The 72,089-nt window shown below is 35.0% G+C and overlaps 2 protein-coding genes and 4 pseudogenes across 2 annotated transcripts; 2 read left to right on the forward strand and 4 right to left on the reverse strand.

Annotated features, from left to right (window-relative positions):
• Nucleotides 1-380: 380 nt before the first annotated feature.
• Nucleotides 381-3,465, forward strand: LOC120144347 (chaperone protein dnaJ C76, chloroplastic-like). The gene is made up of 9 exons (XM_039158434.1): nt 381-741; nt 1,054-1,182; nt 1,265-1,394; nt 1,918-2,038; nt 2,306-2,387; nt 2,620-2,670; nt 2,768-2,806; nt 3,143-3,242; nt 3,323-3,465. Exons 1-9 carry the CDS (start codon nt 493-495, stop codon nt 3,451-3,453), a joined length of 1,032 nt encoding a protein of 343 aa, XP_039014365.1. The 5' UTR covers nt 381-492; the 3' UTR covers nt 3,454-3,465.
• Nucleotides 3,466-5,670: 2,205 nt separating this feature from the next.
• Nucleotides 5,671-6,753, reverse strand: LOC120144381 (annotated as a pseudogene).
• Nucleotides 6,754-8,243: 1,490 nt separating this feature from the next.
• On the reverse strand, nt 8,244-14,636 carry LOC120144348 (annotated as a pseudogene).
• A 2,834-nt stretch (nt 14,637-17,470) lies between these two features.
• LOC120144411 lies at nt 17,471-18,844 on the forward strand (annotated as a pseudogene).
• A 47,155-nt stretch (nt 18,845-65,999) lies between these two features.
• LOC120144382 lies at nt 66,000-66,413 on the reverse strand. The gene has a single exon (XM_039158451.1). The coding sequence runs from the start codon at nt 66,411-66,413 to the stop codon at nt 66,000-66,002; it is 414 nt and encodes a 137-aa protein (XP_039014382.1).
• A 3,470-nt stretch (nt 66,414-69,883) lies between these two features.
• LOC120144383 overlaps nt 69,884-72,089 on the reverse strand; it is a 6,554-nt pseudogene continuing 4,348 nt past the window's right edge.

The raw sequence follows: 72,089 nt of genomic DNA on the forward strand, positions 1-72,089 counted from the left end.
TAATAATAATATTAAATAAAAATTAGTAAATAATTTATAAATTTAAATAATGATAAAACAACTACTCAATCTCATAAAAAGGAGTAATATATTTGACCTATTTAAATATATTTAAATTTAAATATCCAATAAATGCTGGAGTGAGTGGAAGCGAGGGGGGCAAGAATTATCCATAAGCCGACACGTGCAAAACTTAGTCTCTAGATTCAATTTAGGTTGGTGCAGTGTAAAATCTAGATACTTGTGAACTGAATGGCTCTCTCTTTTTTTTTCCCAACAAATAAAAATTTCTCCTTTATGCCATCTCAGCATTCAACCTTCCACGCCGGAATTTCCTCCTCAAAATTTCAATTTCTTCCCCCTATATTAATCCAATAATAAGTCTCCTTTCCTCCTCTCTGGCTGTCTGTCTCTTCCATCTTCCTCTGTTTCTGTCTAGTGTTTATAACACAGAGAAAAGAAAAAGAAAGCCTAGAAATTTGCGTCCAACAAATGGCTCGGCTACTCTCCCCTGTATGTACAGATGCTCTGAAACTCCATAACCCATCTTTAAACATGAGAAGAAGAAGCTCATGGAAGGCCATGGCTAAGACTGGAGCTTCTTGGAGCTTGATGGGTCATGGTGGCCTAAGGAGAGGCCTTGGCAGAGTCAAGGCTACTGCAGGGAATACTGCCTCTACCACAGGGAATACTGCCTCTACTGATTCTCTTGCCGACGATTATTATGCTGTTCTTGGTCTGGTAATTCTTTAGTAATATTTTCTTTTGATTTTGTTTTCAGCTTACCGATTCTTGGTTGTTTCTTTCAAATTTATCGATTTATTGGGAGTGGATCTGGTTGTCAAATTACTTGGGTAGCAAGGAAGGATGCAAAATTTTATGTTGGGTCATGGGTGTGAAATTAGAAAAAAATACAAGCAAAATATTCATTATAGCCATAGCTACTAGCGATCTTTATATTTATCAATTATCATGTCAAAGGTAATCGGTATTTGAATTTTTGACATGATTTCGCTCCCAGAAATCTAAATATTTTATGGGCTGTTTCTATAGCTTCCGGATGCTACACAAGAGGAGATTAAAAAGGCCTATTATAATTGCATGAAGGCTTGTCATCCAGACTTAAGTGGCAACGATCCAGAGACTACAAATTTCTGCATGTTCATCAATGAGGTCTATGGGGTGTGTTCTCATTCAGAATTACCCTTATGTATCGTGTAAATATTTGTTCTTCTATTAATATGATGCAACTATTTATTTGCAGGTTCTCAGTGATCCCGTACAGCGCATGGTTTACGATGAAATTCATGGCTATGCATTGACCGCAATCAATCCTTTTATGGATGATTCCGCCCCAAAAGACCATGTATTTGTCGATGAGTTTAGCTGTATAGGTATGAGCTTCCTTCAACTTCCATGTAGAATTTTGGCCTTTCCAAATGCATATGGTTTATACTTAAAAAAATTCCAGCGAGTACCAAAATTTAGCCAATCCTTATCGAGGTTACTCGTTCTTTATGTTATTCGGACTTTTCATTTTCTCTTGGTACATGTGTTTGACACAAGTTCAAACATGAGCATGAGAGTATGATCCTCCAAATACATAAAACAACTTAGAAAATTTGAGCAGCCGGATCGGATACATTCACATAAGTAGCACCGAGTTCATGTAACATAGGCCTTGCTTAACTACAATCTAGTAGAGGAGACTGAAATTTCAGCAAAGGAGCTTTTAGGATACTGATCTCTGAAATTATGCTTTTTTTTTTTTTTGAGTATTCAAAATCTTAATATGCTGTTCTTGCTTAACACTAAACTACTTGCTACTGGAAGTTACAACTAAAGCAAAACTCCTACCACTACCAGTCTAAGATCTCTAAATTGGCACTTCTTATGAGCTAATTGTTTCCTTCACAGGCTGCAAAAATTGTGCCAATGTCGCCTGCGATGTTTTTGGAATTGAGGAAGACTTTGGACGAGCCAGAGTTTGTAGTCAATTTGGGAATCCTGAATTAGTGCAACAGGCAATAGACAGTTGGTAGGTACTTGCTTTAAATTGTATGGTTTTTATTTTGAACATTCAATAATAGTAATTTAACGTTCATCACGAAGGATAAAGAAAATGATGAGAAGTCATGTTACAAAGCTATGATGAACACAAAATTCAAACCATCAAATTTGATATTACATGGGAATCTTTATGAAGCATATTCATGAGGAAATTTCCAGACCTTCGCTTGAAAACGTCTGGTTTGTTATATTGTTTCCTTAACCATTAACATATCAGATTTCTTATGTTATCCAGCCCAGTTGATTGCATCCATTGGACTTCTGCAGCACAATTATCGTTGCTTGAAGATGAAATGCGCAGGGTTGAAAGAGTTAATGTAAGGAAGAAACACACACTTATGATTAATCTTGATAAACTATGAGCATTTTAGATGGCATCTGACTGATCAACTGTGGGTTTAGCCACTGGCAGACAACATCTTTTTACATCGAAACCTTGAAAAAAGAACGAAGTCCTGTTAATCTTTCAGTGATACAGTTCATTAATCTATATATTCAATCTAGTTGTTTCGATTGCTAAGAGTTTGAGTGTTTTGAATGGATGGTCAGGTAGCATTGATGCTTTCAGGAATGGGATCATCATCAGATGTATTCAGAATGGTAAAACCAACAGTTGTATTATCTATCTATTGATACCATTTGCATTTCTGGTTTATAACTTTCTTAGACAGTCTATCGACCTCTAATTGTTTGGCAGGCAAGTTCTCGATGGGAGAAGCGGCAGGCAAAAGTGTTGGTAGGAATCTTACTGTTTCAATATTCTGAAATTTCATACACTGGATTTTCATCTGTCATGTATGACATTGTCAGATCTAGTTGGTTCATGTAGTTAACTATGAGAAAAATATCGTATACCAGGCACATATTCATATCCGATACTCTTTCAAATCCAGGATTTTCCTCAAATAGTTATATGAGAATTTCATAAATACTTCAATGTTAGGACTAAATATCTAGTAGCTGCCGTATTGTGAGAGGGACTTTCTTTAAGGGACTCTGCATTGAAGATGCTACATAAAGTTGTATCTAAAAAAGGCGACTTGAACCTTTCTTTCTCGTTCTTTCTTACCAGGAACAAGCTAAAGTAAGAATGATGCAGCAGAAAGATGCTGGTAAAACCGATTCATACTGGTCCGACCTCTGGGGCAAACCAAAAGAATACAAGAAATCAGGTATGTACTAGGATTTCAATAATCGCTAGTTCTTCTCATGCATTATGGAGATGCAAATCATGGTGAAATGTTGTTTGCAGAAGAGGAAGTGAAAGAGAGAGCAAAAAGGGCTGCAGCTGCAGCAAGAAGATGGAGAGAGTATTCGAGGAGAGGTGTGGACAAGGCTCCCACAATTAAACTTCCAGAGGCTCTCTCCAACAAAGATAATTAAATTTAACCCACTTCCAATCTATTTTTATCATTCCTAGAACTCAAAAGTCAAATTTATTTCCTTTTATCTACCATGCACTAGGCTTCCATTGAATATTAATCTGTAAACCGTGTATATAAACGTCATTGAATCACGTATATAAACATAATAAATATGGCAAAAGAAAATGGTGTTATCAAGCATGTGCTTTGCTCTAATATTTCTGTTTTATAGTATTTGTATTCACCATGGGGATAAATTCTTAGTGATTCAATATCCCATACAAATACACACAGATTAAAACTTCACAATCCAATAAATGAAAATCTTGTACAAATGCCAGGTTTGAGGTGAACAACAAATTATCATATAAATGAAAATCTTCTTATTCAACAATAAAGTAGATCTTAAATAGAAGAAACAAAAAAGATCAAGGGAAGTGAAGTTAACCGGGAGCAAGAGCTGAATAATGTAATTTGCTAATGCGATATTGAATCAATCACTGGTGCGTGAGGTCAAGTCTACTTTCTTATGGTTGATGATAAGTAAATGTTCCAAAAAATGGATCTGTAGACATGAAAGCTACACGGGTTGAAGAGGAACCACCCTGTCAACCACGAAACCGATTGCCCAAGCATGTTATTGCATTCCTCAACAATTAATAAATAGTTATTATTCTTCGACAACGAGCATCATCGGGTTTGCACCGAAGAAATATTATCCGATATGGAATGCCACAATATGATCTAAAAGGAAGTAACTGTAAACTGAAATAGCACAAGAAATGGATGGAATCGAGATTGTTTTTCAGAGCTTCAACGTTGGAGTTGTTGAAGTACTACCAGGATTCAATGACAAACCAAAATGATTAGACGACACAAACGAAGATTTACTAAAAATTCAACAAGCTGACGGGGATCCAAAACCTAAATCCTGCCAAGATCGGTGTGTCGGTGGAGGATCTGGCCGCCTTGCCGTCCTTGGACTTGACTGCCGAGAAGAAGATCGAACGCCTGGCTTTGAAAGTTGGGGAGAATTTGTTCAATTTTATGCAGTCGTTCTGTGGGGTTGATGGGTCTAAGCTGATGGTTCCTATGGACATTTTGGATAGATGGTTTAAGAAATTTCAGGAGAAAGCCAAGCGAGATCCTGAATACTTGAAGGGCTTCGCCTTGTAATTTTTCACTTGTCTTTATTCCTCAAGGTAACTCTTTTAGGTTATCCAATCATGCCAATCATACAATTACTGTAGTTAGAATTTGCATCTGCAAAATTTTCTGGCAGTCTTTAAAATCTGAAGTTTACTGGGTTTAGTATCAATTCTGCTTTTCAATATTGTACTTGGCGAATCCAACACAACCCAATAGGTGATGGAATTATCACGCTCTCACAAGAGATTGTATGCTAAGCTCGATTATCATATACAAAGTAATTCTTAATAAAACTCGCAGTTACTGTTGCTGAATGCTTTGTTTGTTACTAGTTGCTTTTATGGACTGATTTCTCAAACCAAATTTATCTATGCCTTCTCTTAAAGTTAGAATTTTAGGCGAATTGTCAATTGGTCTAATGCGTAATAAACATTTCAGACTAAGCGGTTAGTTGCTTGGCTTGTTCGATCATACGATTTTTCATTGTCTTTTCCTAGTTCGGCTTGCTCGGCTTTTATGCTTGTTGCTTAGCATTCAAAGTTGTGCTTTACTACTCCATGAACATTTGAACTAAAACCCATCCCTTTTCTAATCCCTTAATCTAGTGTAAGTCGTTTCAACTTCGTTGTTCAAGCCTAAGATTTATAAGTTCAGTGTGATTGGGAAACTTTAATAGTTGTGCATAGTGGCGACCTTAATGGTGATAGGGTTGGTTTCAAGCTAAGGCGGATAGACATTAATTTGTTAAGATATCACTAAGTAGGGTACACGACCGCACGAGAAAGTTTTCTAATGGAATGTTCTCTTAAAGGATTTCAGAAGCCATTTTACTTTGGTTGCTGCGGATAGAATGTTCCTCATGCCTTTCAGACTGTAAGTGTGATTCTCTTTTTTAACAACTTCATTGGGAGCTCAGTATTAAAGCAGTATCTTAATAGAAGTAATTTTAATATTTATGTAGAACTGCTGTATTTTTGCATGCGACTTTAAAGAGGATTGTTTTTCATCCTTACATGTGAATGGGGTATCAACAGAGTGGATAGGCAAGTCGTAGATGATTGTGGTTATGATATTCAAATTTGAGGTTTTAGACTGTTGGATAGGAGGAGTCCATGGTTATGCCACAAAGACCTTCTTTGGCTTTGATGTTTCGCTGCATCCTGATATATCCTTCTTCACCCTATCCTGTTCCCCACGAGTTCTTGAGCCAATAATCAGTGCCATCTCCGGGGGTACCATATCCGACGGCTGTAACACCATGGTCTAGATCAGTTCCGCAACCTCCAGTGAAAATTCCGCTCGAGTAGAATTGAAAGGCGAAACCTCCGGCATCAATGGACACGATACTGGTTGGTTTGCAACAGCCTTCTGTAATGTCCGCTCATTATCTGCTGGAACAACCTCGTAGCTAGTAATAATAGCTGCATGGGAAGCCTCCTTTGATTTGTTGAAAGTTCCATCATCGCCCTTGTAAGGGTAAGTGGCTTCGGATGCAATGCCATGATTGTTGATTATGAACATAACTGCATTTTCCATTTCACCACCTTCACATCCTTGATCCACACCTTTATCACAATCAACCAGTACTTGCTCAGGCAAGGAAATTAGCTGTCCTGTAGTTAGTTGGTGAATCCCTTCAGTTGCCGCGATAGTCAAAAATGCCCAGCAGCTACCTGTGTTATTTTTTCATTACTCTAGTTAATCAAAGTAAGAATTAGGGTTATTCTCAAACTAGTTACATATTACTTGCCGCATTGTGCTTGGTTCTTGATGGGAGTAACGGCTCCTCTTTTCCTCCAGTCTATACTGGCAGGCAAACTTGTAACATTCTCGTACCTAAATGATGTCTGTTGTTCTCGGGGTCCTTTTGTATCCGTTCCTGTAAGCTCTAAACTCTTCATTGGTCTGATCTGCATATGCATTGATGCTTAGCTTGTAAGTGCGTTCTCCGGCAAGCATTAAACTGCTCTATAAACTCCACATTGCTTTTGAATATCTTGAATCTCATTTCCTTCTCTGCATCATTCTTATAGACTCGTCCATACCGAGTCATCCATTGCTCGTGCCTCTGGGAAAAGGATGCCTCCTGCAGGCTACAACACATAACACGTGGGATGCAAACAGCTATTACAAGGAAGAACAACATGCTAAAATCTCTTGGAGAAACCATTGGAGATTGTTTGCTTGTTTCACTGGAGATGCATGGGAACGGTTCTTAAGAGGTTTTCCTTATATAAAGAATCAAAGCATCAAATGTAAATGTTTGTCTGGATAGTTTACATAAACGTTGTGGCCTTACTTGGATTTGGAATTTTGGATTTTGTAGTGTTCCATGCAAGCTGTTCTGCCTTTGCAGTTACAGCTCTTTTATTTCGTTGCACGGTTGCCAGACTTTTAATTTGGCCTTTCAGGAAATGAAACCGTTGCTCAGATATTTTACATTTATAAAATCTTGAATTATATATATATATTCAAATAAGCTCTATTATTTAAATATATTCTCAATTTCAGACTTTAAAGTAACATTTTAGGTTTTAACAAGCTTTATTAGTTTTAAGTTTGTATCTAATAATATTTTTAGGTTTTAACCTATATCTTGTTGAACTGGTCACGTTTTAGATTAGTTTTAGATTAGATGTATCATCCTGTAAAATCCCCGAATTTTTAAAATTTTAATGATTTGATTGGATACATTTATTAGATAAAGTATATGTTATCACACGAATCAGATTAAAAAGAAAGATACATCATCGCCTCTATACATTAGATTCATTTTGAATTATGATAAAAAAAATTATTTTGAATTCTTTATGTTTGAAGTTTTAATTTTTCGTTAACCGAAAAAGTAAAATTTAATTTTATTTATTTATACGATGTTATTATAAAATTTATATAATATAGTATAATATTATTATACAAATTTTATTATTAATAATAATGTTATACTGGATTATAAAAGTATTATTTAGAAATATATGTTGGTTGATTTTCTTTGGTTTAGCAAAACCAGTATAATACTATTATTTGTACAACAGATTTTATTGTAAGCGGGACTGGTTTGTGTTCAAACAGAAACTGTGTAGGGATATGATGATAGAGCATTTAAGTGGGTGATGCAAACATGGGTGGTCGGATCGGTGTTTTTCCAGGGGCATGTCGGGCACATTCAGGGAGAAAGTGTTACGGGGCTACTCAACTGGTCAAGAGTGATGAAATGAGGCCTTCAAATTGAAAATGAGTGAACCATCGCTCAAATGCATTGTTGAGAAAACACTGGTGAAGTACTCGAACGTCACGAGGTTGACGGAGTTGACAAAAGATGCGCATTCTTCAATTGAAGGTTGGCCCTGATTGCACTCGCTATGCATTGTTAAGAAAACACCGGTTAAGTACTTGAACGTCACAAGGCTAACGGAGCTGAGAAAAGATACACATTCTTCAATTGAAGGTTGGCCCTGATTGCACTCGCTGGTGTTAGCCTGGTACATGGAACAAGAAATTCAGGCCTTGGAGACCAGTGGCGGATATGAGGTTCCTTCACCCATCAAAATTCCCATTGCAGCCTGCAAAGAGGTTAATAGGTTGGGTGTTGAACATGAAGAACACGCCTAGTTGTTTTGTGATAGTCAAGCGACTTTGAAAATTACAGTTAATCCGGGATTTCATGAAAAATAACACATTGAAATTGATTATCATTTGATCCAAGAGAATATTCAAAGGTACTTGTTCGAACTCAACATGTTTCGACAAGAGAACAGCTGGCAGATTTGGTAACTGAAGGTCTCAGTATTTGCCAGCATGAGTACTCGTTATTCAAGTTCGTGGTGAAAGACATATACTATCGTCAGCCTGAGAACTTGAGAGGGTGTTATCGATGGTTCATTTGTAAAGATTAGTTAGGTAGTTATGACATCCAGTGTAAATGCGGGCACAATTACCGAAGCGAGTTCGGCATTGCTCACTTCCTTTCTAACAGACGCAGGTTGGTAAACTTAATTTTGTACATGGAGACGGCATTTTGCGCTCAGAGAAGCTCCCACTCTGAATCCAAGATATCAGGAGTTGGCGATCCCAATGATAGTGAATAACTCTTGCAGTCTTCATCAGATTTTACATCATCTCCATACAATAGGGCAAGTTGTCGGTATTCCTTTTTCCTTGTCGACCTCATTCTTGATGAAATAGCATCACGAATCTTTTTCTGGGAGAGAGGAAATGGTCAAATGAGTATCACGAGAGAGTAAAAAAAGAGAGAAAAAAAGAGGGGGGGGGGGGAGGGGGGCAGTAGCTGTGCAAAAAAGCAAAAGGAATGCCAAAGCACCTGGTAAGGCTTGTGTTTACCATCCTTCTGACAATGAAAATGAAGTTCATCTCCATTCACCATGATGCAACTTTCATCAACTGGCGTGGCGCCCAACGGTTGAATACTTTCGATTTCGTTTCTACAAGCAGTAGTAGTCCTTGAGACACCTGCTGTATCCATGGTCCAGTTATTTGATTGCCCTGCAAAATTCATTTACCAAGTTAAGACATGCAGCTCGCCAGATACAACCAAGCTAGCAAAATCAATACAGAAACAGGGAGAGAGGGTGAGGGATGAGACATGTTTCCGGCAAGATAATGAGACCAACACACAGCAATTAAGAAAATAACTGAAGTGGAGTTCAGATGATCATGAGATTACTCAAACTTTGACTTCTACTTTACACCTTCATTTCTAAGTTAGTTTGTGCATTAAATATCAGGAAGAAAAGAAAATCTTTTCTCAGGATTAAGGTAAACAAAATAAAAACTAAATCATGGCCGTGAAAACAGCTGTATGCTATTCATAGTATAGTTGGTAAGACTTGGAGTTGGTACATTAACCTCACTCAAGAACAGTCTTAACACATCTTCTCTTCCCCAACCCTTTTTTCCTTCACAAAAACTAGAAAGAAAGAATCCACAAATATCATAGATTCTTCTATTGGTAAAGTAAAATCCCTGAAAAAACAAAATATTAACAATACATTGCTTACAAAATTAGTGTTAGAGCTCGGGCTAGAAAGGAATAAGATCTATCTCTTATGGAGAAAGAACAGTTCTATAGACGTAAAACCTACTGATAATTGTTCTACAATCTTTGTGTATAAACCAGAAACTGGGTTTTAGAGGGTGAAAATCTACCTAGAATTTAGAAGCTGAAAAACTTGATTTTGTAAACCTACTGATAATTGTTCTACAATCATTGTGGATAAACTCCAGTTTTTTTTTCCTTTCCCTAAAGCTTCAAGCCAAATGCTTTAACTTCTGGAGTAGACATCCAGATTTTCTGAAGAAGCGTGGGCGTGGTAGGTTATTTCTTTCAGAAGGAAATCTTATGTTCACAATGCATCCAAAATTTAAAAGGCACGGGCAGATTTTGAACATCTCAATAAAGCTTAATTAAATAAATTATCAAGAGAGGAAATTCGTCAAAACTTAATTCTTTCCCCAAAAGAATTGATATGGAGAAGGAAATCCACACAGCATCGATCAAACAAAGATGTCTTTCAATTATTCACAGATCTAAACCATCTTTCAGAACTTCACTAAATCCTAATTACCAATGCCAATAAAACGACTTTCCCAATCTTATTCGAAAGATTGTGTGGTAAATAAATTAAATTCAATGATGGCATCCTTTATTTGGGGGGAATCTACAGGAAAAAGAACCATTCATTGGGTGAATTGGAACTTGGTGTGTAAGCCTAAGAGAATGGGAGGTCTAGGTATTCCGAATTTAATACTTTTAAACAGGGCTTTTCTTGGGAAATGGATATGGAAATTTGCTACAGACAAGATTTCTTGGTGGAAAAGAGTGGTGTGTTGTGTGTATAATTTGGATCTCAATTCAAGTATGATTGGAAATTCTTTGACAGCTCGTGCCTCTTGGATTTGGAAAGGAATAGTTATAAACTTCTTTTCGACTGATGGCTTTGGGGATTGTGTAAGGAAAAATTTGCGTTTGAGAACGGGAAATGGCGAAATGGTTGAGTTTTGGCATGACGTGTGGTTGGGAGAAGTACCACTTAAAGAGCAGTTTCCAAGGCATTTTGCTCTTTCGAATAATAAAAGGGGAAAAGTTGCAGAGTTCAGGGTTACTAATTCCTTGGGCTGGGCTTGGGATGTTCAAATGAGAAGGAACTTGATGGACTGGGAGGTCGAACAATGGTTGCGTCTTGTCACGTTGTTGAATAATACCATTTTTTCTCCTTATGAAGAAGATTCTTGGATATGGATAGGGAACGGAGAAGGCTGTTTTTCAGCTAAATCTTGTATCAAGAATTTCTACGAACACACTGCTAATGAGGGGACTGACAGTTATTGGGAAAGGAATTTTTGGACAGGAGTAGCACCACCTCGTGTGGAAACTTTTGTATGGCAGCTTGCTCATCATAGAGTTGCGGTTAAGGAGGAATTGTTGAAGAGAGGGGTAACTGGGATCGAAGATCACAATTGTCCGATGTGTCGTAAATATGCAGAAACGGTTTCACATCTTTTTTTGCATTGGGGTAGTCTGGGGCCTGTGGTCTAGATTTCTGAATTTATGGAATGTTTCTTTTGTGGTTCCTAAAAATTTGATTGATTTCATTATTTTATGGGACAATTTACTACCGAAATCAAATATTTGGAAATTTATTCCAAAGGCGGTGATGAGGACTGTTTGGAAATGCAGAAATGAGGTAATTTTTCAGAAAGGAAAGATGGATGCAGTATTACTCTTCTTTCTTGTTCGATTTAGAACTGCCACTTGGTTTGATGCTAGTTTCAAGGATATGCATATCCCGTTTGATTCTTTAGTGGGAGATTTGAAATTAGCTGATTCAATGGGAAGACAGTATAAGGGATATTCTAATACTTCGTGTTGGGTGAATCTTCCTGACGGTTTCGTTAAACTTAATGTTGATGGTGCGATGGTGAGGGGCTGGGATAAAGGAGGTATAGGCGGGCTGATTAGGGACAGCACATGTATGTTGATTAAAGCGTTTTCAGAAAGTGTTGGGGGAGGTCCTCCTATAATGGCAGAACTATTGGCGATTAAGAGAGGTCCGACTCTTATTGAAGAATTAGGAACTGCCATAAATCAGAGGGTTATTTTAGAATCGGATTCAAGTACTGCACTGAAGTGGATTAAAAATCTAGACTTAAGCACCCCTATGTTTCAGTCCTTGGTGAAGGACATAGCTACTCGTATGGAAGGTCAAAATATCATTTCAAGGCATGTTCTGAGATCTGCTAATTGGGAAGCAGACAAGTTAGCTAAAGATGGTATAGGCTGATTTCTAGGTTATGTTTTTGGCTGTGTATTATTTTCAGATTAATAAAGTTCCTGGGCACTCTTTTCCTCCTTCATATGTCCTTCATGTTACTGTTGCAACATGGAGGGTATGAAGGGGTTTCTTAATGAGGCCTAATCTTCTATAAAAAAAAATCTTATTCGAAAGAAAGTTTGTAAACTGCATTTAATGATATATAGATACCAGCAGGAAAGGATGCAAAAGCAATTCTATCAGAAATTCATTATGTTGAATGTCACCATTCATGGATCCTCTAATTAAAGAAATCATTCCATCATTTGAACAACTGTCTGCAGCAACTAAATCAAAATCAACAATAGCTACTTTTAAATAAGCAGAGGAAAACTCAAGATAATATAGTCTAGGAAATCTCACCATTTGATTCTGCTGATCCAATAACATAGGTTGACAACCTTCTGTAGATTCACTTGCACTTTCAATTTCATTGCAACCTTCTACAGAATCACAACCATCTTCATTAACCAAAACCCGGGATAATGTTGTGGGTGACTGATGACATGAAAATTCATGATTTGCATTAGCATTTCCAGAAAATGAGGTCATTCGTCTGAACTCATTCTCCACAGAAGTGAATTCTGAGGCCCTAGCTAGTGGTAAATTCTCAATATTTGGCTTATCAAGTGTATTGTTGCTATGCTCCCCAGAAAGCAAGTCAGAGAATGCTCTTTCCACAAATCCTCCATTGCATGATTCAAATATGTTATCATCCATGTGAAGCTGACTGGATGAAGGCACATTGGCAGCATTTTCATTAACATCAGCAATTACTTCTGGATATTCAGTTAACCGCTCACCTTTACTCTTTATAGCAGCCTCCTTTAAACCTACATTAGGCTTTTTTAATGTCACAGAATTTTCCTCAACTGGCGTATCAGACGCAGCGACTGCTTCCTTAGGTTCCAATGAAGATGGAAGAAGCAAATCCTGCACCATGTCTTGCATCACATCTGAGTAGAACTTTTTAACACTAGCACCAACAGTCTGCACCTGATCCTCCACGTATTTAACTGTGTCCTGTTCCCAAAGATAATGAATTATTGGAATTTTAGTATCAACTTACATGAGTGTACACTGGACCGAAAGAAAAAACAAAAGGCGACAAGTGAATAAAAACACATCCACATGGCACAACAATGATGGCTCCAATATTCATACAAATCACATCAAACACAAAACCCAAAACATAGATACACATATTTTGTTGGAAAACTTTACTGCATATTGTTATTGGTATGAAACACGGAAAACAAGGAGGAAAGAGCGGAATTGATTGTGTCTGTCTTTTGACACTGGGGTTCTCATGAATTGAGTCTACAAAACCTAATATATAACTCAAAAAGGTTGGTGAAGTTTCAAGAAAAGATTACCGAAGGGGGCGTACCTGGTACATAACTTCTTCCGCCTCAAGGCACATGGATTCAAATTCCTGATATACATGCCCCACCCACGTTATACCTTTCAAATCCATAGTGACCATCAACCAACCTAGCTAGAAGAATAGAAGGAATTCTTCCACTATATCACGTTAGCAATTATCTTTAAATTTAAAGCATTTCTCTGCAACAAAGTAAATTTAAAATCAGTACACTCCACAAAGAACAGAATGAGGGTGTTAGTTCAGTTGAGATGCATATATTGTAACCCGAGAGGGACATGCCGAATAACTTAAATTTAATCTAAAAATCAAATTCATGCAGTGCCAAGCCTAACCAGAAGAACATAAAAAAATAGTTATTTGGAAAGGGACCCTTGATCTAGGAAAAAAAGGGATAAGGCCTTGAACTACTACATAGTCAAAAATCATAAATCATGAAATACCAAGACATACTAATAGTCCCCATCCAAAACTTCTATATTGTTCTTACATGATGACGTTAATCCCTCTATCGAACCGGGATGAAATCGCTTAAAAAGCAAGTGAAGCGGCAAAAATCATGGAATCTTCATCAATACTATATTTGTCCTTAATATCCAATGTTCATCCTACCAAACATCAGTTATATGTATAAACTTTTAACCACCAGTATGACACAACAAAAGAGCAAGGAAATAGTACAAGAACACTGAGGAACACAGGGTTTTAGTATATCGACATGCATTCTACAGATGCAATCAATGGTACCCGATGCAAAAAAAAAAAAAAAAAACGATTATCACAAACTAAAAGGCAACACCATAATTCTAAATCTTAACAATTACAAATAAATTGTAAGAATGGATCAAAACCTAATTTTCTTTCGACAACATTTCCCAAAGACCTAGCTTCCAATAGATACTCTTTAAAAACAATAATTAAAAACTATATTTATAATCAATTATTGTGAACAAATTAACTCCATGAGCACACGCATCGACAGCTTCGGCTAATAAATGTCACATAAATTTCAACTTCATACAGAGAACTAAAGGAAAAAAACGTTAATCTAGAACGATCAATGGCTAAATTTATAGATGCGAATTAAAGTTTCTTAACAAACTAAAAGAACAATTCAAAAACATCAAATTTTATATATTACCCAGAAGGAAAAAAATCTATAAATTATCTTTGTTGATAATAAAGGGAGAATAATATTATGAAGTAAAAAGCAGCAGAGAGATTTATCTGAAGGAAAGTTGAAAACGACTTACACTTTCTTTCTCCCCCTTTAAAAACTGGATAATCCGCCTGTGATGAAAGATAAAGCGAAATCAGAAGCTAAAACATCGATGGGAAACTTCTTGGATTACGTATTTATGTTGTGTGTAGCGTGTTCAAATTTTATTTTTAACCTTTTTAATAAAAGTTAAGAAAATGATTTATTTCTTGTTAAGATTTTTTTTTTACATAAAAGTTTAGGTTGAAGGTGGTTATCTCAATTCAAGGTTAAAGTATATATAAGAATCAGTTGAGATCTATTTAAGAATTTACATATTATTCATCAAGAATGACGATGATAGAATTCAAATTTAATCTTACAAGTTTAAATTCATGAATCACAATTACTCGTGTTAATACTCGTTTTTTTTATAAAATTTAGGGTTAGCAAATTTCTTTTTGGAGAGTATAATTGATTAAATATTTTTTTATTAAAATTGGTTAAATCTTAAACAAGTTTAATAAGCTCGCTACACTATTTATCATTATTATTTCATATTTTTTAGGTCATGATTTTTAAATTTATAAGTATATTTTCTTTTTTCTTTAAATCTCTTTTTCTTTTTCTTTTAAGTAGAATTATATTTAAAATTTATTTAGAGAATAAGAAAACATAAAGTTTTAATTATATATATATATATATATATATATATATATATATATATATATATATATTTGAATAGAAGCCGTTAGTATTATTAAAAAATAAAAATATATAAAATTATAATAAGAGTTTATAATTATCATCATAAATTAAATATGTAATTTAGATTTTTCTTATAACATTGAAACTAGTTACTTTAGATCATATAAGGACTGAAAAAGTTTAAAAACCAACAAAGAAACTTGAACGAAAATATTTACGAAAAAACTTGATTACATCGGCAAACGAACCACAAAAGAAAATTAAGCTATTGAAAGACTGCAGATCAGAGTCGAGCGTCATGAGAAATTATCCACAAAAGCAAAGTCATGCATCCAAATTCAATCCAAAGGTCCATAGCAGGGAATATCAACAAGATTTCAAATAAACGCTATCTCGATCAGTCGTGGCATCGTCAAATCTAAACCTAAGAAAAATAAATAAAAAAAGAAAAACGATCGAGAAAAAAAATCCGAAAAACGTGCCACAAAGACAGAGATAAACGTACTACAAAAGCATATATAAACTTACAACACATGCGGAGATAAACATGCAATACATGCATAATTATTCTTATTAAAAAACAAAAGAAAAAACAAAGAGAAAAAAAACGATGGTCGGCAATTAACTTCAAAACTGGTACTGTCGCCGACTAAAGAAAAATAAAGAAGAAAAAATTAATTTGATCTATGAAAAACAATGCAAACTCAAAGAAGAAGAAAAAATGTTAAAACATATGTTTATTTTTTATTTTTATTATTTTAAGTATAAAATTAAACCATTAATGTATGTTAAAAATATGCTTCCAAACATTGATTTTATCTTTATTTTTTAAAAAAATTAAAATGAAATTTTTTAAAAATTTCATAAAATTTATAAAAATATCATCATGCGTATGTGTGGTTATAATATACTATCTGTTTATAAATTTTTTAATTATCGGTAACATACACAATACAAAAATAATTACTCAAACAAGTCATCTAGGAAAAATAACACTCCTTCCTACCATTGAAGTCACTTATGTGCATTATCCCTGGAAAGTTGTACATATTTTGTTTGTTTCTGTTATGTTGGGTGTAGCTTCAGTTTGATATGCTTAGTGAAGGGCATGTGCTTGTTTGTTGCGCCTTAGGGGCTGTAGTTATAGTTTATTTCTATATTCCAAGGGGTATGTCTTTCTTTCTGATAGCGTTTTGACTGTGGTGATGGTTAATGTTATTGTCCTACGTATCTTCACTTACATGGTGCACTTCTTTTTCCTATAATTAATATTTAGGAAGTTTTTTTTAACGAGGTCTATATTTGTGTATTGATTTATATATTTATATATACAATGCAAAACAACCTTTCAAGAAAAATGTAGGAGTATATGTTAGTTTCACGCATCCTATTTATGACTTAAAATTAGGGTCTTAAATTTTAAGATATAATATTTAGAGTTTAAGACTTAAAATTTTAGAATTAATTGTACCACACATTATCAAATCATTACTTTTATTTTAATTTGGTCTCTATATTTTTAAATTTTTTAATTTCATTCTTAAATTATATATGACTTTTATTGTAAATTGATCTCAATCTTTTGAATGTTTTAAACTCATCATCAAACCACGATCCTCATTCTAACTAGGTCCCTAAATTTTTTAATATTATACTAAAGTCCCTCAAAATCATTTAAACTTTGGAGATGAGATTGGACTATTCAAAAGTTTGGAAACCTATATAGAATGAGGGATATAGTTTTGGGTGAATTTGGAATGATCTAAATTTATGGATCAATTTAGAATGAAAGTCATAGTTAGAGGACATATAATGCAATTAACGTAGGGTTTTAATTTTTTTGTGTGTGATTAATCTAGAGTGTTTACAAGTGATAATATCAATTCTAAATATTCACAATCATTTGATAATAAATACTTAAATACCTTGTGAAGAGTCTGGTGCTGAACATTTAAGAATAACAACAATTCATTTGACTACTAAATTATCTTGATTTGTGCATGTAGGATTTTAATTTTAAATATAATATAATAAAATAGTTTTACACAATTTATATATCAACCTATAACTCTATTAATATTAAATATTCATGGGCAGCAAAGATGATTTAAGAAAATAGAAATGATGGACAAGAAGATGCAGACGGAAGCTTTAAAAATTTATCTAACGCGTTATCATGATCTAATTTTTTTCATTGGTCAATTCGCTGGAGTGTAGTTTTTAATTTAGCATACATCAAGTGTTCTCGGATGAAAGCTTGACAGAAATGGAAACCGAGGTGCAGTTTGACTTTAGATTGGGTGGTGGTTCTTCACCTGTAGAGAACGTCCAAGCTTTTGCATCCAACCACCTGAAGAAAGTATCGTCCAGATACGTCAGGAAAGAGGTTGAATTCGATGTAGTTTCCATTGATGAATCTTTTGGGATTCCTGTGACTGACATGAAAAAACTAGACGATGATGGTGAACGTAGAAATCTGCATTTAGTTTGCAGAGACTGGGGTTTCTTCCAGGTAACTTATTCTCAATAGAATTATCGATATACCAGTAACATTTTACATTGGATTTTAGCTTTTTATTGATGGTGAAACAGTTGATCAATCATGGTGTAGCGGATGAAGTGATTGGGAAGATGAAGATCGACCTCCAAGAGTTCTTCGAGCTGCCTTTGGAGGAGAAGATGGCTTTTGGGAAGACACCGGATAACCCCGAAGGATACGGTCAAGATATCCGTGGGTCAGATTTAGAAGACCAGAAGCTTGAGTGGAAGGACATCCTCATCCTTGTCGCTCAGCCTATGTCCTTAACAAATATGAGATTCTGGCCGACCAATCCCCCTTCGTTCAGGGAAAGCTTCGAGAAGTACACCATGGCGTTGCGTGAGGTTATGATTCAACTCCTGAAGCTGATCGCTGAGAACGTGGGTCTGATCCCCGAGACTCTTTCGAGCTTTTTCGAGGATGGAAGACAAACAATAAGGATGAACTATTGTCCTCCCTGTGCAGAGGCAAGTAAGGTCTCGGTGCATTTCCACACTCGGACTCCTCGGACTTAACACTGTTGTTTCAAGCGAATGAAGTTGAAGGATTACAAATCAAGAGAAATGAGAAATGGCTTCTGTTAAACTCATCCCTGGTGCATTCATCGTCAATATTGGAGACGTGATCGAGGTAATAATATGACCATATTTGAACCTCTAAGTACACATATTTAAGACTTTATCTAAGAGATGTTATAAATGCAGATTATGAGCAATGGAGAATACAAATGCATCGAACATAGAGTGGTGGTTAATGAGGAGGAGGAGCCGCTGTCGATTGCATCATTTCACTATCCCAGAAGGAGTACCCAGATTGGTCCACTGCCGGATGTTGTTAAGACGAACAAAGCAGTGTACAAGATGCCGCTTGAGGAGCTCCTCACACTTAGAACATAGAGTGGTGGTTAATGAGGAGGAGGAGCGGCTGTCGATTGCATCATTTCACTATCCCAGAAGGAGTACCCAGATTGGTCCACTGCCGGATGTTGTTAAGACGAACAAAGCAGTGTACAAGAGTATGCCGCTTGAGGAGCTCCTCACACTTAGGCTTAGTCGGAGATCTAATGGGAAATATCTTTTGGATCAAATTATGAAGCTCTAGTTCAAAATCTTAGCTCACTTATGCAGCTCTTGCTCCATGTTAAATCTCTTGACAGTCGATACTCAGCACTTGTATCTAAACTCGTGTATGAGAGAGAGTTGACTTTTGTCTAAGAAAAAACTTAATCTTTGCTAATAAAAAAATACTCCTTCGACCCAATAATTGTGTTTGTTATTGATATTTTAAATTTCAAAATTTTTAAATTTTGATTATTATTATTTTAAATAATTAAATTTTATAAAATATATATTTAAAACTAACTTGATCTAAAAAAATTTAAAAATATTTTTAAGAGGGAGTAGTTTTTTTCCCAGCAGGCTCGTCCTGAGCCTGGCCAAAAGGGAGGATTGTCTTCGGAAAGACGGGTTAATATACGGCGTTGTCGGATACATTATAATATATTTACAATATTCGGTTTAGCGCTACCGGAAATGTTGAGTAATAATAATGTAGTAGGTCTAAATCATGAAGAAATATTAAAAACTTTAGCAACCGGTAAACTTAGCTTGTCGGTTTGTGTCGATACAAATGAAAAATGGATCGCTCCATAGCAATATTACAGGTACAAATATGACAAAACTGGTCCCAAAATGACAAAACCGGTAAAACGCTACCGGATATGTGTCGAGTGTCGATAATTTAATATAAGTATCGAAACTTTCTGAATTTAAAAGAGAAGAAGTTATAACGCCTATAAAGTGTCGATACTTTAAAAAATAATATATCGATCCACAACAATATAACATGTAAAAATATAATAAAACTAGTCTAAAAAATGACAAAACCGGAAAAAGTTACCGGATATATTGAAAGTGTCGATAATTTAATATTAGTATCGACACTTTCTGAATTTAAAAGAGAAAAAGTTATAGCGCCTAAAAAGTGTCGACACTTTATGAAAATGTATCGCTCCTTACCAATATAACAGGTAAAAATATGATAAAACAGGTCTCAAAAATGACAAAATCGGAAAAAGTTACCGGATATGTTAAAAGTGTCGATAATTTAATATAAGTATCGACACTTTCTGAATTTAAAAAGAGAAAATCGCCCCAGTGACCAAAAAAAAGTTATAATATACGATTTTAACCAACTTTTTTTGGATTTGCCAAAATGACCAACAAAATCGCAACGCGAAATAAAAATCACAACGCGATCCCCAGAATCGCAAATCAGTTTCTAAAATCGCAACGCGATTCTTGAAAATCGCAATGCGATAGTACAAATTCGCATTGCGATTTTCCAAAATCGCAACGCGAATATGAAAATCGCAACGCGAACACATAAATCGCAACGCGTATCCGTAAATCGCAACGTGTATCCGTAAATCGCAACGCGTATGGGTAAATCGCAATGCGTATCCGTATATCGCAACGCGTATCCGTAAATCGCAACGATAATCCGTAAATCGCAACGAGAATCTGTAAATCGCAACGATAATCCGTAAATCGCAACGATAATCCGTAAATCGCAACGAGAATCTGTAAATCACAACACTGAAATTTTGGGTATATAACACTGAAATCATAAACTAAATCCCTAAATCGCAACTCATTCCATCTCCATCTATCACTCTCTCCGGCGACATCCGTTCCTATATCCAACGACATCCTTCCCAATCCGGCAACAGGTTTTAGTTTCGCAGCTCGTCTGTTTAGTAAATTAATTTACAACCATGAAATCATCTAATGTTGATCATGTTTGGATAGATTTGTGTTTTGGAGGGTCATGGGATAATGTTAATGGTGTTTTACAATATATGCCTTTACCATGAATCTTCAACTAAAATTGTCTTTACAAAAGTTAACTTATGAAACTCTAATGCTACGTGTTTCAAATAAATTGAATTTAGAGCCCTAAGTGGATTTAGGCTATCTTATCAGAGAAATGGTAAAGTTTATTTGTTAACCGAATGAAGATGTTGAACGATTCATTGCTTACATTAGTGTTTCACAAGATGATGTTACATTGTATGTTGTTGAACCTATAAGTAGTATTGTTGGGTCAGTAGCGGGTAGTAATCAACTAAGTTTTTCTCAAAACCCACAACCTTTCTCTAATCCAAATCCCAATCAACTTTCAGCACCAAATTCCGGTTTTCGTATTGACCAGTTAGACAATGATGAGCCACAGAAAAAATTGTGAGTACTAGTCAGTATTCGAAATTTGGTCTTGGTCAATATCCGGACTTGATATTGGTCATACACGGATTTTGATGATGTTTCAGAAGAAACAGACCCTGCTGTAATGATTTGATATTGGTCAATACCCGAATTGATGATGAAACAGCCGTTGCCGAAGAATGTATTGATGATGATAATGAGGAGGAAGTTACGACTGTGAATGAACATGTTGAACATCCATTCTGTAATTCATATAATCCTGAAGAAGAAAAAGAAGAAGAAAAAGTCCCCGAAGAAAAGAAAATGCCACGGGGCGTATAACTGGAATATGCCAGAATTACTTCAGATACCGGAAGAAGTTGATAAAGAAAGCAGTTGATTGTTACACAAAGTTATTCGTATCAAGAAAGATGATTGTTTTGATACAAAGGAAAACTTGAAGATAGCTTTGTATACGAAATGTGTGGAAGATGGCTATCAACTAAAAGTTAACAAATCAAGCAAAGATCGTTTCGAAACAAGGTGTATGATTGACAAAAACTGTACGTGGCGTATGATTGCAAAGAGAATAAAAGATTGCAAAAGTTTCAAGTTAGGACTTTTATTGATAAACATACATGTTCAAGAACCCAAGTTTTTCCTCACCATAGACAGGCAAACAAAAAGGTGTTGGGTGGTTTTCTGGCTGAGTTAATGTTTTGAATGGCAGGGTATATCGGGGACATGAAATTATGACTGACATGAATGCTCGGTTCAAGATTAGTATATCATATTCTCAAGCTTGGAGAGCCAAATGTTATGCCTTGGAATTGTTGAGGGGGTCGCCAGAAGCATCGTTTGCCCAACTGCCGGCTTATTGTCACAATTTAAAGCTGAAAAATCCTGGGTCGGTAACTCATATCAAAACAGATAGAGATGGACGCTTGAGTTGCTGTTTCGCCATTGGTGCTACGGTTAGTAAATCAATATAATTTGTTGACTCATTTTGTTAGTTACATGCATTTCACATTTAAATGATATATTTCTTGTGTATATTATTTTGTAGATTCGTTCGTTTATTACTTGCATGCGGCCCAGTTTATAGTTGACGGAGCACATTTGAAAGGTCGATACTTGGAGTAAACTTATTAGCACAATCTGACAATCATATCCGATAGGGCAAACTCAATTGACAACGCTGTTAGAAGGTGTTTCCCAGATGCTTTTCATGGACTTTGTGGTGTTCATTTGTATAGAAATCTAAAATCAAGGTCTGCTGGTATAAAAAAGCACAAATGGACATACTGGAAGGCTGTAAAAGCTTATCGGGAAGTGGATTTCAATAAGCATATAAATTGTTTAAGACGTGTTTTGCCTCAGTGTGCTCAAACACTAGAAGATGTCGAGTTTGAAAGATGGTCAAGAGTACATCAACTTGGAGTAAGATATGGTTTCATGACGTCTAATAGTGCAGAATCAATCAACGCTCTAAGTCGTCATTCCCGGAAATTACCCATTACTATGTTAATGGAGTTTTTTCGAGCCTCTATTCAACAGTGGTACTACAAGAAAAGAAACCATGCAGGTATTATTTCTTTGAATTCGTAACTTATCATATTATATATTTTACTAAGTATTGTTTATTTAAATTTACAGGAACATTGGAACATCGTGTTACACCATGGACTGAAAAAAAGATAACGAAACGTGTTGTGAAGTCAACGTCATGGAGAGTTGAACCATGTTCAAACACTTTGTTTCAAGTACTGGATAATAACTTAAATGGGCTAGTCGATCTAAATGCAAAGACGTGTAGTTGTATGAAATGGCAAACATATGGTTATCCGTGTGGCCATGTTATAAAAGTTGCTCTTCATTTAAACCAAGATGATTCAAGCGCATACGCTATGGATTGCTACACTACAGAAGTTTATCGACAGACTTATGCCGAGATTGTCTACCCTATTCCACATCCTTCTGAGTGGGACATACCAGATGACTTACAAACAGTTTTGCCACCAGCCATGGACAGAAGGCTACCTGGCCGACCAAAAAGTCACGATCGTATACCGTCTAAGGGTAAGAGAAGAAGAGATCGCATGTAGTCGGTGCAAGGAAAGTGGTCATACAAGGTTGACATGTGGATCACCAGTGCCATCAAAATCATCTTTTCCTCTACCAAAATATGGATCCTCATCAAAATCCAAAGCTCATATGGTGTGAACTTTGTATTATGTAAACGTTGTTATTCAGTTGTATTATGTAAACGTTTTAACATTTAACATTTTATGTGTATTATGTAAACGTTGCCATCAAAAGCTCATATGCAAACGTTGTATTATGTGGATTTTATGTGTGAACTTTTAACATTTTCAGTTGAATTAATGACTCAGGCCAACCATTTTGACTTAACCAACTCTTGTTATTCAGTTGTTATCACTATTAGGCATGCATTTGACTATCGCAACACGGAAATTACAATCGCAACGAGAGAATCGCAATGCGAAATGAAAATCCCAACATGAAAATCGCAATGCGGAAATAAAAATCGCAACGAGAGAATCGCAATGCGAAATGAAAATCGCAATGCGAAATGAAAATCGCAACGAGATAATCGCAATGCGAAATGAAAATCGCAATGCGAAATGAAAATCGCAACGAGATAATCGCAATGCGAAATGAAAATCGCAATGCGAAATGAAAATCGCATTGCGATTCTCTCGTTGCGATTTTCATTTCCGCATTGCGATTTTCATTTCGCATTGCGATTCTCTCGTTGCGATTTTCATTTCGCATTGCGATTTTCATTTCGCATTGCGATAGTCATTTTTGCCTTCAACATAATGCAGATTGAAATCAACAAAATCAACCATTACATTTCAATCAATTAAACAAGCACAAATAAGAATTATGTTCGCATCAATTACACAAATCAACTTTACAAATCATCTTTTACAAATCAATTAAACAATCAAAAATAAGCAATAATTCTTATTTCCGATCATCTACTATTGAATCAACTTTTACAAATCAATTAAACAATCAAAAAACAATCAATTAAACTATTGAATCAACTTTTGCAGCCATACATCATTTTCACGCAGTTCACTTCTGAGATTAACCTGCAGAACCAAACATTTGCTCAAACAACACTTTCTACACATCTAAAACCTACAAACAGCAAATTATTGAATTCTAGGTACTTAACCAAACATTTTCAAACCAAAAGTATATAAACTTACCAATTGTTTATGGACATTTTTATAACGCGGATGCAGGTAGGCAGCGTCTCGTATATATCGATTTAGCCATATAATGCCGAAACCACAAGCCTACTGCAGCTCTATCTCTATCGGTGGGAGGTAGATACTTGATGCTTCCCGTCGTCAAACGCTCCAACGCCAAGCATACGAGAGGACCACAATCTCCTCTGGCTCCGCTCGTTTGTTGTGGCGCGGTCTCGTCTCTAATAACTGTAATATTGAGCTTCTTTGGCTTCTGTTTCCAGAACGAGTCCAATAATTGATCGCATCCAAGAATTTAGCCAAATGAGAGCTCCATCCCTTAATAACATCTCTTAAATCAGCCAATGATATGTAATTTATCATGCTGTCATACACTATTGTCTTAAGGGATGAGAGCTGAAGCTCGACGAGAATCCAATGTTTACGTTCCAAAACAGGGATAAACACCTGCAATCATAAGTAATAATTCATTCATTTGCGCACTTATTTCATAAAACCTTTAAACTCAATCTAAAATAAATACTAACCTTATCGACCTCCCACCATGTAGGATAAAGTTTAGCTTGTCCATTGCCCAAATCAAATGATTCATCTCGTGCATTCTTCAAGTGAACGGCGTGAAAAGACGTCGGCATAATTGTATATCGTATATTTTATTTTTCTTAAGTTTTCTTATTATTAGAAGACGTGTCACCCACGCATCGATATGCTGTTTTACAAAAAACATATATTAGTGACTTACATAAATTTAAAAAAAAATTAATCAAATTGAAATATAAGAAAAATATAAGACTTACCCCCCCATCGAAATAGCCATTGTCTTCGACCCCTAATAATACGCCCCACCAAGACCGATCAAGCAACAAATAGATATCATCGGTGAGCTTGCATATGTCAGTGAAACACCCTGGCTCCGCTCATGTAGATAAAAATCAACAGCGGTCTTAGCCCAAAAGGTGTTATCCAGAATTGTGTCCGGTAGTTGTTCCCTCTCCTCTTCAGATACCGGTATGGTACTGGCCGGTAACTCATACGAGAGCCAACTTGAATCCATCATGTCCGGCACGTCAGAGGGTTTCTCAAGAAGCCTACATATGACGCCATGTGAATCGGGCTCTTGAATGGTGGGAGGGACCTCTTCAATGATGACAGTGGCCTCTTGATCGGTGGGAGGGGACTCTCGAGGAATGATAGGGGGGGCCTCTTCAACGATAGGAGTGGACTCTTGAGGGATGACATGCGAGTCGGGCTTCTTCTTGCGGTGTCTTCGCACTATTGGGGTGTACGGAGACTTAATAGCACGTGCACGCTGTCTGATGCGTGAACTCCGTCGTGCAAGCATAACCCGACGTAAAGCATCCACTCTATCGAGCCGCTAAATAATTAAATACAAAAATCAGTAAATAAACAGACATGATATTTAAACAGTGAAAACAAAGACAAATATGTTTCAACTTGCATTGTATTCACCCAAGTCATTATTCTATCATAGTTCACAAAATGCATCAGATAACAAAGAAAATATGTTTCAAACTAATACCCTGAAGTTAGTATTTGTCTTTGTTTTGTCTATTGGTTGAAGTAATGCAATCCATTCAAGTTTCAATTTGCAGAAGAAGAAATAGTTTACTTTCGCAACACGAAACTTAAAATCGCAACGCGAAACCAAAATCGCAACGCGAAATGAAAATCGCAACGACAGAATCGCAACGCGAAACGAAATGCAACGCGAAAAAATCGCAATGCGATTTTGGTTTCGCGTTGCGATCTTGTCGTTGCGATTTTGGTTTCGCGTTGCGATTCTGTCGTTGCGATTTTCATTTCGCGTTGCGATTTTGGTTTCGCGTTGCGATTTTAAGTTTCGTGTTGCGAAAGTAAACTATTTCTTCTTCTGCAAATTGAAACTTGAATGGATTGCATTACTTCAACCAAAAGACAAAACAAAGACAAATACTATTTCACAGTGTTAAAGAATACACAGTTTAGCAGAATTGGCAGCAACCGAACAAATTTACTTTCAACCAAAAGACAAAACAAAGACAAATACTATTTCACAGTGTTAAAGAACACAGTTTAGCAGAATTGGCAGCAACCGAACAAATTTACTTTCAACCAAAAGACAAAACAAAGACAAATACTATTTCACAGTGTTAAAGAATACACAGTTTAGCAGAATTGGCAGCAACCGAACAAATTTACTTTCAACCAAAAGACAAAACAAAGACAAATACTATTTCACAGTGTTAAAGAATACACAGTTTAGCAGAATTGGCAGCAACCGAACAAATTTACTTTCAACCAAAAGACAAAACAAAGACAAATACTATTTCACAGTGTTAAAGAATACACAGTTTAGCAGAATTGGCAGCAACCGAATAAATTTACTAAGCAATCTAAGTGAAATGGCTAATCTAAGTGAAATTACGAGTAAATTTATCATTAAGTTAAATATGGAAAATCTTAAACTTACCTCGTTGCGTAGAGTATGAACCTCATTCTGTAACGATACTATCATCTCACGTAGAGCGGCAACCTCACCACGTAAAGTTGACACCTCCACACGCCATGCACCATCGTTATCGCGTAGAGTACCGATCTCCTCACGCAAGGCATTGACCTCATCACGTAACTCCCTTGACTCATCCCGTGGAGGTGGAGGTGGAGAACAGGGAGATAGGAGTCGTGGCATCTTTGCCGGTCGCCTATCATGAGGTGATGGTGGAGAAGAGGCTCGATGATGTGACGGGATAGGTGATGGCTCTCGTTCTAGAGGTGTATAGTCGGGTCGATCGGGTGATGGCTCTAGGTGAGGTGATGGCTCTCGAATTGGAGGAAGTGGATGCTGCTCATCATCCGTGCCATCAAAAAAACTCTGACTAGCTTGCCACCAATCAGTGGCAAGCTCTTCCTCCGTGGGTGTCAGTCTTTGTAATGGAATGTTGGCCTCCTAAAATATAAAAACTCAAACAAAGTTAAACGTCTACTATTAATAACTTGTTTATATATTATATGAAAGTATTTGTGTTAACTTACATTATTTATTGTCGCATATGGTATTAAGTCTTCCCAATCCAACAGAGTTTTCCTCTTCTAGGAAATAGCCCTGGGAATATCATTTGACGTTTTTATTGCATATGTACGCATGCTGGGGAAAGCCTCGAATATCCAAATCTACAAACAATATAATAACAAAATTAGTAATTGTTAAATAATTAATTATAATTTTAGAAACATTATATAGAAATTCTTACCTTAAAGGCCCAAACAAAGCCTGACAAAGTGTATTTGGACCTATCGCCCCGCAAACTTTTGCGGTCATCAAAGGCAGACGACAACTTAGTCCAGGTAGCTTTCCATATATGAACCCCCGGAAACAGATTCCATGCATTCAGGTCCTCTACCAATATTATTAGCTCCCGATGAATAGGTTGTCTGGCCTCTCTGCCTAAAAAGCCGGCATACACAAGTAGTAGAAGGCATACTTGGACAACATCGACGTCATCCATCCGAGTGAAACCAGCTTTCTTATTAAATAATTTCTTCAGGTCGTCGACATGTAGGTTCGGCTTCTCCATTGACTCATCCGGAAAAACCCGGGATAACCATGATGGGCGGGCGATATGACGAGTGTACCGGCCTACATCATCGTGTCCGAATCGTAGACCAGTGATTAAGCAGAACTCCTTCCGCCCAAAACAAGTATACGCTGGTGGAAAATGAAACCATATCTCTTCCTCACCACGTTGTATACTGTCGGGTAGATTTGATGTCATGGTCTGAAGCCATAAATGGGTCAAATTAGCATCTCCACCCGGATGCTGTACTCTCAGCCATGGCCCGAAGCAGGTTTCCTCAAACAATTGTCTTTGAGCAGGTGAAAGCTTCGAAGCAATTGTAGTGGCCAGGCTGACTTTATTTCTCAAGGTCAATTGAGCCGAAAAAATTTCTACAAAAACAATAAACATACCAAGTTAGATATACCAAAAACTACACTGTGAAGATATACCAAAAACAATAAACATAAAAAGTAGTAGTATTCTTGAAACTAAAATTTGCAACACTGTTTTGTCTTTGGGTTGAAATGAAAATCGCAACGAGATAATCGCAACGCGAAATGACAATCGCAACGAGAGAATCGCAACGCGAAATGAAACGCAACGAGAGAATCGCAACGCGAAATGAAATCGCAATGCGATTTTGGTTTCGCGTTGCGATTCTCTCGTTGCGATTTTCATTTCGCGTTGCGATTCTCTCGTTGCGATTTTCATTTCTCTCGTTGCGACAGTCATTCTCTCGTTACGATTTTCATTTATCTCGTTGCGACTCTTCTGCAAATTGAAACTTGAATGGATTGCATTACTTCAACCAAAAGACAGAACAAAGACAAAGACAAATACTAACTTGAAAATCGCAACGACAGAATCGTAACGCGAAATGAAATCTAAGTGAAATGGTTAATCTATTATTGAAATGACCAGTAAACTTATCATCAGTTTCAATATGAAAAACCTACAATAATGCAAACATTTCAAAATAAAAATAATTAAAAAAACTAACCCTCGGAGGTTGATTTTCCATTTCTGAATATTGTGAGGGATTTCTGACCGTGAATGGTTGTGAGGGATTTCGCAGGAGATGGGGACGGAAATCTTCGGAGATGGGGACGGATTTCTTCGCAGTAGAGAGTGAGAGATGGAGATGGGACTGAGTTGTGATTTTAGGTTTTAGGTTATGAGTTGCGATTACGGGATTTTGTCTTAATATTCGTTTTTGTAATTTGAAAATAAAATACGCGTAGCGATTATAATGGCGCTTTAAATATCGCGTTGCGATTTACGGATACGCGTTGCGATTTTATGTATTATCGTTGCGATTTACGGATACGCGTTGCGATATACGGATACGCATTGCGATTTACCCATACGCGTTGCGATTTACGGATACACGTTGCGATTTACGGATACGCGTTGCGATTTATGTGTTCGCGTTGCGATTTTCATATTCGCGTTGCGATTTTGGAAAATCGCAATGCGAATTTGTACTATCGCATTGCGATTTTCAAGAATCGCGTTGCGATTTTGGAAACTGATTTGCGATTCTGGGGATCGCGTTGCGATTTTTATTTCGCGTTGCGATTTTATTGGTCATTTTGGCAAATCCAAAAAAAGTTGGTTAAAATCGTATATTATAACTTTTTTTTGGTCACTGAGGCGATTTTCTCATTTAAAAAAGAAAAAGTTATTCCGCTTAAAAAGTGTCGACACTTTATGAAAATGTATCGATCCATAATAATATAACATGTAAAAATATGATAAAACAGGTCTCAAAATTGACAAAACCAGTAAAACGCTACCGGATATATTGAAAGTGTCGATAATTTAATATAAGTATCGAAACTTTCTGAATTTAAAATAGAAGAAGTTATAGCGCCTATAAAGTGTCGATACTTTAAAAAAATATATCGATCCACAACAATATAACAGGTAAAAATATGATAAAACAGGTCCCAAAATTGATAAAACCAGTAAAATGATACCGGATATGTTGAAAGTGTCGATAATTTAAAATAAGTATCGACACTTTCTGAAATTAAACTAAAAAGTGTCGACACTTTATGAAAATATATCGATCCATAACAATATAACAAGTAAACATATGATAAAACTGGTCTAAAAAATGACAAAATCGGGAAAAGTTATCGGATATGTTGAAAGTGTCGATAATTTAATATAAGTATCGACACTTTCTGAATTTAAAAGAGAAGAAGTTATAGCGCTTAAAAAGTGTCGACACTTTATTAAAATGTATTGATCTTTACTAATATAACAGGTAAAAATATGATAAAACAGGTCTAAAAAATGACAAAACCGGAAAAAATTATCGGATATGTTGAAAGTGTCGATAATTTAATATAAGTATCGACACTTTCTGAATTTAAAAGAGAAGAAGTTATAGCGCTTAAAAAGTGTCGACACTTTATGAAAATGTATCGATCTAGAACAATATAACAGGTAAAAATATGATAAATCCGATCTCAAAATGACAAAACCGGTAAATAGATATCGGATATGTTGAAAGTGTCGATACTTTAATAAGTACGCGTAAAAAATTATCGATACTTTCAAAGAAATATGTAAATATCATATCGAAAGTATTGACACTTGACATAAAAGTATCGACACTTGACATAAAAGTATCGACACTTATGTAGTTGTATCGATTAAATATAAATAACATATCCGGTGTAAATATAAAGGCATAGCTATCCTCTAAAAATAGATAGAGTTTTTAAAATCGAAGCGTAATTGTTGTTGCATTTCAGAATGCGTTTCTACGTGAAGTTTTGTTTGTTTGTTATTGCAATCGAATCGAAAGGTACATTGTTGAAACCCTAGTTTTTTATTATTATAGTAATAGGAAATAGGGTTTTTATGTGTTGTTGTTTGGGGGGGTTTCGAAGTAAAGAAGCATTTGGGACCGAATTGATACTTTTAGTTAATATTTATAGGTAAAAATAATATTATAGGTAGAAAATGATATTTTAGGTTGTATAAATGTGTCGACACTTGTTGTAGTGGCCATTCAAATTCTTTTGAAGACCAACCGTTTTACCACAAAGAGTGGTTATTAATTTTTGTATATTGAATAAAGTGTATGTAAGCAATATTTGATTTGATTTGCGCAAACTGATATATGAAGGAAAAATGAAGTCAATGGGAGGAAAGCAACCAAAGGGTAGATATATGTACTTATAGTAAGTATCAGTCTTTTTGTTATTATTGTTGAAATGGTAATTGGATTAAAACTTTAAATTGATTACAAATTTTAAATGTTGACAGTATGGCCGAATGCAAAAGGATGAAGGAAGATGGCACACACAGCGGTTTGGTATGTAAAATGAAATTGACATTGAGTATTATTTAGCGTTAATGTATTGATTAAGCAATATTTACGCTTAATATTAGGTGACAAAAGATGTGAGGTCGAAATGGAATTCGATGAGTGATGCCGAAAAGGAACCTTACATCACACAGTCAAGGAATGATAGTAAAGAATACAAAGAACAGATGAAAACACATAAAAAGAAGGTATTCATTAAACTTGTAAATACGTTGATACAAGATATATAAGAACAATAACATTATATATTGTTAAAAAATATAGGAAGTGTCGACAAGGTGCAGCATAAAAAGGTGAATTCATTAATTGAACACCTTAAAGAGAAGGATCAGTTGAAGGTGCTGAGGGAAATGGGGTTTGGATCGTTGATAGGAGTAGGGGATCGACCAATTCGGAGGGAATTGTGTCGATGCTTGATGGAGCAATTTGATATCAAACAATGTATTGCTAAATATGGTGATTATTCATTCCCTCTGGGGGTATTGGCTGATGCAGCCGTCTTGGGGGTACAAAATAATGGCAAAAGTGTTGTAGAAGTCTGTAGGAGTAAGAACTGGAAAGCACTTGCCTCCAAAAATGGTTTGAATCATAAGGTGGCATATGCTGAAGTTGAAGAGGATATCAAAAGTGGATCTTACGGGGGGATGACCTGAAGGCCCGAGTTCTATTGTACCTTGTCGGGATATTTCTTTGTCCAACGGGTGATACGTCAATGAACAAGGACGATATGAAGCTCATTTGCGATGAAGGCTTGAAGGGTGAATTCAATTGGGTTGAATATGTCCATTCGAGATTGATTGAATCAATAATCACCTTTCAAAAGGGCAGCCATAGATACCTCAAAGGGTGCATAGCAATCTTAGAGGTAACTGAGTTGAAGAATGTTTTTGTTTTTTATATAAAATGATAGTATAATTATTATATAAAATGATAACTTTTATTATAAATGCAGGTTGCACTGTTCGAGTTTTGGTCGGGCTGTGATAGTTTGTCGGTTTATGAAAGAAACGGAGTGGCACGCATCCGTGCATGGGGGAAGGAAGAGGTGGTTAGAGTGATGGCGAAGTTAAAGTTGGATAGACCGAGGAAGCTAGAAATGGTAATAAATGTAATTAAATAATATTAAGAATATAATCAATGTCTTAATACAAATTTAATTTTGAAGGTTATTGTCAAGGAGTTAGAGGAGGCAAATGAGGCAGAGGACGCAGAAGAGGCAGTGGAGAAGGAAGAATAGATGGTTGGAGGGGTGGATGACGGTCGGGGGGATTACGGTGAGGGAAAACAGATTAAATTTGATATTTTGATGTCTGAATTGGCTGATATTAAAAAAATCCTTTTTGATATTCATCAAAGATAATCAAGAGATGAAGAGACACTTGAGAGGCATAAGGGGGAAGTGGAAGGAAATGTAGATGTAGTGGTGAATGAAGTTGAGGTGTTGAGGGAACTTAATCTGTTGACGGGTGGAAAAATTGATGTAGTTGTCAAGGAGGTTGTGGAATTGAGGAGTGAACTTTCGGGGCTAAAGGAGGTGGTTGAGAAAAACTTGGATGAATGGGGGAAAATGAAGGGTGAAATAAAAGAGATGAAGAGCTATGTAGAGCAAAAATATGATAAATTGAAAAAATTTGAAGAAGAGAAGATGGAGGAAGAAGAAAAGATGGAGGAAATGAGGAGAAAGGATGTCACTAACATCTATACACCGGAGAGTGTTATAGATGCAGATTTGGATTCGGAATGTCATGCACCCCAGAAGAAGAAGTAGAAGGTAAGTTGAATAAAAGAAAACTTAATTTGATTTTTATCATGTTGTTATGACTAAAATTTGTATGCAAAACTGTAGGTTGAAAAAGCTGTTATTCCAAGCGGAATTGAACCGGTCGAAGTTGCAATTTGTGATTATTTATGGAATAGTGGGTTAGAATCGGGGTAAGTTAAATATATTGCTTTGTGAGTGATATTTAAATATTTCATGACAATATATTAATCCTAATGATTCATACAGATGTTCTGTAATCTCAATGGGAAATCAATACGCTAGTGTATCCGACGTTGCAATGTTGAAGCCTAGTGAATGGGTTGGCGGTGTGGTAAGTATACATAGATTAAAAGTTAAAACCTATTGAATATATTATGATTGTGTAATTAATTTTGTTAGGTTATTGATTTTCTCGCATTGACAGTATGCTACGATTCTAAAAAGTCAGGCCGGACGATTGGCTACATTCCATACCACTTAGCGGTGAGTTAAATTAATAAATGTTGAAAAGAAATGTTATAGACGGTAAATTAATAATGATTGTCACGTAATTACATCAAAAGGCGTTTGACAACATCTGTATTGAGGGTATTGCGAGTTTTTGGGGTCTCATGTTCATAACTATGTGAAATTCACCAACTATGTGAAATTCACCAACTGTGAGAAGGTAAGACACCATACAAATAGGCATAAATGATGTTTTTGGATATATAATGTTGAATTTTGTCAAATTGGGTGTGAAATTTGTTACAGATCATGATCACAATAAACCATAATAATTTACATTGGTATCTGTTGGTGTTGGATATGGTAGTGGTAGACATTGTTGCAACTGTATATGATAGTCTGTTTAAATCTGAAGCAGCTAAACAGAGAGTGAATGATGCTAAGAGATTGGTATGTATGAAAGGAAATTATGTCAATTATAATGCATAATTTGTTTGGATCATAACTTCATATTTTTTAATGCAGATGAAAATATTAGATAGTTATAATAAGAAACACATTTGGGTAGAAGCATGTGGATCTCTAGGAAATTTCCCCTTGCAAAGATTCAAATTCGCGGAGGATAAGATGAACGAGCAATCGAATGGACATGATTGCGGCATTTATGTGATGATGTGGATGAAATCAATTGGTTCTAGAGGGGCTACTTGTGATTTTGTAAGTAGAATTAAAAAATTGTTTGCGGTTAAATTGTTAAAAGTCGTAGATTGAATGTTGTGGTCTACAATACTTAACGTACTGACAATTTGAATATAGGTTGTTGGAGAATGAGATCGTATGCGAATATTAAACGATCTCGTAAGCCACAATCAAAATCAACTAAGAGAGAAGATGACAAAAGCTGCCATGCTACACAAGAATAACAAAAGGAAGGGATGATGTAACTGCATGGTTAATTTGTATAAGATTTTTAATTTTGTATACGATTTATAATTTTGTATGTGAATGTAATTATGTATGAGATGGGAAAAGTTATAGAAATATAATGACAAAATTAATAAACACAAAGATTTGATTCCAATATTTTGTCCAAGTTTGGGAACTTAATAGGTAAAATATACCGGTTTAATGAGAGAATAGGTAAACTTATGTGTCGATACATTTATAACAAGTGTCGATCCCAAAAACATCGAAAACCATAATTATAATGTAATAGGTAAATTAGCAATATATCCGGTCTAAATATACCAGTTTTTGAGAAAACAGGTGTAAAAAAGTATCGACACAAATCAAACAAGTGTCGATACTTTTGGTCCAGAATGTATTTCAAAACCAAGTGCACTAAAAAGTGTCGATACATTTATAACAAGTGTCGATCCCAAAAACATCGAAAACCATAATTATAATGTAATAGGTAAATTAGAAATATAACCGGTCTAAATATACCAATTTTTGAGAAAACAGGTGTACAAAAAGTATCGACACAAATCGAACAAGTGTCGATACTTTTTGTCCAGAATGTATTTCAAAACCAAGTGCACTAAAGAGTGTCGATACATTTATAACAAGTGTCGATCCCAAAAACATCGAAAACTATAATTATAATGTAATATGTAAATTAGCAATATAACCGGTCTAAATATATCGGTTTTTGAGAAAACAGGTGTAAAGAAAGTATCGACTCAAATCAAACAAGTGTCGATACTTTTGGTCCAGAATGTATTTCAAAACCAAGTGCACTAAAAAGTGTCGATACATTTATAACAAGTGTCGATCCCAAAAACATCGAAAACCATAATTATAATGTAATAGGTAAATTAGAAATATAATCGGTCTAAATATACCGGTTTTTGAGAAAACAGGTGTACAAAAAGTATTGACACAAATCGAACAAGTGTCGATACTTTTTGTCCAGAATGTATTTCAAAACCAAGTGCACTAAAAAGTGTCGATACATTTGTAACAAGTGTCGATCCCAAAACTATCGAAAACTATAATTATAATGTAATAGGTAAATTCGCAATATAACCGGTCTAAATATACCGATTTTTGAGAAAATCGGTGTACAAAAAGTATCGACACAAATCAAACAAGTGTCGATACTTTTGGTCCAAAATGTATTTCAAAACCAAGTGCACTAAAAAGTGTCGATACATTTATAACAATTGTCAATCCCAAAAAAATCGAAAACCATAATTATAATATAATAGGTAAATTAACAATATAATTGGTCTAAATATACCAGTTTAAATTGAAAACAGGTTACCATAATGTATCGACACATTATTAACTTGTGTCGATACCTTTTTAAATTACTCGTTTTTTCATTTATTATCAATCTGATACAAACTCCAAATCAAAAAACCCTAAACCTAAAGGCAAAAAAGAACTCATTGACTCCGACGAATACCAGCGTTCATAACTGTTACGATCAGATATTCAAGTAGATTTTTTGATAGTTTGCCATAAATTAGGGTTTGTTTGATTTGCAGTTTGGTCTTTTTTTTCCTCTTAATGTGTTTTTGTTCCAATGTAACATCATCCACACCCAAAATAACTCCAAAACGTCAGTGTCAGAAGCGGGGTCTTTCTCAAATCTCTTCTGAACCCACCTCTTCCCAACCCAGCTCTTCTCAACCACAACATCCTTCTCAAACAATCGCTCCTTCTGAGGAAATCAGGTTGTTCGAAACTGACAACTTTAGATCCGATGCGGAGAAAGAAAGATGGAAAAGGAGTTTTAAAGTAAGGAAGATTCGTCCCGAACGTCTCATTGACTTGGGTTTCTTGTTCGATGATAAATATGCTTTTAGTTTTAAATCCACGTTTACATCTTGGGGCTGGCTTGAATTCCTTGGTGTAGAACCAAAATATTATCCCAACCTAGTTAGAGTCTTCTACAACAATGCTTCCTTCGAGTATGAGCCTAATAAGAGTAATATAATAGGAATTAATACCCATGTCATGGGGAAGGATATATATATATATATATCTCCGGAAACTATTGCGAAGGGTTTAGGTGTAGCGAATAAAAGGGATTCAAGTGAAAATGATGTAGATTGGTCTACAATTAAACGGGTTGCTAGAAATAGCCCAATTCACCTAGATCTAGAGTACAGAGTGTTTCACAAAATGCTGACTTGGTTTATTCAGCCTAGTGGGGGAAAACATTCAATGCTTCGACACAACGATTATTGGTGGATAGCAAAGTATAAATCCAAAGCCAAAATGGCTCCAAACATTGCTAAAATGATTTTTAATACAATTGTATATATAGTCACAAAGGGAACATCAATTTCAACTTCACTACCATATGGATGTGTCATCACCCATCTGTTGAATAAGAAAGAAATTGATTTTTCGTTTGACTCCCCTGTTTGATTAACCCACAAGATTGACATGTTATTTGTTAAAAAAACGGGATATGATTTTGTTGAAAAAGTCAGTTGGAAGCGTGTCAAGGATGTCGGATTAGATCTAGAGAGGGAGGACAATGAATATGACCAACCAATGGGAGACGCAATGATGGAAGAAGCTCCAGAAGCTCAAGTTGGACAGGATGTCACAATTACGACAGTGATGGAATACATGGTCAATTTTCGGGAGTATATTGATTCCCTTGTGAGCGGAATGCAAGCCGATATTTCATCATTGAGCGATGAAGTCTCCATGTTGCGTGACGAATTACGACAACGACATCAAACGAGTTAGGTAATTAATTATTTATGTTTCTAAACATTTACACGTTCTGAAATGTATTTTATTTTCTTTTAACAGATGTGGACAACCAAGCGGTCAATGAAGATGACGATTAAGATGATGATAATGATGATGATGATCCAAACAAGTATATCGTGTCTTCAACGCCGCTTGCAAGAAAACTAGTAATTTTTGATGTCAATGGTGTCCTTGCCTACATCCCAAGACATCTAGAAGGTTTCAATTTTGTTAATTTGTATCCATTATTTTAACATATAAGCGTACAACTTTAATCTCATTTTCTTCATGTTGCAGATGTTAGCCTCAGAAATGGATTATATGAATTTATGCAATTTTGTTTACAGAATTTTGTTGTTGCCATTTGGTCATCCAAGATGAGGTTAGAACTATTGAGAAATTCAAATTACTATAGCCAGAATAGTTAATATACAATTAAATGTTAACATTCAAACTTGATTACAATCTCAGGCATAACATGGACAGTGTACTTGATAAACTACGTTTGTTCTCTGACCACTTTCTATTCGTTTGGGTAAGATGATTGTCATTACGCTTTGCTAACTTTAATTTCTCTAAGATTCCTACATATTTATGTTCGATTGGTTGTAAGAAGGATCAATGTAAGTGCAAAACAGAAGATAAGTTTACCTACTGTAAAGATCTCAATGATGTTTGGAACGAGTTTACTGATTTTAACGCCCTAAATACACTGTTGGTCGATGATTCACCGCGAAAAATGATTCATAATCCGATAAGTTACATTCATGCCATATTTTCATAGTTAAACAGTTGTTCATAGATTGGTTGATTAACAATTTATGTTTCTTATTAGATAAACAATTACATATGTCCACATTCTTTCGACGCTGTTTCCTATTCGGACGATGATGCTCTAAGTATGACACAAATTTATTCCTAATTATGCTCATTTAGTTTCTTGTTCCTTATCAAAAAAAAAATTAGTTTTTTGTTAGTAAAATTGCACCTGATTAGTTTGATAATTGAAATTATTTATTTATGTCCTCAGCAAAAGCTGGTAAAATACGCGAGTATTTGGAAATTTTGTTGAAGGCGCCTAATGTTTCGGACTTCGTTAGCGATAACCCTTTTCCATCGGATTAAGTTCGTTGTAGGTACATTATTTGAACATTGTTATCTATAAATTTATTGTGTATGTATGTTTTGGTTTGATTACACAGTATGAATCAATTATGCAATTTCCATGTTCAATTTAACATGGCATTTCATTTTCATTTCATTTATAATTAGAGTTTGAATTTAAATGTAAATTTTAGTCCTAAACCGAAATTCCATCCATCCTAAAAACAACTTACTCAATGGAAGCATCGGGAGAAAACATCAAATTCCATTTCTAAGGTAACAACTTACCTTTTTCAAATATCAACATTAGTGATAATATGCATAATGAATTTGTCCATAATGTATTTCTAAGGTAACACTTACTTACCTTTTTCAAATATACGGGTTTATTGAGAAAACAGGTGTACAAAATGTATCGACACAAATAAAACAAGTGTCGATACATTTAAAACAAGTGTTGATCCCAAAAACATCGAAAAACATAATTATAATGTAATATGTAAATTATTCATGTAAAAGGTCTAAATATACCGATTTTTAGAAAACATGTGTACAAAAAGTATCGACACATATCTAACAAGTGTCGATACTTTTTCTCCAGACTGTATTTCAAAACCAAGTGCACTAAAAAGTGTCAATACATATATAACAAATGTCGATCCCAAAAACATCGAAAACCATAATTATAATGTACAAAATGTATCGACACAAATAGAACAAGTGTCGATACTTTTGGTCCAGAATGTATTTCAGAACCAAGTGCACATAAAAGTGTCGAATCATTTAAAACAAGTGTCGATCCCGAAAATATCGAAAAACATAATTATAATGTAATAGGTAAATTATTTATGTAAAAGGTCTAAATATACCAGTTTTTGAGAAAAATGTGTACAAAAAGTATAGACACAAATCTAACAAGTGTCGATACTTTTTCTCCAGACTGTATTTCAAAATCAAGTGCACTAAAAAGTGTCGATACATTTATAACAAGTGTCGATCCCAAAAACATCGAAAACCATAATTATAATGTATTAGGTAAATTAGCAATATAACCGGTCTAAATATACCGGTTTTTGAGAAAATAGGTGTACAAACAGTATCGACACAAATAGAACAAGTGTCGATACTTTTGGTCCAGAATGTATTTCAAAACCAAGTGCACATAAAAGGGTCGATACATTTAAAACAAGTGTCGATCCCGAAAATATCGAAAAACATAATTATAATGTAATAGGTAAATTATTCATGTAACCGGTCTAAATATACCAGTTTTTGAGAAAATAGGTGTACAAAAAGTATCGACACAAATATAACAAGTGTTGATACTTTTTCTCCATAATGTATTTCAAAACCAAGTGCACTAAAAAGTGTCGATACATTTATAACAAGTGTCGATCCCAAAAACATCGAAAACTATAATTATAATGTAATAGGTAAATTAATAATATAACCGGTCTAAATGTACCGGTTTATGAGAAAACATATATACATGAAGTATCGACACAAATACATCAAGTTTCGATACATTTTTGTCCAGACTATATTTTAAAAACCAAGTGCACAACAAAGTTTCGATACATTTATAACAACTGTCGATCCCAAAAACATCGAAAAACATAATTATAACCAAATGTCTCTAACATCATGTGCTGGAGGTTCATAACATTCCGTCTTAAAAAAAATCAGTTGAAGTAGACTGTGTGCTTGTATTCAAACCCAGCTTGACTTGAGGACATGTTAGTTTGTTATGTCCCTCACCACTGCAGAACCCACATCGCCTAACCTTCTTCTTGACCTTGTTCTTTGTTACTTCTTTTCGCTTGCGTTGTTTCCGTTGAGGGTCGTGAACGTTGTTTAATACACTGCTTCAATTGACTGAATCATTCAAACCAAACGAGTTCTCAAATTCTTCTGTTAGTCTTTTTATCTCATCTCTTGCGGTTTTGAAAGACGCGTCTGTCTTTGATGCAGCGTAGCATAACATACTTGTTGTTGCATGTAGAGAAGCAAACCTTGCCATTTGCATTATTTCTTGAGGCACATTCAAATCAACAAAATTGGGTGCAGAAGCCTTCGCATCCTTAGTCCACATACTTTGAATCAAAGACCCGAGAAAATATGTGTAATCCAAGTGCTTCAAAACGTGAAGTTGATGGCGACATGGAAGTCCAACGGTCTTGAATTTTCTGCATGAGCAATTTAGAGTTTCCGTACGAGAATCAAAACTAATTTCAAATGTCCTATTTTTTTCTTTGTACTTTTTCAAATAAAAATATTGACATTCATCTGATAAGGACTGGATCTCTTCCTGAATCCGGTACAATGTCTCCCGTTGAAGTTCTTCTTGGAACGCATGAAAAGATTTGCGCATAAAAATCTCAGAAGCATGACTTTCAAATTCAACCATTTTTGTGATCTGGAAGGGCTTCGTCTGGGAACTTAAGTAATCCTCTTTCAACTCGTTCAGACGTATTCTACTAATTCCATCTTCAATTGCACGAACAACATCTAAATAAGTCTTCTTGTGTTTCAGTGCAATTGCGAGTGAAGCATTCATAGACTCGCACCTTTGTGTTGAGCGAATATTAGCAAAGAAATGACCGGTTAGATATGCTTGTGCCCATAAGTGCCGAGTATTTCCCTTCTCAATCACCCATGGATGCTTTTCGACGTTGAATTCTGAAACAACTGAACGCCATTGAATATCAAATTCGTCGGTTGTCCACTAGGAAGTCATGCATTTTGAGAATACTGATGTACATTTGGGTCACCAATGTTAGCTTGTGCATTGTGAGAAAGATGCCAATAACATAATCTGTGCTTAGTATTAGGGACAACAGATTTGATAGCCCTCTACATTGCCCTATCCCCATCGGTGACAACTGAAATAGGTGATTTGTTCATCATGGCTTCTAAAAAATTATGTAGCACCCACTCGAAAGATTGGGACGTCTCATCAGTGATTATGGCAGTAGAAAACACTATTGTGTTATGGTGATGATTGACACCGACAATAGGCATAATTGGTCGACCATACAAATTATCTTTGTACGTTGTGTCGAATGCAATTACATCACCGAAGCATATGTAATCTGATCTCGATGTAGAATCCACCAAATAAGATTATGCAGTGCCCCTGATTCATCTACCGAGTATGTCAGAAAAAACTCGGGATCATCATGTTTCTTATAATCAAAGTAAGCAATAAGCGCATTCACATCCCCATGATGATTTCCTTTGCTTTACCTCTTTGAAGTGCATTGTAGAGGTCTTTATGTGTAAATCCAACATTATGATAGCCCCCTGCATGTTGGTGTTCATTATGTGTGCAACAATGCATGATTATGTTTATGATAAGACTTACTTATAACCCACTGATCGTTTGTATTTGTTGTTGTAACTATGACTCTAGCCTTGCATCATGTTCTTGTGATTGGCGTATGAGCACGTTGACGATCAACGATATTGACTTTTGATTCTCGAAACCCTTCTTTCAAACAACAAAATTCTTGTGTCTTCACATTCCCTTCCATGTCAAGCCGTGTTGTTCCCTGACGTGCACTAAACCCATGTTCTTGTGCGAATCCCTTGTAAAAGTACCAAGCTTGATCACGTGAAGAAAAGAGCTTACCAACCAATATGTCAAATTCATCAACATTATGTACTTCATGGTATTCATCGGTTGGCTTAACATTGTCTGCATCAGTATGATCCATGGAAAAAATTTTGTTGTGCAATTTCAGTAGTCCCAACAGGAGTTGATGGAGATGTAAGTAAAGGTTCATTGAACAACATGTTTTCAGTGGTGCTTTCAATATGATGTGGTATTGGTAGTGGTAGTTGTAGGGTGGGTACAACATTAAATTTGCAGGACATATTCAGGTATGTACAATAACTACAACATTCAATAACTTTAAAGTAATAGGTAAATTTACAATGTAGGTGGTAAAAATATACTTTTTAATGACAAAATTAGTAAACACAAAGATTTGTTTCGATACATATGTAAGAATATGTATCGATACATTTTCAAAAAGTATCGACCCCAAAAACATCGAAACAAATAATTATAATGTAATATTTAAATTAACAATGTAACCAGTATACATATACCAATTAATTATAAAACATGTCAACATAAAGTATCGACACTTTTTAAGTTTGTGTCGATACTTTTTTCCAAAAGAAAGCACAAACAGGTTCACGCATAAAGTGTCGATACATTTAAAATTGTATCGATATCAAAAACATCGAAACCGATAAATATAATGTAATAGGTCAATTTATAATGTAACCGGTTTAAATTTACCGGTTTTATGAGAAAATAGGTCAGAATAAAGTATCGACACTTGTGTAATTTGTGTCGATACATTTTGTCCATAATGAATGCCCAACGAGGTGCAAGAATAACGTGTCGATACATTTAAAATTGTATAGATCCCATAAACATCAAAACGAAAATTACAATGTTATAGGTAAATTTACAATGTACCCAGTATAAATATGCCGGTTTTATGAGAAAATAGGTCTAAATAATGTATCGACACCTTTATAGTTTGTGTCGATACATTTAAATTTGCAATGCAATAGGTAAATTTGCAATGTAACCGGTTTAAATTTACCGATTTTATGAGAAAATAGGTCAGAATAAAGTATCGACACTTGTGTAATTTGTGTCGATACATTTTGTCCATAATGAATGCCCAACGAGGTGCAAGAATAACGTGTCGATACATTTAAAATTGTATCGATCCCAAAAACATTGAAACGAAAATTACAATGTTATAGGTAAATTTACAATGTACCCGGTATAAATATACCGATTTTATGAGAAAATAGGTCTAAATAATATATCGACACCTTTATAGTTTGTGTCGATAATTTTTTCCAGAATGAATTAGGAATGCCCAACGAGATGCAAGCATAAAGTGTCGATACATTTAAAATTGTATCGATCCAAAAAATAACGAAACAATAATTATAATGCAATAGGTAAATTTGTAATGCTACCGGTATAAATATACCGGTTAAATGCCTATTTTATTATATAAGCGCTACCTATTACATTATATAAGCGCTACCTAATATGTTATTGTGCTTGATAATATTTCCGGTTAAATGATATAACATAACCGGTCTAAATTTTAACCGGTCATGCCGTTTTTTAGCTGTTTTTAGGCATCGCACAACAAAATCACCCCCAAAAAGGGCACTTGCCAAACGACCTCTCTTATAACAAAAATCTTCTTTCCCCTCTTTCTACCTCAGTTTATGTCCCACCAATTATTTATTTATGGGTAAATTATAGAGTTGGTCACTTTTTTTTCAATTCTATAAACGTATGATCACTCAATTCAAAAAACATAATTCGTAGTCACTTTTATTTTATTTTAATTAAAATGTGACCACTTTCGTTTTTTTTAATTAAGATGTGGTCACTAAGACGTTTACTTCCATTAGTTTGATGACGCGTTAGTAAAATGATTTAATTTTTACTTTAACACCTAAACTTTAGATAAAATATTAATTATGAACTATTTTATATATTCAAAGTAATTTAGGGACAAAGTTCTAATTTACCCTTTTTTATATGTTTTCTTTCCCAACCACATCTTCTTGTGCCACAAACATCCCTCCTGTCTACAGTCGATCCATAACATACCTAAACCCACTTCGCTGGCCGCCGTTCATTAGTAATCACTGCTTTGAATGCCACCACATATAAAAAATTTTGTTGTTCACGTATGTGTGTCTACCTTGAAATCTATTTTTTGGTTATTTAATTATTTTACTATTTTTTCCCACTGTAAAATCCTATTTATGCCCACTTCATACAAAACTTTTATGTAATTCATGTATGTGTGCTTACACTCATAAATATTTTTGGATCCGTTATTAGAACTCCGTCTTCACTAACGCTTTCTAAAAATGGTTCATCATTATTGTTGTTAATGTCCACTAAAATTAATTCATACTTATGATATCATAAATCACAATTGATTTTTATCAAGGAAATTGTGGAGATAGAGAACTCATATGGGTTTATATGACATTAGCTCGGGCATTTTCTCCTTCGAGCGGAATATTTCATTTGGATACATATGAGAACTAGATTATTTTCAAAAACTTTACAAGATTAATGATGCTTTTAGTGGTGGATTTAGAAACAATTAACATGTTATATCAGTATTTTATCACTTAATAAAATTTATCAACATCAAATGACTAATTTATTATAAATTGATTAAATCGTTATATTTAAAATATTTCGAAGAATAAAACTTACCCAATTTGATTTATATATATGTTTATTTATATAGAAGCAAGATACGAAGACAAGTAGGGTTTTAAGACCCGAATATCTCGCTGAAGTAGTACTTTGTTGCCTCTGCCTGCGCCGGCGACTAGTAGCCCTTGTCCCCTTCATCACCTGCCATTGGGGATTTTTTCTCTACTAAGTTCCCTTGACTCCCTCTCTGTCATTACTTTTTCTTAGGTTTCTGTCTTTCTCTTCTATCATATATATGTGGTTTCCTTCTCTAGTTGTTCAATATGCTTTAATTCTCCTTTTCTTTTATCAATATGTAACATCCCAAAAACCAGGTTAGTGACTAAATTGTAAGATTTTGAAACTTTGGGTTAAATTTTGAAAAAATTAAAAAGTACATGGATTTAATTAAAAATTATGTGAGTGAGATTGATTAATAAAGATGGAAAAATAGAAGGGTATAATTGTCATTTGACAAGTAAATGAATTAAATATTCATTATGGGTGTTTTTATAAGTACGTAGAAGGTAAGAAAAATTATCAGAGAAGTCTAGAATTATTTCTCCATCATTTCTTCCTTCTCTCTACATGAGTGCTTGGATAAGGTAATGATTCTTCCAGTTGATTATTTCTTATAATTTATGAGTAGTTTTGACTCATGGAGTTTTAAGAGAGCTTAAGGAAACTTTAAGAGAATTAGAAATTGACGGAGTTACAAGATATGAGAGATTTTGTATAAAGAATTTTTAAATCAATTGATGAGAAAAGGTTAAGAAATGAATTTTGAAGTTATATTTGACTTGTCATCAACCAGAATAAGAGATTTAAGAGGTTAGAGTGAAGTAATAACAAAGTTGAAAATTTGGTAAGATTTTTAGTTTCAAGTGTTCTAGTTAAATATTGGATGTTAAGATGAGTTAAAGTGAGATAAGTTGATTTGAATAAGTGTGGTTGAATTTAAAGGCATAAGAAGAGTAAAATGAGGAATTTAGCTGAGTATGGTTAATTTTCAGGTTAAAACAAATAAGTTATGGGCATGGGGTATCAATACTGGATGAACAGTACCGATACTTCAAAACAAAATGAGTATAATTTGAGCTTGGGGTATCGATACTTGAGGAACATTATCGATACCATAAGATAAAATCTGATGAAACCTTTAAAGAGTGTCGATACTTAAGGGGTAGTATCGATACCAAGGGTATTGTATCATTATGCAAGTACCGATACCATTTTAGAAATGAAATTTCAGAATCGAGAAATGGTATCGATACTAAGATACAATATCGATACCATAGTAAAGAAATATCGGTACTGTACTTAAGGTACCGATACTAATTATATGGAAATCTTGAAATTAAGTGTTTTGTTTAACATATGTTCTTAAGGGATTGTTTATCGTAATTGAACTCCAATATTTATATAAGTCGTATATTTGTGTAGATATCGAACGAAAGCCGAGTCCGAACAATTCGATGAATAGAAACTTACCAAGAGAGAGATATGAGAATTGCTTTGACTGGTGAGGCTAAGGTGAGTGCATATTATATTGTATATGATGTTTTATGGAAATAAGACTTGCGATGAGTATATTTCTAATGCTTTGATTGTATGATTCTATGAATGTAAGCATATTGGTTATATGGTTTCTATATGTGTAAATGAATACATGCTTATGTGTTATATGTTATTTTGTGTGATAATGATCTAGGTGAATATATGATAACTAGGTATAATTTATATGAATTAGATCTATGTGAATTGGTATAATTGACTTATGTGATTCAATGAAAAGTGAGATAAGCTAAGTAGTATTGACCTACATGATAATAAAAGAATATGATATAAGCTAGGAGATATTGACATAAGTGATTATACTAACATGTAAGATAAGCTTTATGGGGAGGATCTATGTGTTTAAATGAACCTATGATAGAAGTCTTGTGAAATTCCTATGTTATATGAGTTATATGGCAAAGATATATGAAACCATATGAGAATGTTATAGGAGCTAGGTGATAATAAGTTATGAGAATATATGCTTATGTGACAAGCTATGTGAAACTGAACTAAGTAAGTATATGAAACTAGTATATAATTGATGTGATATAAGTAATTATGTAAAACTATCAGACAAGCTATATGTCATTGATATACGGATTATATGAAAATGTGTACATGAGTATATGTATAAGCTTATATGTTATTCTATGTGCTATGAAATATATGTGAACATATGTGAAGAAGATATTATCAATGTGATATGATCTACTTGTTTATATGAATATATGAGATAAGTCATGTGACATGACCTACGTGATTAATTGATTATGTGAAATAAGATACAATAAATGATATAAATGGTAAACCCATAGTATATGATATGAGAGCTGGGGGTATAATTGGCATACCAAGAGTCTACGCGGTCCTTCGGGACATATATATGGTCATTTGGGATATTTCTACGTGGTCAATCGGGACATTTCTACGTGGTCCTTCGGGATATTCTATATGGCACTCAATGTAATTTATAATAGTTGTTGTGACAATATTTGTGCACAACCCCAATGCACTCATATATCTTTAGTTCTCAGAAGTATACCATGGGCTATTAAAAGAGATAACATAAATAAACTATATGTGATGTTATGTGTTTTACTATGTGAAATGTATTATATGATTTGTATAAATGTTAAGTACAAGATTATATGATAAAAAGGGATTAATGATAATGATAAGAATGCTGATGATGATAATGATGATATTTGTGTATGTATGTATTTTGCTATGGGAAATATTATATGGTTTTGTATGATATGATGGTATGAAATGTTCTTGTATTGTTAAGTATTTAAGTTTCTATTATATGTTTTATATGACTTACTAAGTCAACGACTTAGCATGTGAGTGTTTCACACGTAGGTTCCAAAAAGAAAGAGGAGCAAAGATGGACAAGTCAGGTCAGCTTCCCCTTTCCAAAGATCAGATTAGAAAAGTATTGAATCGTATGTATTTTGTGATACTTTTTGTAGTTGGCATGTAAATAAAGATTTGTATCAAATTTATTCTAATCGGTTTTTGTAAAATCGTATGATTGTATTTAGTATAAATTATTCAGTTTTGTTCTCAAAGTGAACTTGAATTTTCAAATACCTTTTTAAAAGTAAATGGGTTGAAAAGTCAATGTGACACCTCGGATTTGTATTCGGGTCGGATACGGGTTGGGGGTGTAAAAGAAATGTTGGATACCAATAAGTTGGTTTGAATGAAAATATTGAGATTTGGTATGGACAGATTGAATCAAAGAAGTTGAAAAAAGAGTGAAAATTAACTAAGATAATCTTAAGATAGTTGATAATTAACAAAACTTCTCCGTAGATTTGGAAAGAAAGAAATATTGAATAGACCTTTTTTCATATCATAGCATAGGAATAAATAGAAGTGTAATCTGATTTGATCTAAGAGAAAGAATCTGTGCAAATTTTGACATATGAAGTTAAGTAGTTAAAGAATACAATAATTTCGTTGGTCAAATTCTGTGAAATAATCATAAGGTAGTGGAAGCAACATGGGAATACGAATAAGATGTGTGTAGACAGTACCCATATCTCTTTGTGCAATGAAAATTCGAGGACAAATTTTCTTAAGTGGGAGAATTGTAATATCCCAAAAACCAGGTTAGTGACTAAATTGTAAGATTTTGAAACTTTGGGTCAAATTTTGAAAAAATTGTAAAGTACAGGGATTTAATTAGAAATTATGTGAGTGGGATTGATTAATAAAGATGGAAAAATAGAAGGGTATAATTATCATTTGACAAGTAAATGAATTAAATGTTCATTAGGGGTGTTTTTATAAGCACGTGTAAGGTAAGAAAATTTATTAGAGAAGTCTAGAATTCTTTCTCCATCTTTTCTTCCTTCTCTCTACGTGAGTGCTTGGCTAAGGTAAAGATTCTTCCAGTTGATTATTTCTTATAATTTATGAGTAGTTTTGACTCATGGAGTTTTAAGAGAGCTTAAGGAAACTTTAAGAGAAGTAGAAATTAACGGAGTTACAAGATATGAGAGATTTTGTATAAAGAGTTTTTAAATGAATTGATAAGAAAAGGTTAAGAAATGGATTTTGAAGTTATATTTAACTTGTCATCAACCAGAATAAGAGATTTAAGAGGTTAGAGTGAAGTAATAACAAAGTTGAAAATTTGGTAAGATTTTTAGTTTCAAGTTTTCTAGTTAAATATTGGATGTTAAGATAAGTTAAAGCTATATAAGTTGATTTGAATAAGTGTGGTTGAATTTAAAGGCATAAAAAGAAGAGTAAAATGAGGAATTTAGCTGAGTATGGTTGATTTTTGGGTTAAAACAAATAAGTTCTGGGTATGGGGTATCAGTATTGGATGAACAGTACTAATACTTCAAAACAAAATGAGTACAATTTGAGCTAGGGGTATCGATACTTGAGGAATATTATCGATACCATAAGATAAAATCTGATGAAACCTTTAAAGAGTATCGATACTTAAGGGGTAGTATTGATACCAAGGGTATTGTATCATTATGCAAGTATCGATACCATTTTAGAAATAAAATTTTAGAATCGAGAAATGGTATCGATACTAAAATACAGTATCGATACCATAGTAAAGAAATATCGGTACTGTACCTAAGGTCTGTTTTGTATAAGGCAATAGATTATTCTGCAAGCATTGTGCTGAAACAAGAGTTTTGTAAATTCAATATATTGCTCACATTGAAGCAAATGGACAATGACATTTTTTAGTGGTTCATTTTTTCTTGACAAATCGTTTTTCATATCGAGTTTAAACCTTTTCTTCTTTTAAACCTTCTTTTACAGTTCCTAGAAATCTCCAAGGTTTATGACTCCAAGTCTGACTATGGGTCATCAGGAGAGTCAGAATCTAGATAACATAAACCATTTAGAGATAAAAATGAGGTGATTTTTTTTATTTCAAGATGTGATGTTCTTGAGTTACCCTACAATAATTGTTAGCAAATAAGGTTGAGTGTGAATGAAGCTAGAGTGGTAGCTGAGTTGTTATGAATTGTGTGAGGTTGTTGAGTGATGTGTGTGTGTGTAAACGCATAGCCTTCTGTTAAGGCGGTTATAGAGCTGAGATGGCATGAATTTGTTAGATAACAAGTTGTATAAAAGGGGTATTAAGCCCTCAATGAAAGCATGTAATTACTTTATTACTCTTGCTGTGCATTTCTTCAATCCATAACAAGTTAGTAATCCATCATTATATCATTCGTCGTCTGTTCTTGAGGTGCTTTGCTTCGCTGCTTCAGTCACTGGAGGAGATGGATTCGTTGGTTGCCAATACATTCACTCACAAGAAGACGAATGTCATTCTTGATGAATCAAATTTCTTACTTTGGAAGCAGCAAGTTTTATTGACTGTTCGTAGTCATCGGCTTGAGCGATTGCTGACTGGTTCACTGCAACCTCCACCTACCTTTATAGCTGGTGCAAATGGTGAATATGTGCCAAATGAATTGTATGATGACTTTGTAGAATAAGATAGTGCACTGGCGTCGTGGCTGCTGTCAACGATCAGCTCGCATCTACTCTCTCAATTTGTTGGGGGTAGAGACAACGGTGGCTGTTTGGAATAAGGTCTTGCAGTTATTTGCAAACCGCTCTACCACGACAGTCATCAGCCTCCATTATATGCTGCAGTCACTCAGAAAAGGAGATGACAGCATGAGGACTTACTTGACTCAGATCAAGGAGGTTTGTGATGCGTTGGCATCGTGTGATAGCGTCATCTCCACCGCAGAACAAGTTGTTAGTATCTTAAAGGGTCTCTCGAGGGAGTATCAACCGTATGTTTACTTTATTACTATAATGAGAGAATCACTATCTCTTGATAAGGTGTGTTCATTGCTGATTGATGTCGAGACTCAAATCGCTAGGTTTGACGCTCGAGATGATCAATTCCCTATGAGTGCGCATGTCACCAATATGAGCCATAATTCTAAATCTAGTAATGCAAGTTCTTACAATCGGACTGATTATCGTAATGACTCTGGCTATGCTACTCGAGGACAAGGTCGTGGCAGGCCCATGGTTAAATGTCAATTATGTGGCAAGAATGGCCAACTCGTGATTGATTGTTGGCATCAGTTTGATCAGAATTTTTCAGGTAGGGGTTCTGGTTGTGGCTCTGCTAGAGACAACACTGGCAAAGTTCATTACTCAAGTATTGAAGCTATGCAAATAGATGGTGATGCGCGTTCCTGCTATACAAAACCACAATGTGATGCTCATACTGCTCATCGTGACTCCTGGGTGGTTGACTCTGGATCGTCGCACCATGTGACACCTGATTCGTTGACTATCGATCATAAATCTAACTTTTCTGGCCCAAGTAAATTACTAGTTGGCAATGGTGTACCTTTTTCGATTTATGCTACTGGTAAACCTGCTTTATGTTCTAATTCTCGAGCACTTCTGTTAAACGACTTGTTGCATGTGCCTAAGATTACAAATAATTTGTTATCGTTGTCTAAGCTTGCTAGGGACAACTGTGTTTACTTTGAGTTTCGAGCTACAAGTTGTTGTATTTGTGATGAACGATATGGTGAGCTTCTATTGCAAGGTAAAGAACGAGGTGGTGTCTACTTATTTCAAATGGATGTTGATGCTACGAGTAGTAGTCAGGCAGTAGCTTATTCTGTTCTTACCTCAAATAAATTGTATGAACTATGACATAGGCGTCTAGGGCATCTTGCACATAGGACCCTGGAACAAGTTTGCAAATCACTTCATGTAGTTATTGATAAGAACTTCAATAAACAATGTGTTACTTATCACATGGGTAAAAGCCATAGGCTCTCTTTTAATGATTCAGATACAGTCTATAATGCTCATTTTCAATTAATCTACACTGATTTATGGGGACCTTCACCCATGATTTCCAATGGTTACAAGTACTATGTGACCTTTGTCGATGCATGTACACGTCACACGTGGTTGTATTTGCTAAATGATAAGTTACAGGCAATTCATGCTTTCCATTTGTTTCAGTAGCTTGTTTCAACACAATTTGATTCAAATTGGGGAGGAGAATTTCGCAGTCTGTCTCGTGTTCTTCTAACAACTGGTATTTCGCATCGATTAACTTGCCCTCACATATATGAGCAAAATGGAGTCGTAGAAAGGAAGCATAGATATGTCATTGAACTTGCCCTAGTTTTTCTTGCTCAAGCATCTATGCCTCTTAAGTTTTGGGCTTATGCTGCAGTAATGGCGATATATCTTATTAACAGGCTGCCAACTCGAGTCTTGCAAGGAATGTCTCCGTTTGAATCATTGTTTTATAAGAAACATGATTATACCTTGCTAAGAATATTTGGTTGCAGATGTTTTCCGTATCTACGCCCTTTTAATCATCATAAATTGGATTTCAGTTCGCATCCATGTACATTTCTGGGTGTGAGTCCTCAACATAAAGGTTTTTTGTGCATTGGGGCAAATTGTCGAGTTTATGTATCTCGGCATGTCAAATTTGACTAGTGGTAGTTTCCTTTTACAGCTGAGAGCAGTACTGGTACGTGTGGGTCTTCTGGTATGACTAGTCGACCTCTTGATGTTGTCATGGATAATTTGTAGATTGGGTGATGTAGCTCCTGAGACATTTGACGATCAACAGGCTCCTATGTGTGGTCATAAAGGTTATGTTGGCTCATTTAATGATCTTGAGGATTCAAATGAGTCACTCGCTAATAATGAAGTTCATTCCTCATCTCCTGAAGAAATTGTTGCACCTAATGGATCAACGTATGGATCTACTACCAATCATCATCCTATGTTGACTCGTAGTAAATGTGGAGTTTACAAACCAAAAGTATATTCCAGTATTGTTAGTGATAGTGTTCTTGCTAATGTTCATGAGGCCTTAATGTCACCCAACTGGGCAGCCGCCGTTAATGCTGAATATTCAGCTTTGGTTCAAAACAAAACCTGGAGTCTAGTTGAGATGCCAAGAGATAAGATTCTTGTCAGTTGTAAGTGGTTGTTTAAGCTTAAGAGGAATCCTGATGGTTATGTTCATCGTTATAAAGCTCGGTTAGTGGCTAAGGGTTTTTCACAAGTCCCTAGTCATGACTTTCTCGATACAATCAGCCCGGTTGTCAAATTTGTAGCAGTATATTTGGTGTTTGCGATTGCGGTTACTAAAGAATGGTCCCTAAGATAGATAGACGTTGATAACGCCTTTCTCAATGGTGCTCTGGCTGAAGATGTTTATATGCAACAGCCCCCAGATTTTGAACAATTTGACTCGGGTGGGTGTCCTTTAGTGTGTAAACTGAATAAAGCCTTGTATGGGCTTTGACAAGATCCACGAAACTGGAATGAAAAGCTTAAAACTAATTTGCTTGAGTTAGGCTTTACAGTTTCAAGAGCTGATGCCTCCTTATTTGTTAGACTCATGAATGGCTCCTAAACATATATTTTTGTATATTTCGATGGCATAGTAATCACTGGAAGTTCAGATGCTGACATTAATGTTGGGGAACTTTCATTTTTTCTTGGCATTGAAGTCAAAAGAAGGGGTGCTGACTTAGCTCTTAGCCCGAAGAAATACATCCTAGAATTACTAGAAAGAATAAATATACTTCGAGCCACTCCAACATGCACTCATATGATAGAGTCATTGAAAGGGTAAAGTAAAGGGAGTGTGTTGTTATCCAATGCATGTGAATATCGTAGCATTGTTGGTGCATTATTATATGTTTTCCATACACGACCTGAAATTGCTTTCTCAGTCAATAGAGTGACTCAATTCATACAAGCACCATGCGAAGAGCACTTGGTAGTTGTTAAGCATATCCTACGTTATCTGGCTGGCACAGTAAATTATGGTCTATTATTTTCAACTGAGGATACTAGATTGTCTGTCAAGGCATTTTCAGACGCTGATTGGGTTGGATATGCTGGTGACAGGCGATCGATGACTGGCTATGGAGTGTTCCTTGGTAACAATTTAGTTACCTGGGTCTCAAAGAAGCAGAAAACGGTTTATCGTTCGACGATGGAAGCTAAATACCGTAGCGTTTCTGAAGCTGATGCTGAGTTAATGTGGGTTGTTGCGTTATTAAATGATCTAGGGTTGAAGTCATCCGATGATCCTATTGTTTGATGTGATAATACAAGTGCAGTTGCAATGTCAGCTAATCCTGTATATCATGCGAAGTCTAAACATGTTGATCTTGATATACATTTTGTTAGGGAGAAGGTTGTAACAGGTTGCCTAAGGGTGACCTATGTGCCTGCTGGTTTTCATCTTACTGATGGATTTACTTAGCCCTTGACAAAGGCACCATTTCAAGTATTTCGAGATAAACTTCATGTCCGTCCTTGTTAAAAAAAACAAAACATGGAAAAAGATGGAAGAATGTTAGCAAATAAGGTTGAGTGTGAATGAAGCTAGAGTGGTAGCTGATTTGTTATGAATTGTGTGATGTTATTAAGTGTAGTGTGTGTGTGAACGCATAGCCTTCTGTTAAGGTGGTTATAGAGCTGAGCTGGCATGAGTTTGTTATATAACAAGTTGTATAAAAGGGGTATTAAGCCCTCAATGAAAGCATGAAATTACTTCATTACTCTTGCTATGCATTTCTTCAATCCATAACAAGTTAGTAATCCATCAATAATAAATTGACAATACAAGCTTTTGGAAAAAAATTCAAGTATACAACTGAACCCAGAAGAAATTCTTCCCTTTTACAAGAAGAAAGAACTTTATTCAATCATTTATTGCTTATCAACGTGCTTGAAAACATTATCATCTTCTCTTCTTTGACAATAAATCATTATGTATTATTTTAAATATTTAATTGAGAGTTAACAATATCATGCTTTTGTTGAGAGATGAGAAAATGATGTCTTGGACGATAATGATGATCAAGACGAGCATAGTGAAAGCTCTCAATCCCAACGAGTTGCTGATGAGAGTGATTCATCTGAAAATGAGGTATGGCGTCTTTTATAGTAATTTAGACATAACAATTCCATTTAGATTCTTACATATCTTTTTCGGCTTAAAAGGTAGCTCCTCGAAATACAATTGGTGATGTTCTATTGGAGTGGTACAAGGATGAAAAAAATATTGGGTACGACATTTTAGGGAGAAAAATAACCAAGAAAGAAAGACAAGATAAACTGGATTCCTTTCTTGCAAGTGCTGACGATTCAAAGAGTTGGTTAGTTTTTCTGCTACTGATTATTTTTATGTTAATAATTGTTTCTCTTTAGTTGTTTATTTTATCTCTTCTTCTTCTGCTATATTTGGGAAGCTCGACTATAATACTTGCACTGCTATTTAGGCTTCTTTTATTCTATATCTCGCACGACTTTCTATCTCAATAATGTTCTCTTACCTTCTTTTTTGTACCATATTTGTCCAATAAGTACATGGAAGCTAAGTTGTTATAGTTGGAATATTTTTGTTTCTCGCAATGAATGTTACTGAATAATTCTTTTGCTTTTATTTTCAATACTATTAATTAAATGATGCTTGTTGAGTGAAATTTAACTCTGATGGCACATTGCATCAATGTTGTTACCTGCAGGCGCAATATTTATGATGAGTATAATGATGAGGAAGTTGAACTGACTAAAGAAGATATCAAACGTATTTGTAGATTGCTCAAAGGGAAGGCACCACATGCTGAATTTGATCCTTATGCGGTCAGTTTCTCCCATTAGTTCTGATGTTCATTCATGCTAATAATATTTGGCCTATATATTATCTTGACTTTATGTTATGTTTGGCTTGAAAAATTAGCAAAGTTGAAAGTTGGCAAAGTTGACATCTTTGGTTGGTGGCTAACTTGCACACATTGGAAAATTCTTTGGTAGGTGGCCAACTTATTTTTCATCTTTGGTCCCTAAAATATTAGGTTATTTATAAGTTTAGTCCTTAAAACTCAACTATAAATATGCCTAAGTATTTCATTAGAAATCATCCCAAAACAAGTTATCTCTTCCTCTTGTTTTCTTCATTCTCTCACTTTGGGAATTCTAAAGAATTATATTTGTTGTAATATTTGTTGATAATGAAGTTATCATCCGATGTGGTGCCCGATGAGTAGACGATATTCTCGTCAAACCTCGTAAATATGGTGTGTTCTCTCCTTTATTGTTCTTTATTAGGTTTTTCCATTGTGTTTCAATATTCAATAGTTTGATGGGTTTGTCCGTTGTGAAACCTTTGGTGATTTTGATCTTGACATTTCAGATCAATTTTGAAACTACATTCATGTGGGAAATAACCTGGTTTCCCTAACAATTGGTATCTAGAGCTTCAGTTGAGGTTATCCTGGTGGTCCCATTGCTGAAAAGATACAGTTCGTGCTATTGAATATTGTTCGTTAGAATTAAAATGCTAAAATATGGATCAGTTGAGACATCAAGCTCTTCATCTGGACCGGTGAGGAGGGTGATGTCAAATGCAAATTTCTCGGTGGGGTTGTTCGATGGATCTGGTTATTTTGGCATGTGGCAAGACGAGGTGTTAGATACTTTATTCCAAAAAGGTCTAGATATCGCCATTGAGGAAGAATAGCCCGAATATATGGAGGAGAAAGAATGGGGAACAATCAATCGTTTGGCGTGCAGCACGATTTGATCTTGTCATTCCAAGGAGCAGAAGTATGGCTACAAGAACGAGACTTCTGCAAGTAAGATGTAAAAAAATTGGAGGAAAAATTCCTAAAGAAAAGCTCTCAAAATCGTCTCCACATGAAGAAAAGATTGTTCAGATTTGATTATCAACAGACACCAGTATGAATGAACACATCACTGCGTTCAATGAGCTAGCGACAGACTTATTGGCATAGATGAAACCTTCATAGATGAAGATTTGGCCTTGATGTTGTTGTCATCTCTTCCGGATGAATTTGAGCACCTTGAGACAACGTTACTTCATCGTAAGGATAATGTTACCCTTAAAGATGTAACTGCTACTTTGTATAGTTATGAGCTCAGGAAGAAAACTAAGAAGAAGAGCAAGTACGAAGCAACAGAGACCATGGTGGCAAGAGGTCGCTCGAAAAGTCAAGAGCCAAAGTGGAGAGGGAGATCAAAGTCGAAGTCCAAACTGGGAAAAGATGAATGTTCCTTTTGTCATGAGAAAGACCATTGGAAGAATGATTGTCCGAAGCTGAAGAAGAAAGATTGTTTGAATCTGAAGAAGAAATGAAAAACTGCTCCAGATACATGTGTTGCAGAGCATGATGCAAATGACTCTGACATATCATTGGTTGCTTCATCAACAACATTCTATTCAGATGAATGTATATTAGATTAGGGTTACACCTATCATATGTCCCCTAATCGGGAGTGGTTCTCCGATTTAGTATAACTAAATGCAGGAGTTGTTTATATGGGCAATGACAATGCCTGTAAAATGTTGGGATAGGTTCAATTTGATTGAAGAATCAAGATGGATCAACCAGAGTCCTGACTGATGTCCGATACGTGCCCAGCTTGAAGAAAAATCTCATTTTGTTGGGAGCCTTGGAATCCAAAGGCTCAGTAATCACTATGAGAGATGGAGTTTTAAAAGCCACATCTGGCACACTTGTGATGATAAAGGGCATCAGGAAAAAAAATTGTATTACTACCAAGGTAGTACAATTATTGGAGCATTTGCAGCAGCTTCCGAAGTGATGATATAGACACAACCCAGCTGTGGCGTATACGGTTGGGACATGTTGGAGAGAAATCCTTGCAAATTCTGGCAAAGAAAGTATTGTTGAAAGGTGAAAAGGCTTGCAAATTGAACTTTTACGAGCATTGTGTTCTGGGAAAGCAGAAGAGAGTGAAGTTTGGCACCACTATACATAATACAAAAGGTATTGTGGATTATATTCACTCAGATGTATGGGGTCCTTCAAAGACATCGTCTTTGGGAGGAAACTATTATTTTGTAACTTCTGTAGATGACTTTTCCAGAAGAGTTTGGGTGTATCCGATGAAGTCTAAAGGTGAAGTACTTCGAATTTTCCTTAAATGGAAAAATATGTTTGAGAACCAGACTGGTAGAAAGATCAAACGTCTTAGGATGGACAATAGATGAGAATATAAAAGTGACCCATTCTTTGACGTTTTCCATGAGTATGGTATTGTTCGACACTTCACTATTAGAAATAAACCACAACAGAATGGGGTGCAGAGCGTATGAATTAAACACTATTGGAGAAAGTTCGATGTATGTTGGGTTAGACAAGGTATTTTGGGATGAGGCTGTGACATATGTTGGCCATCTCATTAATCGTTTGCCATCATAAGCGACAAGAGGAAAAATACCATTGAAGGTATGGTCTGGAAAACCTGCTACTGATTATGATTCTTTACATGTATTTGGATCCACTGCTTATTATAATGTGAAGGAATCTAAGCTTGATCCGAGACCAAAGAAGGCTCTCTTTGTGGGAATCACCCATTGAGTGAAGGGATTCCACCTTTGGTGTTTAGACACCAAGAAGATAATTTGTAGCAGAGATATTACCTTTGATGAATATGCCCTAGTAAATAAGGTAATAAATGAAGTTGTCCAGACAAGTAGTACTCCGCAGCAGGTGGAGCATACTCCAAAACAGGTGGATTTTCAGCAGACGATGATCTCAGAAGTTGATGCATCTGATTCTTCAAATCCAATAGAAGAATCAGAAGATGAAGATGTTCAACCCCAAGAGCAATTGGAGACACCATAACTACTTGCAGTTACAAGGCCAAGGAGAGAAATTCGTAGACCTGCTCGATTTGTTGATATGGTGGCCTATGCTCTTCCAGTTGTTGATGATGATATCCCTATCACCTACCAAGAAGCAATACAAAGCTTGGAAAGTGATAAGTGGAAAAGTGTCATGGATGAATAAATGCAATCTCTCCAAAAGAACAACACTTGGAAACTGGCACAATTACCGAAAGGTAAAAGAGCAATTGGATACAAGTGGGTATTTGCAAAGAAAGATGAATCTCATAGCAAGAAATATGTTCGCTACAAGGCAAGGTTGGTAGCTAAATGCTACGCTCAAAAGGAGGGAATCGACTACAATGAAGTATTTTCCCCAGTTGTGAAGCATTCCTCCATTAGAATATTGTTGGCCTTAGTAGCACAGTTGAATTTGGAGCTAGCTCAACTTGATGTAAAGATGGCTTTCTTGCACGGTGATTTAGAAGAGGAGATCTATATGACTCAGCCAGAAGGATACAAAGATGGTGGTTGTGAGAAATGGGTTTATAAGCTGAACAAATCGCTATATGGATTGAAACAATCTCTAAGGCATTGGTAAAAGCGATTTGATAGCTTTATGAGGAAGAAAAAATACACTAGAAGCAAATATGATCATTGTGTGTATTTACAAAAGCTCAAAGATTGATCTTTCATTTATCTTCTCTTGTACGTTGACGATATGTTGATCGCTTCGAAGAGTCAAAAGGAGATAGACAAATTAAAGGCTTGAATCAAGAGTTTGAGATGAAAAATCTAGGTGAGGCCAAGAAAATTCTTGGTATGGAGATAAGCAGAAATAGACAGAGAGGGAAGCTTTGTTTAACACAGAAGCAGTATCTGAGAAAGGTATTACAATGTTTTTGCATGAATGGAAATACCAAACATGTAAGTATCCTACTGGCTTCTCATTTGAAACTTAGTTCTCAATTATCTCCTAAAACTAACGAAGAACGAGAGTATATGGCAAAAGTTCCATATGTTAGTGCAGTTGGGAGCTTGATGTATGCAATGGTATGTACTCGTCCTGACATTTCACAAGCAGTTGGAGTTTTGAGCAGGTACATGCATGATCCTGGAGAAGGACATTAGCAAGCTGTTAAATGGATTCTACGGTATCTCCAACAAATCGTGGATGTTGGTTTAGTTTTTGAACAGGATGAAACACTTGGTCAGTGTGTGGTTGGATATGTTGATTCCGACTATGTTGGTGATTTGGATAAGTGTCGATCAACTACTGGGTATTTGTTTACTCTTGCTAAATCCCCAGTAAGTTGGAAGTCTATTTTGCAATCTACGGTGGCTTTGTCTACTACAGAGGCAAAATATATGACAATTTCAGAAGTTGTGAAGGAATTAATTTGGCTTAATAGGTTGATAGAAGACTTGGGAGTTGTTCAAAGTCACATTAATCTCTATTGTGACAGTCAGAGCGCTATTCACTTAGAGAAAAATCAAGTCTACCATTCAAGGACTAAGCATATCGATGTGAAGTATCACTTTGTGCGGGAGATCTTTGAAGAAGGAAAGATTCTACTTCAGAAAATTACGACATTAGAAAATCCTGCAGATATGATGACCAAGGTGGTAACAGTAATCAAGTTCAATCATTATTTGAACTTGATTGACATCCTGAAAGTTTGAGCACATTCGGGTGTATGGCGCTTGAGAGCGCAATTAGAAGCACTACATTAAAAGAGCTTCATGAAAATTGGGGAGTTGAAGAAATTGAGTAGGCTTGGTAATTTCAAGCCAAGGTGGAGATTTGTTATGTTTGGCTTGAAAAATTAGCAAAGTTGAAAGTTGGCAAAATTAAAAGTTGGCAAAGTTGAAAGTTGGCAAAATTGAAATTTGGCAAAGTTGACATCTTTGGTTCGTGGCTAACTTGTACACATTGGAAAATTCTTTGGTAGGTGGCCAACTTATTTTTCATCTTTGGTCTATAAAATATTAGGTTATTTATAAGTTTAGTTCTTAAAACTCAACTATAAATAAGCCTAAGTATTTCATTAGAAATCATCCCAAAACAAGTTCTCTCTTCCTCTTGTTTTCTTCATTCTCTCACTTTGGGAATTCTAAAGAATGCCATTTGTTGTAATATTTATTGATAGTGAAGTTATCATCCGGTGTGGTTCCCGAGGAGTAGACGATATTCTCGTCGAACCTCGTAAATTTGGTGTGTTCTCTCCTTTATTGTTCTTTATTCAGTTTTTCCATTGTGTTTCAATATTCAATAGTTTGACGGGTTTGTCCGCTGTACAACCTTTGGTGATTTTGATCTTGACATTTCAGATCAATTTTGAAACTACATTCGTGTAGGAAATAACCCGATTTCCCTAACACTTTTATACTCAAGGTTAAAATTCATAACCATTTCTTGTAGCCTTATGTTGATTGGTTCAAGTGGGATGACGAAAAACATCCTTTATCCAATGCTCTTGAACCAAAGCGGCGGTTTATTCCTTTAAAATGAGAAAGCAAAAAGGTAAACCTTTGCATGTATAGCTTTTCAGATGATGGGTTGGATCCTTACCTCTCCAACTCCCTATGTATCTGCTTTTTTCCAGCTTTATTTATTTCTTTGAAGTAAAAAATTTGTAACAGCCATTTGTTAGGAGCTGGAAAATCTAGATTTTTCATAAGGGTGAATTTTCTATTTTTCTTAATATTTGACTCGTTAATCTACAGGTTGTTAAGTATGTTAGGGAAATTCATAAAGGATTAATAAAGTTTGACCAGCCAAAAGAAAAACCTCATTTTTATTCCCTCTAGGGTGATGATTCGAGCTCAGCTGATAGGACTATGCATTTGGCTTACATTCCTCTCATAAAACCTAAACTGTCAGGTTTGGCTTTGGGCCATGTTATTTGAACTTGCATTTTTCTATGCTATTTGAACTATTATGAAAGCTTTGCTCTTATTGATTTTTAGGTCATGAGGAATCATATAATCCTTCTTTAGAATACATACCAACACAAGAAGAGATAAACTCTTATCAGCTGACGTACGAAGAAGATCGCCCTAAATTTATACCTAAAAGGTAATGTACTAACACATGATTTGATAATTACAATTTCACTTGAAAGTATCTACATTTGTACTGTACTAACACATGATTTGTTAATTACAAAGTCACTTGAAAGTATCTACACTTTTACTTGCTTGTAAGTTTGAGAGTTGAATATCTAGCATACTAATCATGTTGATATGCTTAGGTTCATTTCCTTTAGAAGTATCCCAGCATATGAGAATGCTGTCAAGAACTCTTTTGAAAGGTGCTTGGATCTATACTTGTGTCCTAGGGTGCGGAAGAAACGTGTGAGTCTGCGATTTTGTTTGAAGGAAATCATAATGATTTCTGGCATAATCCTTTACACCATTTCGATGTCACAGCTAGGATATAAAATATCGTTCCGAAAACGTGATAGCGGTCGTGATATTGCGGTCGCGTTACCATCCGAAATCGATTTTCATGGTTTTTACGGTGGGTCACGGATTCACACCAATCTCAGTCGATTGTGCCCGTAATTTAACGGGAAACGGACGATTATGCCGATAACGGGACGTAACAATCGTTATTCAACCGTGACGCAGTTTTTTTTTCAGACAATGATGGGGAAGGAGGAAGTGGGAGGCAAAACCAGAAAGATCGGGGAAGGGAGAAAGAAAGGTTGGAGAAGGGGAGATTTATTTATTTTTAATAATTTTTAAAATATAATTTTAAAGGATATATTAATTTTAGATCCATCTCGCTTTTAGAATTTATATTTTAATCCCTAGTTTAAAATGTAAACTTTAATTTTTATTTAATTTAGTCTTAATTTCAGTAATATAAATTTATGCAATTTAAATTTTACAATTTTATTTTAATTATATTTATTTTAGTCATTTTAGAGTAAGTTGTGCGTCATTTAAAAAAATTCACGATTGTGATACCCACAATGACCGCAATGACATCCGTTATGACTGCAACTTTGATAAACGTGACGCGACCGAAAATGTGACCGCGGACGCAATTTAAAACCCTGATGAAAGCCAAGTTAATCTAAATTACCCTTTTCTGTGCTTCATATCAATATCGACCCTGAATCCCTCAAGCCCAAGTTACTTAATAAAAAGGATCTTAGGCCTTATCCATTTGCGTGTTATTTGGAGTATGAAGGTCATGAGGGTGCAGTTTTATCAATATCTGTGGAACCTTCAGGGCAATGGATTGCATCCGGTAAGAACAATTTACCTATAAACTATGATTTGTGGTAAAAAATAAGATGATTCCTCTCTATAAAATCAGTACACCAGAGTTTGATAATTTCTTATGTTTGCAAAGGTTCCAAGGATGGAACTGTGCTTATTTAGGAGGTGGAGACTGGCAGATGTCTTAGAGTTTGGGAGATTGGTGAAGCGGTTCAGCATGTCGCATGGAATCCTTTGCCAGCACGTCCTATTCTGGCAGTTTCAGCGTAAGGCTGATTAGATTGTAATTAATTTCACTCTGCTTTCTGTATCCTCTTTTTCACTACCTGTTTCTTCAAATGACGTCATTTGCTGACCGTGTTCCATGCTAAGACTATAATGTTTGACAGCTGAGCTGATGTTCTTATTTTGAACACTGTATTTGGCAATGAGGAAGAACATAAAGAAATTATGAATCTTCTGCATATTGGAACACCAACCTCTGATGACTCTGGTCTGTTTGAAACATTTATTATTTTCAATGTATTGAATAAAGGATATGGTCCGACTCTGGAAAATATCACTTTAATTCACAGATGATATGTAATCTTACTTAAGCTGACTTCAAGATGAAAAGCATGACTGCATCTGGCTAAGGCATTATAGGGTACTTGGTTTCTGTTCCTCCCTCTTCCGTTGTTTGCACTTAGAATTACCTAATAATGTTGAACCAGAGGACTGGTTGCAATGCTTTATAGGAATATGATAACCGTTTGCTTGTATGTGGCTTTGCAGACTGTATTTTCAGTAGTATGGCATCGTAAAGGAGATTATCTTTCTGCTTTGATGCCGGCAGATATTCTTTTCTCAATGTCATCTACCATTACATTTTCTTCTGTTCTAACTTCTAAGCATCAATTGGTGTCATATAGTTTGCCAAAAAAAAATCATATACAATAGTTATTGTTAAAAAAGCAATATGAAGGTGTTTCCTGAAGTCTCTGCACTGGAGTCCGCCAGATTTTTTTTGGGGGGTGGGTTAAAATTGAATTATAAATTTTTATAGGAGTCAAAAATACAATTTTATCACTATATCAGCTTTATAAGTTAACAATTTTTAGGATGAAATCACAGATTTCTCATTTTTAAAGGGGTCAAAATGCAATTTCACCATGTAGTAACTTATAATTTTATGATTTTTAGAGGGACTTACAAACTATTTTACCATTTTAGGAGTTTTGCCCCTGGCCCTTGGGTCTACTCATTTCTTTTGCCTATTTTTATTTGTTCTTGTTTTGATAAACTCTTCTTATGTTATTGAAGCTTGATATAAGAAATTTTTGCTCCCATTTAATTCATTTTGTCATTTCATTGGTTTTCTTAACTTGTTAATCACGTGAATCGAAATGATCATCCAGTTCAGTTGGTAGAGTACAAGGTTTTTAATCTTGAGGGCGTGGGATCGAGTCTCACGGAGGCCATTTCATAATTCGGAGGTCTCTTACGGAAGCTGCTCTCAACCTGGTATTAGGGGTAGCCTACTATCTTACCTTCCCCTTACCCCATACATATGGGAAAAAGGGACAGCCATTTAATCACGTGAATCAAGAGCAGTTCTCATACATCAACTCTCTAAGAGGCTTACTCAGCGACTCCCTTTTAAGCTGCATGGCCTCCCAGTGTCGTTGGCTTTTCATCCTACTCGTCCTATCTTCTCCGTTGCAACAAAGAAGAATGTTCGTGTGTATGATATGTTGAAGCAAAAGCTAATAAAAAAGCTCGAGACTCAACTGCGTGAAGTATCATCAATTTCTGTTCATCCTGCTGGTATTTTCTCCCTCTTTTTATCTCTGATTTCGTTCGTTGCTACAATCCCATCAGTCTTCTTAATATTTGATGCCTCTTTCATCTGCAGGTGATAATGTAATTGTGGGGAGCAAAGAGGGGAAATTGCGTTGGTTTGATATGGATCTGTCTTCAAAACCTTACCAAAACCTCGAGTATGTGACCATGGTTCTCTTGATAAACACAACTTTTAATTAAATATTCTTTGATCTCGTGAAACTGATATAGATATGTCTTCATCAAGTTCTTTTGCTAATCGGTGTGAAGTCATTAAATACCATTTAACCGAGTATAATCATTGTTTGAGCAATGACGACTATTTAAATTAGCAAGTGTGCAGGTGTAGAATTTTCATATCAGAACTTTCAGGCCGGTCTTCTGTCATGGTTTTTATATTGGTTGTAACCTTCACACCATTCTTTTTCCTGAGCATTTCAGTTGTCATTGTAAAGACATTACGAATGTGGCATTCCATCGATCATATCCTCTATTTGCATCGTGCTCGGACGATGGCACTGCCTATGTGTTTATGGCATGGTTTACGCGGATCTTAATGAGAATCCTCGGATTGTGCCGTTGGAAATTCTTAGAGGGCATAGTAGTTCAGATGGAAGAGGTGAGTTTGGTTGGTTTTACAGCATGGTTTGGACATCATAGTTTACATTTTCCAAATGAACAAAGTGTGCATATACTTGTAATGTAAATGTGGTGTTGGTTGATTGCAGGAGTACTGGAATGTACGTTCCATCCAAGGCAGCCATGGTTATTCACTGCAGGCGCTGATTCAACAATCAAGCTCTACTGTCACTAGGATATCCCGTTTACCTGCAATGCGAGCAAAAACATTAATGAGGCAGACCACTCATTGTGATTTTGTACTCCTACAAAACTTATAGTAATCTGTTCGATGCAATTTTGATTGATGAGAAAGCGTCATTTCTATATATTAATATTTGGCTAAGCTAAGTATTTGGCATCTCGTCATTGTTAAGTTTTACTATCAACATAACGAAAATGATGATGTGGAATAATATAATAATAATTTTATTTTTAAAATTTACACATTTTATCAAATTTATTTTAATTTAATAAATTTTTAATATTTAATTTTTTTCTTATCAATTTGGTTATTTTAATTTAAACTGATTATTAGATAAAAATATGTACCCAAAAGTTCGATATGGTAAAGGTTATGATTGAATTCAAGATAAACTAGTAACTAGTAAAATCGATTTTAAAACTTAAGAATATGGTTATAATCTTATGATTTAGTTCAAGATGAAATTATAATAAATTAGTTAAACAATTTTCCTAACTAAAAATATTTGATTTATTAAAATGTGTTTGTAAGTGTTATGTACAAACGTACTAATAATCTATCATTAGACAAATGATTAATTGTGTTTCTCTAAATTACATTACAAGGTAAAATCAACACGAGCAATGTTAAATATGAGCAGTGTTATTAATTTACCATTTGATTTTCATAAAATAATAATGTACAATATATTATTATATTTATTTTTGCATTGAAAATATAATTTTAATGATGCAATAATTGTTTTATTATATATATAGAAAGGGAGATAAGGGTAGTAGAATTAATGCAACTAATCTGGGGACGCTTCATGGTTAAGAAATTGTATATGAAGAACATATAAGAAGAGAGTTGATGAAAAGCAAGATTAGCAACATGATTAACTTTTAATCATGTATCTCCTTTTTGTTTCATATTTAATTTATTTAAAATTAAAAAAAGAAACATTATTATTCATCCCAAGCAAATGGTCCGAGACAAATTTGAGCATCTCGTCTCGTCTAATCTCACTGCCCCGCAGCAAAAGCCTGAACGGGGAAGGTCTTGGTAATCCCAGCAAGACTCTTGAAATGGATCTTCCCTGGTTGTTTATCGTCCACCGTGATCTCGTTCACCGGTGGCCACAACATCAGTTCTTTGGCCTTCACTCCCTTGAGCTTCTTGATCCGTTTCTTCTCCACGAACCCGTTGATCTCGCTGTCGTAGCTCACCAGCTTGCTGATCATCTTGAACTCGTGCTCCACTTTCTTCTGCTGCACGATCCACATGTACCCGGTCTCTCTCACGAACCCCACTTCCACGACGTTGGCCAGAGGCAGAAGCCCCTCCGGCAGCTCCATCTCTTTCAAAAGACCCACCGCCACTTTCATTCCTTCGTCGTGACCTTTCTTCACGGTGCCCCCTTCCTTGTTATCCGCCATGCTAATGCTCTTCAAATTAATCCCTCAAAAACCTTGATTCACTGTAATTGAAGACTGGTGTTCTTCGTGGGAAATGTATATATAGTTTTAAAGATTAATGTGGGACAATATTAGAGTGGGAAAACCAAGTATGCATCTTCATTGAAGCAATCGTCCAATGTATTTAACCTATGTATGTGCTTTTAGATAATTCTCGTCACTTGTCACCTTTGTGTCTATATGCTTTTGTCAAACTCAAGTACGGCTGGAGAATCTTCAAGGTTAATTTTTCCATTCTCTACACTAAAAAGCGAGGATTTAGTACCATACATTTATTTGTTTCATAATTGAATTTAATGAAATTTTCATTAATTTTAGAATTAATGGTATAATTTAGAATGAACTACATTAAAAATATAATTAAAATTTTGATTATAACATCGAAATATTAAATTTTAATGACATGATAGTGTGATGACGTAAACGATATTTTTATCTTTATAATGATATAATATTTCTATATATCTTTTTACGATAAATTAATATTATACCATCAAATATACATAAAAATTCCAACAGAAAAAAGATCGGTCTACTCATCGAGTCAACTTGAAATCTTGTTATAATTTTAAAAAAAATAATATATATGTTAAAGTGCAGATGATATTAATTTTATGATATAATATTATAATACTTATAATATAATTTTATAAATATAATTTCATAATAAAATTAATATATTTAAAAAATTCAATAGCCCAGACAAACATTAATAAAAAGCTAACAATTGTTTATACAAGGTCGATATCTACCTATGGTTAAGAAACCTTATCTATGATGAGTCCATTATTTAATCTTATTATAAATATTATTTAAATTTAACTAATTATTGAACTTATTGAGTAACCTCAGTTTATCATTGTTCGTTTCCGAGAATGTTACATCTGATCGTGCATTTTTGAAGAGCAAAGCTCTGAGATGCCATGAGTATTCACAAAGCAAATGATAGTACACGTTTCTATTGCATAAAAAAGGTAAAATAGCTAGTTGATGTTCATCTTCTTCTTCTTTCGGGTTTTAATTCAAATAACTTACATATAATCAATACTACTTTATTGAATATTTTATACGCTTATCAGCATACTCTCTCATTGAAATTCAATATTCTTCTTAAGTGCATTAGTCTTTTTGTGTCAAAACGTTTCATGAAATGCTTTAATGAAAGGGAAACCTTGTTTTTAAATGATTTATATTCTTGAATTTTTTTTATTTAACTTATTCTCCATTGTTGAATTATTTTTTATATAATAAAAAAAAGGAGAAATAAGTGAAAAATTAAATTTCTCAAAGAAAAATGGGGAGCTTAAATATTTTTAATAAATTTTCTTTTTCAAAATATATTTATCTAAAAGGTAGCTTTTGTCAAAAACAATTTTTCAAAGAAGTTTTGTTATATAAAAGAGAGGAGATTGTTGAACTTATATTTTGATATAACAAATATTTGTAAAATTAATTTAAACTTAATCAAATAATTCAAAGTCTAAAATATCTTGAAAAATATGTGTTCTAAATTGTTTTATATATATGAAATATTTTTTGAGTTAATTAAAACATGTTTAAAGCTTTTAAAATATGAAAAACATTATTCAGTCAGTATTTGATACTGTTTATGACACTGTTCATATACAGGTACTGATTATAGTTTGGAAATTGTAAGAGTTTGGAAACTTTTGTAAAGAGTTTCGAAGCTTTTGTAAGAGTTTTGAAACTTTGCACCCTGAAACTTTCATCAAAGTTTCGAAACTTTTAAAAATAACGTGTTTACAAGTTTCGATACTTTCACAAAGTTTCCAATGGTTATAATTCATCCCCAACGGTCATAAATGGTTAGAAATACATTTCAACTGATAAAAACAACAAAGAGACATTTGAAGAAGGATACAACACCTATCCAAGCTTAAAGATCAAGGGAAAAGTATCTTTCATTCTTATTTTTCGATTTTCTCTTATATATATTGAATTGAGCCTTATTGAATATCTTTGAATTCATTCTTTGTGAGCTTAAATATTTATGAATACCTACCTAGTGAAGTATTTTTGTTAATAAAACCTTTAAAAGAGGAGTGATTCAGTTTAGCTTTAAACCTTATCTTTGAAAGGTAAGAACAAATTAGTGAATTTGTTAGAAAATCCTTAGTGTGGAACTAAGGTAGTAGATGTAGACTCGGTTGAGAAGTCGAACAACTATAAATCATTGTACCAAATTTTCTATCTTTTATTGCTTCCACACTTAAGATTTTTAAAGGTCAATTCACCCCCTCTTGACGATTTTCGGTTGATCGATCGAGCCTTACAAATAATTTCCTCACACTGTTATTCTTATGAGAAATGTCATATACCAAAGCAATCCATATAATTTTATTTTTTATTTATAGTTCAATATAAATATTAAATGTTATATTTAAACCCTAAATATAAAAAAATGTCATCGATATTTAAATAATAAGCAATCACTATACCTTTTGTAAAAAAAAAACCTTAATGATTAATAAAAAACAAGTATTTAAATTATATCACGAAATATGATTTGGCGGTGTGTAAAGAATTTTCGTTAAAAATAGTTTCTAACGTTTCTAATGTTATATTTTTAGGTGTCTGGACCATAATGATCATTAAATCCGATCATTATCTGATACATGTCACAAATATAAAATTTTAAAAAATTAATATTATAATAAAAAAAACCCCCCAAAATTTACATTTTTTGTCTCGGGTCGACTATTGTCGATCTGTGGCCATCACCGTTGACACCATTAGAACCTCGCCATCACGACCAAAACTCAATCTCTACCCATCGTGAAATTACGTCGATCGTCGTGAAAAATGCCATCAAGGGTCACCAAATTTTTAGGTTTTATGTTTATATTTTTTTTTTATAATTTTGACGGCTACAACCATCTATACATTACACGGACCCTACTATTGTGTTCCTTATCGTGCTCCGAATAAAACCCAACCAATGGTGACTATTTGACGTTGGAGGTGGGGCGACGAGGGAAAGGGAGTTTATTTTTTATATTTTTTTAAAAAAAATAATATTTTATTATTTTAAAAAATATAACAGTAGACACCTAAAAGTGTATCGGATAAAACTTTAGACACTTATTTTTAGCAAAAATTGTATAGGCATTAAATCGTATTTTGAGGTATAGTTTAAGTACTTATTTTGTATTAATCCAAACCTTAAATACTAAACTTATATTTTAAATCCCAAACCGTGATTTTGAACTAAAAAAAAAACGTTAAAACAGAAGTTGAGAGTTGTGCTGATGAATTATTATGTACTCACTGTATAGGTAGATTCTTTATCATATGAAAAGAAATAATAATATAGGATTTATTAGATGAAAAAATTCAGCCCTTGAAAGTCACTACACTTGGGACAATCAATAGGAAAAGGGCATGCATGGGAAATAAGAAACAACTGTGGGTTACACCTGTAGAATTACGTTAATCTTAACCAGTCCATATTAAGAATAACGCAATTCTACATTCTACAGAATAAAATGGAAATGAAGTTGATTTGAAGGGTTTTTAAAAGAAGAGACCAGCTTCACATTGGTGCAAGTTGCTTCTTCAGGAATTTCCGACTACCCATCGGCCAGTAGGCTACAAGCACGTGCACGTGTGTTGTACAGCTTTTCCCTCAAGTCGCTGAGAATAACACGATAGGGCTCATTTGGAGGAATCCGTTTCCAAAATTCTGCGCAACATTTCATAATATTAATCCAGTCCAGTCAATCATATCAAACCAGTGTATTCTTCAGGAAGCACTACTAAAACACATCTTAAAGACTTAGAACCTATGTAATGCTTTGCATCTTTTCTTGAAGTCCTAAGAAGTTCATCTGCATGAACACGGAGTTCATTGGTGCATCGCCACATTGATAACTGAAAACAAAACAAACAAGAAGAATCAATCGAAACCGTGATAAATCATGAACTACAACACCGTAACCAGATGGAAGAAAAAAAGTCTCTTTAATACCTCAAACATAAGATCCTCTATATGGAAGAAGTTCAAGTTACCAGCAATCATTCTAGCCAATAAGCATACATCTCTTGTAACTTCAGGAGTTACCCTGGGGTTCCCTGCATACCACATCAAATGGACATCTCACACTTGCAGGTCTTACGATTAAATGTCGTGCGGAAAATAAGCATATCGTCACGATCCCCTCCCATCCACGAAGAGAATTGAATTAGGGGGCATTGTAGGGAACACTTTCATTTATCCCTATGTTCTTCAAAGCAGCGTTGATACGACGCAAAAACTGCGGTACACCTTTCCAGATGGTTTCATGGAAGTAGCTCATTCCTGCTCTCATCTCATCCTATGGGCTGGGAGGATTTCTTTGGATCTCATCCGTTCTGAAGGCAGCTTGAATCTGTATGAAACTAAGCAATATAAGGTTTCCTTGTTTTGCAAGGTTCATAGTTACTTGCTGAACAATATTTTATTGAACTTGTAGCTTTTGTTGAAATAACCAGCATTGGCATATTCATACCTCCCTCTGTAGCGCCTCATCGAGTTCCTGTTTATCGTCAGGTGTAATGTCTTTAGCATACAACTGAGTCAAACTACTACGGATCCTTCCGTGCTTTTGAAGCAACGATCTTCGAGCTGACCGAGTAGGATGGGCAGTGAAGACCAAATCCACAGTCTGATTCTTGAGAGCATCAAAAACTTATTGAGGAGACTTCTTCAATTGGCCTATAAGCCTCTTGAGTGTCTCCTCAATGTCGGACTCGGTCGTCGCCGAACATTCATCGGCGAAGTCCCCCTTCTTCAACTTGATCCTCCTCTGATACGCGATCTGAACCTCCTCGGCCAGATTAGCCAAGTTAAGCATGTGGGAGAACGATTTTGTCACGACAATCGAATCCCCTGGATCCAAACTCGTTATCACTTTCCCAATATCATCCAATATTTTGGGGTCGTACTTTCCTTCATACTCAGCTGATAGCTCATAACATTCTTGAACCTAAACACTAACACCAAACATTAATACAGAAGAAATGATTGGGAAAACGTAATAAATGAAGGAAAGAGTGGTGAATTACCGATTCCCTGATCTTCTCGCCGTGCAAATCTTGAAGAATATCGAGGAAACGATCCAAGAGCAGAGCATCGTGCTCCACCAACTTGTTGTTAGGAAATATAACGAGAACAAGTAATTTCCCTATAGCCAGATTAGTGAGAATACGAAATAAAAGCGGAAAAATAATACCCGAAAAATTGATAACGGAGTTCAGCCAATTGTGCTTACGTCTCCGGACTGATGCAGATCTTTTACTAAGAGAGAAATTTTACAGGTGTTTACAAAACACTCACTACTCACAAGAAAGCTCTCTAGTATTGGGAGAAAGAAATGATTTTTGGGATGATTTTGAAGCTAAATGAGCTAGGGTATTTATAGCTGAAGCTTAAGGACTAATATTGTAATTAACCTTATTATAAAAAATAAAAAATTACAGCAGCCCCCCCCCCTTAGCAGCCCCCTTAGCAGCCCCCCTTAGCAGCCCATGTGTTTTATTAATTTTCAACAATCTCCCACTTGAAGACTGATTTTAATCTGTCTTCACACCTCGATCAATGCAGCAGCATTTCTGGTCTTTTATTCTAGCATGCCAACT

Source organism: Hibiscus syriacus, unplaced genomic scaffold (genome assembly GCF_006381635.1).
Source record: "Hibiscus syriacus cultivar Baekdansim isolate YM2019G1 unplaced genomic scaffold, ASM638163v2 tig00110889_pilon, whole genome shotgun sequence".
NCBI classification, from domain to species: domain Eukaryota; kingdom Viridiplantae; phylum Streptophyta; class Magnoliopsida; order Malvales; family Malvaceae; genus Hibiscus; species Hibiscus syriacus.

Bases quoted from the DNA above. Each gene is read 5' to 3' on its own strand.
- LOC120144347 (XM_039158434.1), top strand. From the start codon at position 493: ATGGCTCGGCTACTCTCCCCTGTATGTACAGATGCTCTGAAACTCCAT. The intron at 2,388-2,619 runs GTAAGGAAGAAA...ATGGATGGTCAG, and splicing joins GCAGGGTTGAAAGAGTTAAT to GTAGCATTGATGCTTTCAGG. The intron at 2,807-3,142 runs GTAGGAATCTTA...CTTTCTTACCAG, and splicing joins AGCGGCAGGCAAAAGTGTTG to GAACAAGCTAAAGTAAGAAT.
- LOC120144382 (XM_039158451.1), bottom strand. From the start codon at position 66,413: ATGGCGGATAACAAGGAAGGGGGCACCGTGAAGAAAGGTCACGACGAA.